Consider the following 65,350-nt stretch of genomic DNA (forward strand, 5'->3'; position numbering starts at 1 on the left):
TCAGCATAAACATTCATTCATTCATTTTCTTTTTGGCTTAGTCTCTTTATTAATCTGGGGTCGCCACAGTGGAATGAACCACCAACTTATCCAGCACATGTTTTACACAGCGGATGCCCGTCCAGCTGCAACCCATCACTGGGAAACATCCATAAACACTCACTCACACACATACACTACAGACAATTTAGCTAACCCAATTCACCTGTAGCGCATATCTTTGGATTTGTGGGGGAAACCAAAGCACCCGGAGGAAACCCACGCGAACACTGGGAAAACATGCAAACTCCACACAGAAACGTCAACTGACCCAGCCGAGGCTCGGACCAGCAACCTTCTTGCTGTGAGGCGAACGTGCTACCCACTGCGCCACTGTGCAGCTCTCAGCATTAACAATGAGGCATAAATAAGATTATTAGGAATTATAATGCGAGTTTTATGCATAACTTGCTCTAAATCAGTGATACCAAAACTAGGGCCCGCGAGCCAAAGTTGGCCCTTTGTATCCTTTGATTTGGCCCACCAGAGGGAAAATGATTGGGAAGGGTTGGGGAATGCTTGAACAGGAATTCTCATTTGTATTTTAATGTAACCTTTTGTTTGTTTGTTTGTTTGTTTGTTTGTTTGTTATATTGTTGAACTTAAATGTTTCAATTAAATATTGTAAATAAATCAGATTTTTAGAAAATGTACATAATGGCACTTAACAAATTGGGGACAAAGAAGAAGACATCAGTGTGCAAATCAAGGCAAAGGCAGGTGACTAGTGCATCCGGCATTGAACTCAAATTTTTTATAAATGGAATTTTTTCATGGTTTTATTGTAATAAGTTCGTAAAATTAATGTATATTTTCAAAAAAAATTTAATACATTACTAAATATGGTTGAAGTATTTTTTTTCTATTAATTTGTTAAATATTATGAAATAAATAAGGAAATTACCCATGGCAACTTTAATGTAATACAGTTTGCTATATTTACTTTCGGCCCACAGCTCTCAATCAAGCTTGGATTTTGCCCCTTCATTTGAATAGGTCTGGGTACCCCTGCTCTAGACTAACGTCAATTTCAATAACGGCTATTTCTTCTAACACAAAAAGTATGTTTTATATTGATCAAAAATCAATAATTATTACTAAATATACAATTAAAAAAATATATAGACAACAATGTTATTGTAATAATGGACCCTTTTGACTAGTCAGTGATCATGCATTCTAGGCATTAGCATTCAATTCTCTTTAAAATATACTCACTGGCCACTTTACTAGGTACACCTTACTAGTCCCAGGTTGGACCCCCTTTTGCCTTTAGAACTGCCTTAATCCTTCATGGCATAGATTCAACAATGGACATGGAAATATTTCTCAGAGATTTTGGTCCATATTCACATGATAGCATCACGCAGTTGCTGCAGATTTGTCGGCTGCACATCCATGATGCGAATCTCCATTTCATCACATCCCAAAGATGAGCTATTGGATAGAGATCTGGTGACTGTGAAGGCCATTTAAGTACAGTGAACTAATTTTCATGTTCAAGAAACCCGTCTGAGATGATTCACGTTTCATGACATGTTACGTGGTACGTTATCCTGATGGAAGTAGCCATCAGAAGATGGGGACACTGTGGTCATAATGGAATGAACATGGTCAGCAACAATACTCGGGTAGGTTGTGGCGTTGACACGATGCTCAATTGGTACTAATGTACAATAAATTAGTAACAAGTGTGCCAAGAAAATATCCCGCACACCATTACACCCCCACCACCAGCCTGAACCGTTGATACAAGGCAGGATGAATCCATGCTTTCATGTTGTTGATGTCAAATTCTGACCCTACCATCCAAAGTTTCAGCAGAAATTGAGACTCATCAGACCAGTCAACATTTTTCAAATCTTCTGTTGTCCAATTTTGCTGAGCCTGAATTTAGCCTCAGTTTCCTGCTCTTAGCTTACAGGAGTGACACCCGGTGTGGTCTTCTGCTGCTGAAGCCCATCCGCCTCAAGGTTTGTCATGTTGTGCATTCAGAAATGCTCTTCTGCATACCTCAGTTGCAAGTGGTTATTTGAGTTACTATTGCCTTTCTATCAGCTTGAACCAGTCTGGCCATTCTCCTCTGACCTCTGGCATCAACAAGACATTTGCGCCCACAGAACTGCCGCTCACTTGATATTTTCTCTTTTTCTGACCATTCTCTGTAAACCCTAGAGATGGTAGTGTGTGAAAATCCCAAAAGATCAGCAGTTTCTGAAATACTCAGATCATATGCTGCCATATGTTTGGCTGATTAGAAATTTGCGTCAACGAGCAGTTGGACAGGTGTACCTAAGAAAGTGGCCAGTGAGTGTATATTATAAATATTAGAGTGTATTATTTATATTTATAAAGCTATCTTTAGTATTATATCATCTTTGCATCAAATTACAAATGGATATACAAGGCGTTTATAAAGCCAGAAAATTAAGTCAATTTCTTTTTTTTCTTTTGTCATTTGAGCAAACTGGAATGCAAAAAAAAAAGTTTTTTTTGTGGTACTCCCCTATGTACTATGCTCTAAGATTACCCAACTCGGACAACTTCTGCTGTTGAGAAAGTTGGAAATGTGAAAAGGGTCCATATTGCAGTTGTAATGAGTTCTACATGTTTAAACAATATAGTACAGTTTATAGTATTCTGTATTTAAAATAAAAACTAAAAGTTAGTTATAAAAATTGGCTATATTAATGTATAAAAATAGGTCACACCTTACTGTAAGGCTTCATTGGTTAATTACAGTTAATGTCTTTACTACATGAACTAGGAACAGTATAATTGTTATATCATTATATAATTTATTAACCATAATTATTAACCAACATTTATTATTAAAATCCACATGTTGTGTTTGTTAACATGACTGTTTTAAATACATCACTCAAAAATATTTTTGCTGTTTGTTCAAACTACTCATTTAAAATAAGCTACAGCCACAATTTTAGATTCAAGTCTTTTTTTGGACAATTTAATTTTGTTACATGCAATCCACTTAAATTTGTTGAGTTAACTTAATCGATTTGTGTTGGAACAACATGGATACATTGTAGGCAACACTGCATTTTTTAGAGTGTAACACAACCCAATGGGTAAAAAAAATCATCTGAATGCTGCATATGCTTTCAAACTTCCTTTTTTTTTCAGAGCAGATTGACATGATTGACGGGGCACATTGTGCTGAGGGTTTTCCAGAGGGAGCTGTTATGGAAATATATCAAAGATGATATTGCATATAATAGTTATGTCACTTTGATGGGGTCAGGAAGCATGCGATAAAGCACATTTTTCATAGAATGCAAGGTAAGAAAGGTCACCATGAAATTTTACATCTGAATAAATGAAATTTATAAATATCCCCTGTGTACTGTTCAAATTTACCCCCCTTTCGTTCTGTTCATGGCTGTTTTTCCACCCTAACTTCCATTATAATGACATTTTTTGATTGCACAGCCATGACACTATATAATCGTTATTGTTGATCATCAGTTTGCTGTATTAACCCTTTAAATAGGTCTGTGCAAAAAAAAAAAAAAAAGTCTCTGGAGTATATGGAGTATAACAGCCAATTGTGATGCGTGTGCATAAATACACTTAAAATATTTATATTCTGAGAGCTGAGCTGATTATTTTGATTTTCTGAGACATATCACACACACACACACACACACACACACACAAACACGCACGCACGCACACACACACACACACACACACACACTTACTAACTCCATATAAACTGCAAAAAATAAGATTTTTTTTGCACTGCAACAGATAATCAACAGTAAAAATAACAAATTGCACCACCTTGTAACAGGGAAAACCAGAAACACTGTTATATGTATTCATAGTAGTATAGTAGTATTATATGTATTCATATTTCAGCCTGGTTATAACAATGCTGTTTACAGTTGAACATCTCTAAAACAGTGTGTATGTTCCTTTCTAAGAATGATTGGGTAAGTGTAGTACCAGATGTATTTGTATCAGGGGAAAGATTACAAGTTTTATCTGAGTACAAGTACCTTGGTGTTTTGATAGATTATTTGATAGATATTTTAAAATAGGTTTGTAACCAGGAGAGATTAAGTTTAGCGAATTTTAGATTTATTTGTGATCAGCTGTCATATCATTTCTCATATCACTTATTGTTTAACCACTTGCTCCCAAGCTAGCATTACTACTTTGAAGACACTTGAATCATTGTACAAACAATCCTTAAAAACCCTTGATGAGAAATCAGTTCAATTTCACCATTGTTCAATATTAAAGAAATACAACCTACTTAGTTGGGAAAATGCAATTAAATATGAATTCACCTTTTCAATTCAATTCACCTTTATTTGTATAGCGCTTATACAATGTAGATTGTGTCAAAGCAGCTTCACATAAAGGGTCATAGTAAATAGGAACAGTGTAGTTCAATTTGTAGTGTTTAAGTTTAGTTCAGTTTAGCTCAGTTTAGTGTGGTTTAAAAATCACTACTGAGAGTCCAAATATTGAAGAGCAAATCCAACGATGCGCAGCACTACAGATCCCGAACCATGCAAGCCAGTGGCGACAGCGGAGAGGGAAAAAAAACTTCACTACAGGCGGAAGTGAAGAAAAAAAACCTTGAGAGAAACCAGGCTCATTTTAATTTCTCCGCTGGCCAAACGTCTTGTGCAGAGCTGCAGTCTCAGTGGCGGATGCTGGAAGCTGGCCTCAGCGAAGACTCGTCTGTCTCTGGAGCGTCACAGGAATCAGTCTCATGTTCTCCACTCTTCCATGACCATCACAGTAGCTGCTCAGGATACTGCCTGGTCCAGGATATGGAAACCTTGGGATCATCTCGTCGTTGGTCTTGGATCGAATCAGTGACTCTGCATAGTCTGAGGGCCTCGGGAAGACTATCCCCAGGTGGAAATGGAGAATAAAGAAAATAATTAGCGTAGCTGCTGTTCATAGTGTATATCAACAAGATGCAGAACCTGTGTGGAAGCCTGCTAAGTGGTGCACTAAGTGTATGCTTTACTGAACAGATAGGTCTTTAATCTAGTTTTGAATTGGGAGAGTGTGTCTGAGCCTCGGACATTATCAGGAAGGCTATTCCAGAGTTTAGGAGCTATAAATGAGAAGGCTCGACCTCCTTTACTCGACTTTGCTATTCTAGGTACTACCAGAAGCCCTAAGTTTTGAGACCTTAAAGAGCGAGTTGGATTGTAGCGAGACAGAAGATTGGTTAGATAAACAGGAGCTAGATTATTTAAAGCTTTATATGTAAGAAGCAATATTTTCAATTCAATACGAAACTTAACAGGCAGCCAGTGTAAGGAGGATAAAATTGGGGTGATGTGATCAAATTTTCTAGACCTGGTAAGAACTCTGGCAGCTGCATTTTGTACTAATTGAAGTTTGTTAATAGAGGATGCTGGGCAGCCAGCAAACAGTGCATTACAGTAGTCCAGCCTAGTCATAAAAGCATGGACTAGCTTTTCTGCATCTGAGATGGATAGCATACTTCGTAACTTAGCGATATTTCTCAGATGAAAGAAAGCAGTTTTTGTGACATGGGATATATGATTTTTAAAAGTTAAATTGCTGTCTAATATGACACCCAGATCTTTTATAGTAGAGCTAATGCTAACTTTGTATCCCTCTAATTGTAGGTCGAGTTGTGAGATCTGCTGTGTACAGGATTTAGGCCCAATAAGTAATAATTCTATTTTGTCTGAGTTTAAGAGAAGATAATTGTTGGTCATCCAGTCTTTAACATCTTTAATACACTCAGTTAGCTTGGACAGTTTAGACGTCTCGTCAGGTTTAGTTGAAATATATAATTGAGTATCATCTGCATAGCAGTGCAAGCTGATCCCATGTCTTCTAATAATGTCTCCCAGGGGTAGCATGTATATTGTAAACAGCAAAGGGCCTAAAACTGATCCTTGAGGCACCCCGTATTTTACTGGGCTGATTTGTGAAGGCTGTCCATTAATATTCACAAACTGGTAACGGTTAGCTAAGTATGACTTAAACCATTGTAGGGCCTGTCCCTGGACACCTGTAGACTTTAAGCGATAAATAAGGATACCATGGTCAATGGTGTCAAATGCCGCACTAAGATCGAGTAGAACTAATAGCGAGATGCACCCTTGGTCAGCAGCTAAGAGTAAATCGTTGGTTATTTTCACTAATGCAGTTTCTGTACTGTGATGAGCTCTGAAACCTGACTGAAACACTTCAAAAACATTGTTCGTCTGCAGAAAGGAGCATAATTGAGCAGAAACAACTTTTTCTAGTATTTTAGATATAAATGGAAGATTCGAAATAGGCCTATAATTAGCTAAGTTGCTGGGGTCCAGTTGTGGTTTCTTAATAATAGGTTTAATAACAGCTAACTTGTAAGGACAAATATGAACATATTTGTTTAATGTAAAACTGTGCATTTTTTTTTTCATCTTAAAAATGTTGCCAAACTTCAACATATGCTATCAATGTCTGATGCGGAAAAGCTTATTCAGGCTTTTATGACCTCTCGATTAGATTTTGTAATGCATTACTAGGCGGTTGCCCTATTGGCCAAATTAACAAACTTCAGCTAATTCCAAAAGCAGTTGCTAGAGTGCTTTCTAGATCAAAGAAACTCCAAAGAAACTCTAGAACTCCAGTTCTTTCATCATTGCATTGGCTCCCTATTAAATATCGTATAAATTGTACAAATTTTATAGACTACCTACAAAGCCCTGAACAGCTTAGCTCCCCCAGTATTTGAGGGAGCTCCTGGTGTAATATAGCCCCTCATGTCCAATACGCTCAATTAATTTTGGACAATTGGTTATTCCCAGAATATCAAAATTAATTGTAGGCAGTAGATCTTGACACCTAACATCTGGCACCTAAACTCTGGAACAGCATTCCTAGTAAAGTTCGGGAAGCAGACACACTCTGTCTGTTTAAAACTAGATTAAAGACACATCTCTTTGCATTAGCATACACATAAAACACAAATGCTATCGTAATCCAAATCCCCTAAAGGATTGTTAGTCTGCATTATTTAGGGCAACTGCAGCCGGGAACACTTCCCAAAAGACATTATAATTTGAACGGCATCTGCGCTTATGTTAGTCTGTTTTTATTATTCCCGAGGTTTCCATAATCCTGGACCAGGCCGTATCCTAAGCAGCTACTGTGGTGGTCATGGAGTAGTGAAGAGCATGTGACAGATGAGTCTTCGTATTGATCCTGAAGGGCCAGCCTGTACACCAGCCGGTGACCACTCCCACCTACTGCTTCTACACGATGGACGTCCAGTGTTCTCCAGCCTCTGACGCCTAGACTGCAGCTCTGCACAAGTATTTTTGCAATTGGAGAAATGGTCATGCCCAACTGAGCCTGGTTTCTCTCGAGGTTTTTTAATCCTTCACTTTCGCCAATTGGTGAAGTTTTTTCCTCGCCGCTGTCGCCACCAGTGAAAATTAAAGTACACTGAACTGAACTAAACTGAACTTCAACACAGAAAACGAAACTGACACTGTTTCAATGTACTGTGAAGCTGCTTTGACACAATCATTGTAAAAGTGTTATAGAAATAAAGATGAATTGAATTCAATTGAAAATTAAATAATCTTCATATTTATTTGTACTGTTTTTTTTTTGTATTTTATATAAGATGGTCTATTCTATGTTAATATGTTGTGCTTCTATTTTAGATGTGACTTTTAAACATTCTGTAAGGGGTCTACAGTTGAAAAATAGCCATTCTTGGCTAAATCTGGCACATTTTACAGTAATGTTTATTAATGTGCATTGACCCTGTAAACAAATAAACTAAACAAACAAAAAAGCACACAATCTTGATTACCTGTTACTCAATGTTAGTCAATACTATTATGGCACTGGGAAAACTTAAATGAAGAAAAAAGAAATGGATTTAAAATTATATTGAAATACCTTCAAAATGATACCACTGTGGGGTTCCTCTGAAAAAAGAGGGAAAGACGTGAAGAAAGTGTTGAATATTGGCCATCTGCAGAGGAACGAAGAGGCATTACTTCTGGACCCATAGCTGACAAGTGAATTGAGTAATTGCTGATCGTGCCGGGTCTGTGCTAATGAGATTTCATTCTTGAGCCCCAAGCAAATCTTTCCTCATGCAAGATGAAGTTTAATTATGTGTGTGTACAGAGATGAGCTAGATATTTACCAGGACTTACCATGTCTTGGGCATAATGATGTCCTAAATGAACCTCTCGTTCATTTGCACTGTTCTTGTAATAGGAAATTGAAAATGTGAAAAAAAAGAAGTTATGCATATTCATTATGTCATGCATAATTTGCTAAAAAGCTGTGTGTGACACAATGACATTATTATTATTATTATTATTATTATTATTATTGTGGGCGGCACGGTGGTGCAGTGGGTTGCGCTGTCGCCTCACAGCAAGAAGACTGTTGGTTTGAGCCTCGGCTGGGTCAGTTGGCATTTCTATGTGGAGTTTGCTTGTTCTCCCCGTTTTTTTAGAAAGTATGGTGGCTGAGAGAGAGACACATGGATAGAAAAAAATGTTTCCATCCAAAAATGTGAATTAACTTTATGTGCAAAACTGAATTATCACATAAAAGATGTGAATAAAGCAGTGTTTTCATCCAACAAGTCAAAGTGAACAAAATCATCACATCCTGATTATCTGGCACCAAATATCAACAGTAAAAACAGAATTTGCTGCGATAAGAGAAGCTGCGTGAATCTTTTTACAATTAATAAATGACTTGCACCTCAGAAGACAATTCTCACACGCAGTGATTGCACGGTGACGTTTGAAGTGACAAACGGAGCATAGACGCTCTTGATTCTGGAGGTCATTAGTAATATAATAACATTAATACTGCTGAGATGGTTAAGGTGTTTTAGAATGACCAAAACAACATTTCAGATGTTTTACAATATGCTCAGCCTGCTGGTTTGTCCATTCACACACATTTTGATCATCACATGATCTCTTATAACAAAATCACATGACTTTTTTAATGCGCATGCTGGAATTTATTCAGTAAAAGTATTTCCATCTTAGTTTTTGCGCATCTTTTCTTATCGAATAAAAAGTTCATCCTACTCAGTTATGCGCATATGTTTTTATGCACATTTTCAAAATGTATGCGCATCTTGCCATTTCCTTCCACTGTTTTTTTATGCGCATATCCAAAACGCACATGAAAATAGGTGGATGGAAACGTAGCTAATTTGACAACACTTGAGCAAATGAGTAAACACATAAACATGTTGCAGACCTCAACGGAAATGTGACAGGGGACCATAAAAAAATATGAACTCTGCTGCTTTCTGTTTCCGTGGTGTCAGAAATCTGAGAGGTTAATTTTGTTGTTTTGCAACATCCTGGTTGTATGGTTCCTCATTGTTTGTATATTTTTTTGTTCTGAGAGTAACAAACACAGCATTAAAATAACATTTCATTTAACTGACCTCCCTCCGTGAGTTTTTTAATGTGTCTATTATTTTGAAGGCATTGTATTAAGACCTATTGGAACCCGCATGGACCCAAGATTCTCACAGTATTCAGTCAAGTTTGGTGAAGGAAAAATCATGGTTTGGGGTTACATTCAGGATGGGGACATGAGAGAGATGTGCAAAGTGGATGGCAACATCAACAGTCAGAGGTATCAAGACATTTGTTACTGCCCATTACATTACAAACCACAGGAGAGGGCAAATTCTTCGGCAGGATAGCGCTCCTTCTCATTCTTCAGCCTCCACAAAGAAAGTCAAGGTGCTCCAGAATTCAGGAAGGCATTGAAGGAAGCAGGAGGCATTGAAGATGAATCCAAAGAATCTTAATGAACTCTGGGAGTCCTGCAAGAACGCTTCCTTTGACATTTCAGATGATTTTATTAATAAGTTATTTGATACAACATGATAATTCATAATTTTCTCCTGAAATACATAAAAGTACAGTAAGTTGCTGTTTAACTAGGAGAGGGAAAAAGTAAAAGTTCTATTAACATAAACACTGTATTTAACTTGAATAAAGCCCAGCGTCCAATTATAATTTAAAACTAATTATTATTGCCATCTCCAGACATAAGCGTGTATTTTACAAACCATAAATGTTAAGTTTTGCTAGTACTTATGTGTATTTAAATGTCTGAAACCTATGATGTCTATAAACCTATATAACAAGTACCATGCATGCTTTCTATGTCTCTCTAATCACACCGGTGTGATTGTACGCTATAGGAAATAGCCTAGTCTGATCATCTGACCAGTGTAACTGTATGTATAAAAGGGTTAATTTAATTGTGCAATTTTTCAAATTATTAGGGCTAAAAGTATATACAAACAACAAGAACGATCCAAGGATACCCCAGGATGTTAGGTGGCAGGTTGCAGAGGCAGCAGTGTCAGGAGAAAACCCCAGACTTCCTTCTCCCTAGACATTTTTACAACTCCTCCAGGGGGATCCCGAGGCATTCCTAGGCAAGCCGAGAGACATAGTTCCTCCAGCATGTGTCTTCCTCTGGGCCTCTTCAATGTGGGAAAAGCCTGGAACATCTCCTTAGGTAGGCATCCGTGAGGCATCCGTATAAGATGCCCTAGCCACCTCAACTGCCTTCTTACATAATGTGAAGGAGCAGTGGCTCTTCTCCAAGTACCTTCACCCTATCTTTGAGGACCCTGTGAAGGAAACAAATTTTGACTGTTTGCATCTGATATCTTCTCCTTTCAGTCATGACCCAAAACCCAGAAATTCTGTCCATAAATATAATGAACAAAACCAGTGACAAAACATGAGTCAAAACATGCACCTGGAACAAGTGTGGCTTATTGCCAGCAATGTCAATCAAACTCCTACATTATTTATACAGGGACTAGACAGCCCTTAACAGAGTGTTTCTGACCCCATACTTCCAGAGCACTGCCCACTAAAATGCTCAGTCGAATGCCTTCTCCAAGTTCACAAAACACCTGTGAACTGGTTGGGCATACCTTATGGTTTAGTGAATACAAAACCCGTTACCCAAATTATTGAATTGTTTACTGAATAATACCTGATCCTATTATATACCGCCTATTGGACAATTGTGTGTTATGCTGTAAGGCATTGCAATTTTTGTTTATTTTCATATGCTGGTCACTGTTGACTGCCATTAATTTATTATTTGTTTATTATTATTTGTTTATTATTTGTTTTTGAAAAAAAGAAGAGAGAGAAGTGCATATAGCATTAGAAAGTCATAGCACCAGGGCTTAATTTGTGCTGGAACCCGCCGGATCTGGCACCTCTGAAATCTGATCCGGCACCTCATTTTACAGATCCCCCTACTCAAAGGCCCTCCTCCCCCGTCCGCTGTTCACTTTCACTTTCTTCCGCGACTCCCCAGCCCTCCTCACTTTTCCTCCGCAACAAATCCCCCATCCCCCCCACTCTTTACTTTCATCCACCACTGAATTGTTGCTAAGACGTTGCTAGGGTGTTCTGAGTGTTTGCTAAAGTGTTGCTAGGCGGTTGCTAGGGTGTTCTGAGTGGTTGCTAGGTGGTTGCTAAGATGTTGCTAGGCAGTTGCTAAGGAGTTACTAGGTGGTTGCTAAGGTTCTGAATAGTTGCTAGGCAGATACTAATATAAATTAGCATGGTTCTAGTATGAATTAGCATGTTGCGAACATGTTTCTAGCATAACTTAGCATGTTATTAGCATGGTTCTAGTATAATTAAGCATATTGCTAGCATGTTTCTAGCATAAATTAATATCTTATTAGTACGGTTCTTGTGTGAATTGGCATGTTGCTAGCATGTTTCTAGTATAAACTAGCAGAAGTTTAGTATGAATTAGCATCTTGCTAGTATCTTAGTATGATTGTTAGGATGTTTTTAGTATGGATTGGAATGTTGTTAGTATGTTTCTAGTGTGGTTAGTATGTAAGTATGCTTGTTAGTATATTGCTAGTATGAACGGGTATGTTGTTAGTATGTCCAATGTAAAGTCAATTTCAATTTTTTACAATGGAAGTCTATGGGACAGTTGCTAGGGTGCCGTAAGTGGTTACTTGGGTGTGGCTAGTAAGCTGAAAGGGCATCAGTGATTGGCAGTTGGTGAGTTGTAGTCTGAATTAAATGAGTGTAACCTTAAGTCTGAATGACAGTCTGGCGCAAAGTTATGGGGTGACAAAGTTTGACTATAGGTCAATAGGACTTTTTCAAATTTTCCACATTTTTCGGAAAACTGTGAGTCAGATCATTTGGAAAAGATATAGCAACTTAATTCAGCAAGTTGTTTGGGGTTAGTTTGGTGGTTGTAGGTTGAATGGTCTGGGAGGAGATGCGTTCTTAAAATAGTCTAAGAAGAAGAAGACGGAAGACTAATACGTTTATGTAGTATAACAGAATGTCAGCTTTCTCAAGTCACCATAATTATTGAATATTTTTTATTATGAATAATTATGATGGCATATTAAATTTGCATGAGATATATATTTTTTCCATTTAAGCTAGAAACTGACCTCTCATTAGAAATGTGCAAATTGCAACTGAAGCTACATTTTTAAAAATGCCTTATGTTTGAAAAGGTTAGGGTTTGTTTTTGTGATGTAAATACCTTTTAGTTTCAGATCAGTGTAACAGACAGAATTGACCAAAACAATGACTTTAAAAAAGAGATTTGAGAGAAAATAAAATGCAGACTTTTCAAACAGAACTGAGACATGAAACTGGAATGTCCGAAAAGTAGGTCAACACTAACCTTGTGTGTTACTAGTCAAAGGTGTTTTAGTACAGCAGAGCCGCCAGATATTTGCTTAACAGGCAGTGTGAATCATGTAACTCAAGGGCAAAATAATGGCCATGTGTCATCATTAATCTGTATGTTAGAGCATCGAGTAAAATTAATGTTGAATACATTATATCAGGTCATCAAAGACCACTACTATTTTTTCATGAATAATGCCTCATAACACTGACCCCATTCTTAAATCGCAGTGAGATGAATGACTTTTCTAAATTTAAATTCCACGTCTCTTCATTTGCTACAATGTTTTGGTCCACATGCTGCCAAGCAGACCCTTGAGGGTGCTTGGGGGTAAGTCACCTTTAATCCAGTGTCTCAGAATACATTAGTCTACACATGATTAACATACAAAGGTTCAAGAGGATTGAGTTCAGAAACCTTTTAATACAGTTACTCTCTTCTTGCTGATCTCTTTTTCATTCAGCACTGGAGGTTTAAAAATGCATCCTTATCATAAATGTTCATACAATTTTGCACAGGAAATCAAAAGTTCTTAATAAAAGAAGCTGTGACTCAATTCAAAGGCAAGTCTTTCGAAGTACATGCTGGCTGAACTGAGATTTATGAAATAAACGGTTTCATCTACAGATGGTCATCTAGCAACCACGATAGATGCAGTTATTAACTTTTCTCAAAGTGATTTTGAAGCAAATTTTTAATGGTCTAAAACAAAACAATGTCCATACGTAAATTGCATCTTAAAGATGCAGTAGTTGATTGTCTTCAGAAACATTTTTTTTTTTTTTTTTTTGCTGGTTGAAAGTCTCTTCACATTCTGAAAGTAATGATTAAAGGAAATGATCTACAGTGCACCCGGAAAGTATTCATAGCGCTTCACATATTCCACATTTTTTTATGTTACAGCCTTATTCCAAAATGGATTAAATTCATTTATTTCCTCAAAATTCTACACAGAGTGCCACATATAAATGCCAAGGACACTTTTTCTCAAAGTTGTGTGTACTTGTGTTTTTGTTATAAACTCAAATTAATTTGTTATAATTTGTATGTAAATTTCTGTTGTAAACTTATAATATGCAATATAATGCAGAGAAAGCAGAGAATGTGCACCCTTGAAATTGTTAGTAGTTGCGGGTTTAAAAGAAGGAGTTGCTATTGGAGCATAACAGATCACATGTTTTGAGTTACGTGAAGTGCGGGACCATTGCATTATGGGTGAAACTGACATGGTGGCAGAAAGAAGCCAACGATACAAAGCATGAGAGAGAGTTCATTATTCTGCATGGTCTAAGAGGGCGCACACGGTAATTTATATATTTGAATTCTGTTAGATTTTATGTATATTGTTGTAATATGTGAGTTTACATAAATGATGTTGTGTGTAGAGACTGATGTTACTGGATTCAGAGTTGTCGCACATGTTCATATGCATATCAGCGGACATTTAAGTGAGAGACTGTGAAAAGGACTCTGAGAAATGCATATTTTAAATGTTATATGTTTTATTTATTGTAGTTTTCACGGTGTCTACTGCAAAGAGAGAGAGAGAGAGAAAAACAAATAAAGAGCAAAGACATCAGTATGAAGCGTGGCTATCATTTTATTTAGACCAGTGCAGCTACACCACATAATGACAATGTGAAAAAAAGATTCTTTGAAATTGTTGCAAATTTATTAAAAATAAAAAACCTGAAAAATCACATGTACATAAGTATTCATAGCCTTTGCTCGGTACATTGTTGATGCACCTTTGGCAGCAATTACAGCCTCAAGTTGTTTTTAATATTATGCCACAAGCTTCGTACACCTGTCTTTGGGAATTTTTGCCCGTTCCTCTTTGCAGTACCTCTCAAGCTCTATCAGGTTGGATGGGAAGTGACGGTGTACAGCCGGTGTACAATAGGATTTAGGTCTAGGCTCTGGCTGGGCCACTCAAGGACATTCACCAAGTTGTTGTGAAGCCACTCCATTGATATTTTGGCTGTGTGCTGTGAGTCATTTTCCTGCTGGAAGATGAACCGTTGCCACAGTCTGAGGTCAAGAGCACTCTGAAGCAGGTTTTCATTCAGGATGTCTCTGTACATTACTGCATTCATCTTTCCCTCTATCCTGACTAGTCTTCCAGTTCCTGCTGCTGAAAAAATATCCTTACAGCATGATGCTGCCACCACCATGCTTCACTGCAGGGATGGTATTAGTCTGGTGACGAGCGGTGCCTGAGCGGTGTCTTTTTTCTGTGCTCTTCTGCCTAACCAGCTTTACTGAGATGAAGTTTGGTTTATATTCGCACATTCATTCATTTTCAAATGGTGACAACCTGTGACATGCTCCCACTCTAACGCTACTTTGAATATTGGGTCTGAAATAGCGTGTAGGAATGACTTCAAAACAACATTAGCACTATTATCTGACTGTAAACAATGTAGTACTTTATAGTCATCGGCTGATTATATGATTTACTATTTAGAATTTGCAAACAATAGTTCAATGAAATTATGTTATTAAAAAGAAAGTCTGAATGTGCAAACATAAAACCAAATTTACCCCAATGCCAGTTTTGAGGAAATATAATTCCTGCACCTGCTGGTCTGTCAACAACTATGCTGGACAAAGTTTGTGTCTCATAGAGATTTCTAACTGGTGAATGATATGATCTAGTGTTATATAAGGTTATCTATCGACATCAGATCGTCATCTATTCGGTGCGCATTCACACAGTCTTAAGGAGGCGTGGCTTTGGACAGCAAAGGAGGATTGTACATTTTTAAAGCTATGAACTAGCACTAGCATTATGGCAGATCACCTACTGCACCTTTAATAAGAAATCTCAAAGTTTTTGTGTTTTTAACATGTTTAATTAATTAATTTAACTTTTAAAATGTTGTCATTAGCATGCAATAAATCTGAATATATATATATAGACTGCAAATGTTCCAATGGTTGTACCATTTAATACCTGGAAAATGAAGGATGTATTTGGAGGCTGCATTTGAAGAAGTTTTCAAATTGACAGCAAACAGGTTACAAATGACTACTTTAAAAGATGCATCCTCAGAATTGAGACACACTGGGTTCCATTCAGAAGTGCTCATCCCTAGGTCCTAATCCATTCAAAAAGTTTACCCTCTGGAGTGACAGCTTTGAATGGATTAGAACATAGCGATGAGTCCTGAATGGAATGCAGTGTGATACACAAATCAAACTTGCACAAAAGATAGTGAGGGGGTTGAAGTGTTTATCAGTTGTAACCTTCGCAATGACCAGTTTTGAGCAGTTGGCTGTAGAACGACACTTCTAACTTCTAAGTCCCTTTAAGGAAAGTAATTTCACTCTTCAGCCATCTATGAAACGTCTCTTGGGCATAGGCAGCTTCTATCTCTTTGAATGGAGAAATATCAAATTCTCTGAAACTGCAAAGCATGCAATTAAATTTCCTATTTGAAAGCACCCGTGAATTTAACAGTGCCTGTCTTTTACATTTTTTCCCTAAATGCTAGAGTCATGAGAAGAAAAAAAATACAAATAAGAAAAATGTTCAGGTTGCCCAAGCTAATCAAAGGGAAATGAGATCACCACACCAACCTACTTTATGGCTGTTTCTAAAGGACATGATCAGACATCATCCTGTCAAACTTCAATCAAACTACATACTGTAATAATAACTAGAAAAGTAGGCAACACCAAATTTGTAGACAAACTTTATGGTGGCTTGAGAATGCCTCATCTGAAAGTTTAAAGTAGTTTAAAAGTTTAAATAACTGATGTAGTTTTTAAAAAGTTTGAAACAGTTGGCATAGAGAGATAACTAGACATGTGTTAGCATGTTTCTAGTATTGATTGGCATGCTTCTAGTTCGGTAGTTGATAGGGGGTTCTGAGTGGTTGCTAAGGTGTAGCTAAGTTGTTGCTAGGATGTTCTGAGTTGTTGCTAGCGGTTTGTAGGGTGTTTTGACTGGTTGTTAAGGCATTGCTAGGTGGTTGCTAAGGTGTTCTGAGTAGATGCTAGGCGGTTGCTAGGGTATTCGAGGTAGTTGTTAAGGTGTTGCTGGGTGGTTGCTAGGGTATTCAGAGTGGTTGCTAGGCAGTTGCTAAGTTGTTGCCATGTGGTTTCTAGGGTGTTCTGAGTAGTTGCTAAGCCGTTGCTAGGTGGTTGTGTAACAGGTATGAAAATTATAATTCACTTTAGTTAAAGAATTACACAAAATATGTTTTACCTTACATGTTTATTAAGTATACCTGAGGTGTTTGTTAGTGTGTGCGTCTTCTTTAAATTTCTAAGGGAGCTAACGTTGTTTAATTTCCTGTTTTGCACCCGCCTCTTCCCTTTCTGCACTGACTGCACAATGGGAAAGGTAGGTGTCTGCTAATCTCTAATCCTAAATCATATTTACTTTATAAATAACTTTTGAAGCTAGTTTTCATGTTTAAATAATATTTATACCTTTATTTTTCATATATATTTCATTATTTTTGTGTTTTCACTAAAATTGAGGTTTTGGTTTATTTTTGTCTAACTGAAACATGTGAATGCTTAACGCATTGCACTTTCCCTTTAACAGAAAAGCTGTAAGGGCGAAGACACACTGTTAAAGCTATGCTTTTTGTTTATTATCAGGTATGTTTTGTCACTTTGTTGATATTGTTTGGAGTTTTGTTCTCTCTCTCTCCATCTCTCTTCCGTTTCTGCACTGACTGCACATGGGAGAGAAAAGCTGTAAGGGCGAAGACACACTGTAAAAGCTGTGCTTTTTGTTTATTATCAGGAGTGAGTAAAGAGCTGTCACAACTGCTGATGTCCGTCTGGTTATTCCTACATAAAACAAAGAAAACACAATGCAGAACCGGTTATAGTTGCTAAGGCATTGCTAGGTTGTTCTGAGTGGGTGCTAGGTGGTTGTTAAGGAATTGCTAGGCGGTTGCTAGGTTGTTCTGAGTGGTTGTTGAGGCGTTGCTAAGTGATTGCTAAGGAGTAGATTGGTTCCTCTGAGTGGTTTCTAAGTTCTTGCTAGTTGGTTGCTAGGGTGTTCTGAGTGGCTGCTAAGACATTGCTAGGCAGTTGCTAGGGTGTTCTGGGAGGTTGCTAAGGCGTTGGTAGGTGGTTGCTAAGGCATTGCTAGGTAGTTGCTAAGGTGTTGTTAGGCGGTTGATAGGATGTTGCTAGATAGTTGCTAAGGTGTTCTGAGTAGTTGCTAGGCAGCAACAATGTTAGAGTTAGAGTATGTTAATACACACAGCATGTACAGCAATACACACATATCTTTACATATGAAAAAAAAAATTCTAGGACTAAAATGTTACAAAAAATAATATTTTTTACATAAATATAAAAAACACTACCTCCATGCCTTCATGTCAGGGGGCTTTTTCAGTAAATTCATGATAATTTGCAATTGTATAATGTTATTATTAGTAGTAGTTTTATTTATTATGCGCAACTTTATGCTTGTTTTAATAAAAACAGTTTTAGATTAGTCTATCTGTAGGTTTTTGGAGACGTATGCATCACCATATGGGGCATAAGAATAGGATGCATGTTTGAATCTAAATCAGTTGTTTGACCACACTTTGTTATTTTTCATTTATTCATTTGAAACAAATCTTTGCACTTAACAAACTAAATTAAATATGTAGGCTAATGGATGTCTTCAGTAGAGTTCATACAACAGTGTTTCCTTATAAACGAAAGTAATAGAGTAAATTAAAGAGTAAAAGTAAAGATAAAGATAAAGAGGCCGAATGGAGGACACTTGTTCTTTATCCTCGAGCTGCATAGTTTAACTGTTTTCTCGCTAGTCAAGCATTCAGTTTTTCCACTTATAAAGTCTGCCATGGAATGGGAGAAGAGACTCTGATTGGTTTAATGTACGTTATGCTCAAAACACATGCATAACTCATTAAAAGAATAAGCACAACCCTGTTAGACCATGCACCAGGGTGTAAAGTGTATTTTTCCGTCCTTAAAATAAAGTGGATTTGGACACACCCTTAAGGCTGTTGCACAATGCGCTTTAGACTTTACATATAGATCGTTAAAACAGAGCCCAAAGAGTTACTAAGCAATTAGAACACATGGCTGGGCTGTTCTTCTACAGAATTCCCTCATAGAAAAAACTGCCAAAAAGGAGAAATATATGAATTTGTGCTAAATAGTAGCATTACTGACCCAAAACTTTCTATGCTACCTATTCAGTAACTGTCAGTACATTTGTAAGCTTTTAATTCAAAGAATTTCTATTCTATCTCTATTCTAATTCGCAGGTTAAGTGCCATTAAAGTGTAAATTGAAATGCAAAGTCAGTATAAATAGCAGAAGTGAACAAATAGATTTTCCCTAGCGGCAAATATTAATCTAATTAAAAGAAACAACAACAAAAATAAAAGCAGACAGTTAGGAACTCTAACGCCATCTCCATTGACTATATCTCTGAGGAATGTTCAAAAGAAAGATGTAAACATTGTGGAATCATTGTTTTAAATGAAAGTTTCCACAATTTACAGTTTGTGATCATATCACTGTTTTATTCTGCTGATATGTGATCCAAATATTAGCTTGAAACAGGTGGAGATATGAACGGATAGTGATGTGCTTCTATGGAGATCCCAGTGTAGCTCCGATTACAGCCCATTGTATTTTTTTTTGCCTGTAGGGTCTCCACCAGGGCATGTGACTGAAAACTATAAATAATCTTGACAGCTGCTAATTATTTGCATATTATTATAAACAAATAATATAGTTGAAATTATATACAAATATAAAGCACCAGAAGTGAAATACACCTTATAATAAGTTGTGTAATCATTAAAGTGTCTGTTTGTAGGTAAAATAGCCTGAGCAGATGCAACATAAATGTATTAATTAGAATGCAACACAATACAAACTCTAAATCAGAACATGTTGGGACAGTATAGAAAACGTAAATAAAAAAAATAGTCATTTCTAAATTTACTTTGACTTGTGTTTCACTGCAGACAATACAACAAACATCATTTAATGTGTTCCTCATGATTTTTATATAAACATTTTTAAATAAACATGTATTACAATTTTGATTCTTTCAACACATTTCAATAAAAGTTGCAACAGTAAAGCATTTACAACTTTGTAATGTTGCCATTCCTTTTCATAACACTCAAAAGATGTTTAGGTGAAGATAAGCGATGAAGTGTTTCAGGTGTAATTTTGTCCAATTCTTCCTGCAAACAAGTCTTGGGCAACAGTACAGGATTTTGCGCTTCAAAATGTGCCACACATTCTCTATTGAAGACAGGTCAGGACTGCAGGTTAGTCAAGTACCTGTATCCAGGACTTATCCGCAGCTAGGCCTTTGTAATGTGTGCAGAATGTGGTTTTGTATTGTCTTCTTGAAATATGCATGGGCGTCCCTAAAAAGTAGAGAGCATATTGTGCTCCAAAATCTCTATGTACTTTTCAGCATTAATGGTGCCATCACAGAAGTGCAAGTTACTTTTGCCAAGGGCACTGACAGAACCCCATACCATGACAGACCCTGACTTTTGGACTTGTTGCTGGTAACAGTCTGGATGATCATTTTCTTCTCTGGTCTGGATCATACAGCGTCCATTTCTCCCAAAAATACACCTGAAATACTGATTTATCTGACCACAGTCCACGTCTCCGCTGCACTGTCTGATGGTTCATCTCAGATGCCTCCGAGCCCAGAGAAGTCAACTGCACTTTTGAACACTGTTAACATATGCCTTCCTTTTTGCACAGTACAGTTTTAACTGGAAGCTGTGGATGTAACTGTGTATTGTGGTACCTGACTATAGTCGCCTGAGGGATTGGAGATTGTTCACGGTTGTTCAGCTTAGAATTGCACCTTTATCCTTTATGCACTGAAATTCCTCCAGATTTCTTTAAGCTTTTAATTATGTTATACACTGTTGAAGGCGAAATTTCCAAATGTCTTCCTATCTTTCTTTGAGGAACATTGTTTTTAAACATTTCATTAATTTTCTCACATATTTGTTGGCAAACTGGTGATCCTCAGCCTATCTTTGCTCCTAAAGGCAAAGACCTTTCTTGGATAATGCTTTTGTACCAAATCATAATTAAAATTGCCTGTTGACATTGCCTGTTTCAAATAACATCATTTTGAACTTTTTTTGGAATGTGTTGCAGGTCTGAATGACAGTAAAAGATGTATATTTACAAATTAAATTAAGTTGACCAGATAAAAGAGGAAATATTTTGTGCTCATATTGTCTACAATGAAATACAAGTCAAAGTAAAATTGGAAATTACTATATCAATATTTATTTATTTATTTATAGATGGGGTTTTAAGAATTCATTTTAAGACCAGTTCATGAGAAGTTTGTCTCTTCATCGTTATTAGTATCAGCACACATCTTGATTCCTTGTCATCTTGTTGTTGTCTGAGTTGAACTGGTGATGGTCATTCTCAGCCCATTAAACTGCCCATAAAATCAGCCTTTATCTATTCTATTGCTGTTCAGCTTGAGGTTGTTATTAAGCGTTGGTCATGTATGTGGATTATTTTCCTATAGTAATGTATTTCCTATAGCGAAGTGTCTTGTTTTTTAGTCCAAACATATAAAAATTCATAAATCAAGAATCATTTTCTAGACAAGACAAGCAAACAATATTGTCCTGTTTTAAGAAATAATATGCCATAAATTTAAGTTTGAGAAATGCATGCATTTTTCTAAATGAATAAATAATCATAGTGATAGTCTTACGTCACAAGGAAAACAAGATTATTTTGCTTATTTTTTCACTTTACCTTGAAAATATTTTAAGACAACTTCTATGGTATTGCACTTGCGTGCATTGCTGACTTTGAATTTTGAGCTAAATCTCATTTTAGACTATTTTCCTTGTAATCAACATGCTGCTTCCTAATTATGCACATTCAAATATATGTTCCAATCACCATCAGTCACTTCCAATTCCATAAAAATCACTTATTAAAGTGTACAAAATGAATACCCACCAATCAATTTTGTGTTTAAGAACTTTTGTGCTGAATCCCCTTAAGATATATGATAGATGTCAAACATAGACATCTTGGCTAAAACAAGGCTAAATTTGGCTAAACCATCTATGTTTAGACATCTGTAAGACTTCCTTTAAACACACAAAAATACTTGCTTGGTAGTAGTTACGGGTTTTGAATTGGCAAAATGTCCTTGAGGGAATAATATGATCAGAATGTCATTTTGAATTATACATATGCACACATTGTAATGGCAGATTTTTCATTTTGGGGTGGAATATTTGTTTCTTGCAGCAGCCGTCATGTGGGAATTCAAGGTTTGTATCTAGTCTGACAGATGGTCTGAAAGATAGGGTTCATAATCTATGTCAGTAGGTCAACATAAAGGGGAGCCATGCATTACAAATCCTCATTAAATCTATGACAGCCGACACTTTGGCCTGAGGCATGAAGTATTTACAGGATTCAGAGTAAACTCTTAGCTGTACAACTTCAAGTGAAATCTAAGATGCAATAAAAAAACCCATTAAAATCTGTGAAATGGTTGTTTTGTGTATTTATTTATTTACAGTTATAAGTATTAAAATACATCAACCAAAAGCTGCTAAGACTTTTATTTCAGCATGTTAATGTACTTCCAATAGAAACAGAATATTGAATAATAAGAAAATTCACTGATTAAAGGGATAGTTCACCCATTAATGAAAATTCTGTCATGATTTACTCACCTTTCACTTTTTACAAACCGGTTTGACTTTCTTTCTTCTGTTGAACACAAAGGAAGATATTTGTATGAAAACTGAAAACATTGTATAACTATTGACATCAATAGTATTTGTTTTTCCTACTAATGGAAGTAAATACCGATTTTCAGCTTTCTTCAACAAACACTCACCGGCCACTTTATTAGGTCTAACTGCTCATCAACGCAATTTTCTAATCAGCCAATCACATGGCAGCAACTCAATGCATTTAGGCATGTAGACAAAGTCAAGAAGATCTGCTGCAGTTCAAACTGAGCATCAGAATGAGGAAGAAAGGTGGTTTAAGTGACTTTGAACGAGGCATGGTTGTTAGTGCCAGATGGGCCTGGTCAGAGTTTTTTTATTTTAGAAACTGGGATTTTCAAGCACAGCCATCTCTAGGATTTACAGAGAATGGTCTGAAAAAGAGAAAATATCCAGTGAACAGCAGTTCTGTGGGTGCAAAGCCTTGTTGATGCTAGAGGTCAGAGGAGAATGGCCAGACCATGGTTCGAGCTGATAGAAAGGCAACAGTAACTCAAATAACCACTTGTTACAACCAAGGTATGGAGAACAGCATCTCTGAACACACAACACGTCGAAACTTGAGGGGAATGGGCTACAGCAGCAGAAGACCACACCAAGTGTCACTTCTGTCAGCTAAGAACAGGAAACTGAGGCTACAATTTGCACAGGCTTACCAAACTTGGACAACAGAAGATTGAAACATTGGACATTCGGATAGGGTCAGAATTTGGCGCCAACAACATGAAAGCATGGATCCATCGCTTGTATTAAATCTTCAGACTGGTGATGGTGGTGTAATGGTGTGGCGTATATTTTCTTGGCACACTTTTGGCCTATTAGTATCAATTGTGCATCGTGTAAACAGCCTACCTGAGTATTGTTGCTGACCATGTCCATCCCTTTATGACCACAGTGTACATATCTTCTGAAGGCTACTTCCAGCAGGATAATACGCCATGTCATAAAGCATGTATCATCTCAGACTGGTTTCTTGAACATGACAATAAATTCACTGTACTCAAATAGCCTCCACAGTCACCAGAGCTCAATCCAATCGAGCACCTTTGGGATATGGTGGAGATTCGCATCACGGATATGCAACAAATCTGCAGCAACTGCGTGATGCTATCATGTCAGTATGGACCAAAATTTTCTGAGGACTTTTTCCAGTATCTTGTTAAATCTATGCCACAAAGGGATAAGGCAGTTCTGGAGGCAAAAGGGGGACCAAACTGGTACTAGTAAGGTGTGCCCAATAAAGTGGCCGGTGAGTGTACCTTCTTTGGTGTTTGACATAATAAAGAAAGCCATAAACATTTGTAACCACTTCAGGCTGAGTAAACAGTAAATTTTCATTTCTGGGGGTAAACTATCCCTTTAAGTGTTTTCACAAACATTTATTGCATAAAAATATGAATTTTGCGGGTAATAATTGTTCGTGTAAAATGTTATTCCCACACAATGCCCCAACAGTTGATTTGCATTTTCTCACATGTTCCTTTTAGCTGTATGTTTTCCTTTATTTTATAGAGTCACTGTTGCAGTCTCTGTGTGGTTACTCAATAGTAAAAGCTGTCTTTTGTCTGTCCAGGGACATTTGCGTCATGTCACCCCCCACCCTTTCATGAACAGAACACTATGCCTGTCACAGGCGGTCACTGCAGGCTCTTTTGTTGATCTTGTTGATGTTGCAGTTTCAGTTGAAAACATCTTGTCTTACTGTATTGCACAGACATTACATTTGCATTACCAAGGGGGATTTCCACTATACTATAGCAGAGTCGTTTGAGGACTGAATTTCATATTACTGGTGGAAATCTGGTCTTTAGAGACCTACAGATATGTGCTCTGTAAAATGCAATTTTCCACCATTGGGAAATTTAGACTCCAAATAAAAATGCAGGCTCATAAAAACTTATGTATCAGTTTAATGTGAATATTATGAATGGACAAACTGCAGTGCTGTGACATTACCACACTGCCACCTAAAGCCAGAGCTGAGTAACTAATATATAATGAATAAGTAATAATTATTTAAAAACTGGAGTTTATGAAATCAGAAATACATTTCTTGTTATTAATATAATTTTTTAAAATATTGTAATGTTCTAATTAAAAAATAAACACTTTCATTAAAACACATTTTTATTAATATAAAACATCTAAAAAACAATCAAAACGTACATTTAAAAACATGAACATCATTTAATTGTTTGAATTGCACCTTTGCACAGGTTTTTTTTTTTTTTTTTTTTTAAATAAGGACCTGGGAACATTAACTTGTCTTTGGAAACGTATGAAGAAAAAGGTCTAACAAAAAACAGCAAGTTTTCCTTAGATAAAAATAAAGAACTATATGAAAATAAATAAGCAAACTTTTTATTAAGATAAACGAATGAGCACAGTATAGTAAAAACAAACACATGAATAAAAATGGATTTAATAATGCAATAATAATTATTATTTTCACAATAGATATTATATGGTTCCACAACACTAAAAAACAAGCAAAAACATTCTTTGTTGGCATCTTTGAGACAAACAAAAATGAGAAACAAATTTGTTAAACAAAAAAACTTTACTGACAAAATCTGTAAATGTGGTGTAAATAATTTATCAAACGGTCTCATCTTTTGAAATACAGGGATTTTTAGCTGTTGCTAATTTGGATGTTTCTTTCATTGTATTGTTTTGGGTCATATACATATTAGAAAGTGGCTAATCTGTACACTGTAAAAAATCCAACTTGAAAAAAGTTGAAATTACTTGTTGGTTTGGCAAAAATCTGTAAAAACATCTGTACAAGAACATTTATCACGTTTACTTAACCTAAATCGAAATCTTGTTCATTAGGTTAAAAAGATTCGTTTTGTGAGCAAAAAAAAAAATAAAGGTTTCAGTATTTCTAACTCTTACAAGGACAAAAATAAATAGTAACACCAATAATAACATTAATGTCATTAATATTAACAACAACAACAACAACAACATACCACTGCATTAATGCTATCAATATTCTTAATTATTATTTATTTGGACACAGCTGCAGAAAGACTTTTAATGTAAATTTTCATCTCACATTCACCTAGTTTGCGTTACAAAAAGAAACGCTTAGCGCACGTGGACTATTATTTGTACTTAACTGTTAATATATATATATATATATATATATATATATATATATATATATATATATATATAGATTAATCTAGATTAAAATGGCTCATTTGAATTCTGCCGAAGGTATTCCGAATATGTGTGCTACCCAAATAATAAGTCTTTGAGAATGGGTTTCTCAAGCCAGGTGGCGCATTAGACCAGGGGCTCATCTCCTGTTTCCAAAATGCATCACAAACTGCTTGAAAAACTGTTCTATTATGGTAATTGGTGATAAAAATAAATAATGTTCAATAAGCTGTACTGGTGCTTACTAACTGTTTATTCAGTTAAACATGAATTTTGAACTGTAGGCCTACATAACCTCGAAACAGCAATTTTTGATCACTTTAATCCGACTAAATTGTTCAGTCATAACACCGCAATCAAACTATTAACGCCATGTAGGATTTTTCGCCGTATTTTCCAACAAGATCCATACACGCGGCTGTCAGTAAAGAACCAAACACACACACACACACACACACACACACACACACACACACACACACACACTAAGACACACATACACATCGCGAAATTATGAAGTTTTTTTTTCTTTCCATTTGAGGTGCGTTATTAAATTCCATAACACTCTAACCAGTCCGTACTCCGTTTTCGCGTCTAATACCCGAGTTTGTCACGGGGCATGAATGAAATGTTCATGAGTTAAAGTGAAACTGTCGAACTGCAGTTAAAGTCAGGCATCTGGCTGATTTAATTCAGAAGGGCACTTTTTTGTCAGACGGCTCACATGTTAGGTATACATCCACGCTAAAATATCATAGTGAAAGTCATCATAGCTTGCGTACAAAAGACCCAGCTCCCAACCCAACTTTGAGAATAGATTAACAGCGATATTTTTTTATCACGCAATAACAGTCTCGCGTTAATGCAGCACGTTAATGCCGATAACAGCCCACCACTAATATATATTTATTGGTATATATAAGGAATTTCTAACAAAATTAAAATGAAGTTGGCACAACTTTAAAAGGTTTGTTACAGAGTAGTTCACCTCTCCAGAAAACTAATACTCTTATGTTAACCCAACTAAATGTTGTTGTTTTTTTATTACTGACAAATAATTTTAGGTCAGTGCAGATGATGTTTTAAAAAGCTGAGTAAACAAGTAAAAGCGAAAGGAAATAAAGATTATACTTTTTTTTTGTACTGGCTTAAAAAAATTTCAGTGTACAAATCCACATTTCATAACTTTGAAAACTTAATTAGAAAAAACACCCTTAAATCTACCCCTCATTGGGGCTCAAGCAAAACGTAATATGTACAAATGATATTGTACAAACTAATATGAATTAGCCACTAAATCAAAACGTTACAAATTGCAGTGAGGTTGCATTGGTTATTTCCCTGTTACAATATAAAGTCCTTCCCAATAATTCTGTTAACATTTTTTTGAAGATGCTTTTGTATACTTCTATATTGATTTTGCTTATGCTCAATGCTCAAGTCATCAATAAATATGCATTAGCCTCCTCAAGAGATAGCCATGCAGACCACAACATTGCAGTACCTCCAGCATGTTTTACAGATAAGGTTGAATGTTTTGAATCATTTTCAGGTTTTTTTTTTTTTCATGCTTTTGATTTATTCACTTTTTCTTACCCATCGCAATGAAGAGGAAGAATGTGTGTCTAGTATGCTTATCAAATGTTCCAACTCTTCTAGCTATTATTTGTGCGTTCCCCTTAACTCAAATCTAACCCTTTTTTTATTTCTGTTGCTCATCCGAGGTTTGCGTTTTGATGCGTTTTCTCCACAGTTTCACTGTTTAAATCAGAGCATTGCCTTTCTTTATGAGGACATTCCAAGCTTATAATTTGACTATTTAATGCTTCATTTGTGCTACATCCCTTAATGAATTAATATGCCTTTCAGCATTCCACTTTTAGACCCAACATCTTCATCGAAATGTCCAAAATCTAATCCAAAACCTTTCAGCAGCTTTATGACCAGCTGCAAAACTTCTCAGTAGGCTATAGATTCAATTACTATGTAATTACTATTTTTTCCAGTAGATTCTTTAAACATTGATTGATTAAACAATTTATATTGTGTACAGTAACAACATCCCTTTGAATATTCAGTATTCACAATGTTGGGTTTCACAAAACTTGTGGCTGATAAAGTTCTGATTAGGTTTTCAATGTAGAGACAATGACACCTAGTGGTTTCTACAGAAGTGCTACTTGGAGCCAACTTAAAGGGATAGTTCACCCAAAAACTAAAAATTCTGTCATTTACCCGGCCTTGTTTCAAACCTTGAGTTTCTTTGTTATATTAAACAGAAAAGAAGATAGTTTGAAGAAAGCTGGAAACCTTTAATCAATGACTACCAAAGTATTTGTTTTTCCTACGATGAAAGTTCAGGTTTTCATCAAAATATATTATTTTGCATTCAACAAAATTAAGAAAGAAATTCATAAAGGTTTGGAACCACATTGAGGGTGAGAAAACAGTGTGTAAATTTACATTTTTGTCAGAGCTATACCTTTAAATGGGTAAAGTAGACTTTTCTAGGGGCATCATGGTGGCACAGTGGGTGGCAAGATCACCTCACAGCAAGAAAGTCGCTGGTTTGAGCCCCGACTGAGCCAGTTGACATTTCTGTGTGGAGTTTGTATGTTATCCCCGTGTTCACGTGGGTTTCCTCTGGGTGCTCCGGTTTCCCCCACAGTAACCAAAGACATGCGGTACAGGTGAATTGAATAAGCTAATTTGGCCGTAGTTTATGTGTGTGAATTCAAGAGTGTATGGGTGTTTCCCATTGATGAGTTGTGGCTGGAAGGGCATCCTCTGAGTAAAACATATGCTGATTGAGTTGGCGGTTCGTTCCGCTGTGGTGACCCCTGATTAATAAAGGGACTAAGCCGAAAAGAAAATGAATGCATGAAGGAATGAGCCTCTTCTAGGGAACATTCAGTTAATTCTCTTCATGCTGTTCTTACATGTTTATGTTTATGTAAAGAATACATACTTAAATTCAAGAATTTTCATGTCAAACCCTGTAGAGGCTTGGTGTCAGTGAAAAGAGCCAAGGGATGTAAAAAAGCAAAGTACAGCTTAAGAAAGTTGAGGTACAGATGTATTTTAGGTTATGCTAATTTAGAATATAAAATACTTAATAGTTCTCCCCAGTTCATCAATTTATAACATTTTAATTTCATTGTTGCATGTCTCATCATTATGAAATTATTATGCTTTTGTGTAAAAATGAAATGTACCTATCACTTTCATTACATATCGGTTATGTTGAATACAGGTCTTTCATGTAAAACTAAAAAACTTTGACCCTCTTCAACCTTTACTCAGTATTGACTACAGTTTAAATAACACACGGTAAACAGAGTCTATAATACAGACAGTATTATACACTACCTGACAAAAGTCTTGTCATTGATCCCAGTTGTAAGAGCAACAAAAATTATCTTGACTTCTAGTTGATCATTTAAAAAAGTGGCAGAAGGTAAATTTTTTAGATCACCTGTTGAACTGCATCCCAATCATCACAAATACTTCAGAATACCTATTGGAACCTGCATTGACCTAGGATTCTTACAGCAATCAGTCTAATTTGCTGAAGGAAAAATCATGGTTTGTGGTTACATTCAGTATAGGGGTGTGCGAGAAACCTGCAGAGTGGATGCCAACATCAAGCTTCTTTGGATTCATCTACCATGCCTCCTCCTTCATTTTACTTTTATGTATCAAGAATCTGTATCAAGAGGAATCAAGATGTATCAAGATGAATCAAGATGTATCAGGAGGAACTTTGATGTATCAAGAGCCTGAGGTATCAAGACATTTGTGCTGCCCATAACATTACAAACCACAGGAGAGGGCAATTTCTTCAGCAGGATAGTGCTCCTTATATTTCATCCTTCACATCAAAGTTCCTAAAAGCAAAGAAGGTCAAGGTGCTCCAGCATTGGTATTATTGAGCATGTCTGGGGTAAGATGAAGCAGGAGGCATGGAAGATGAATCCAAAGAATGATAACCTCTGGAAGTCCTGCAAGAACACTTTCTTAGCCATTTCAGATGACTTTATTAATACATTATTTGAGTCATTGCAGAGATGTATGGATGCAGTCGTCCAAGCTCATGGGAACCATGCACAATATCAATTCTTTTCCCACTGCACCATGACTTTATATTCTATACTGTACATTATTTCTGTTAAGTGACAAGACTTTTGTTAGTAACCCTTTTGATGGTCCAGTTGAGTATTAGTAGATTGTCTGCCTTAAATTCAACAAACGGACAATCAAAATAAAGTGTGACCCTTTTATCTAAGCAAAGTCAGACCTTCCTGTCCTAATTGAATAATTAAAATCAAGGCATGATCATATTTTATTTTGGTAAAATAAGCATAATCTAGAGGCCTTTGCCTTTCGTGTAAGACACTTCTGATATCAAATGATAAACTAGAAGTCAACTTATTATTTGTTGAATTCATTAAACTTGTATAGGGCAAGACTTTTGTCATTGTGTATATTAGTGCTGTCGAGAGATTAATTGTAATTAATCGGTTCCAAAATTTTGTATTTACATAATATGTGTGTACATTATGTATATTTAATACATTCGTATTATATTATTATTATTATTATTATTATTATTATTATTATTATTATTATTATTATTATTATTATTATTAATTATGATTACTTAAAAAATATTATTTTGCATCCACAATCAATACCTAAACCTAACTACTATCTTAAAAACTATTACCAAGCAGCAAATTCTAAGTTTATTGAGCTAAAAGTCATATAGTTAGTCATTTGCTAATAGGAAGAGAATTGTACCTTAATATAAAGTGTGACCAAAATTAATAATGTTGACTGGATTTGAATCCTTCATTTTTTAATTGTTAAAGTATATTTTTACAGACCTAATGCAATGTGTCTTCTTAACTAAGCCCAAGCAAGAATATAGTTCAACTTGAATGTTTTTGCTCTTCATACATTTTATTAATTGTTGTTTTTACAATACAGAACTTTTAATTTGGAAAAAATCATTATTGTATGTTATATTCAGTTAATTTAAGTGGTGATGTATCAGGTTTCTAAAACAATTTTTGTTAGAAAGAGGGCATTGTGGCTGTGCAGTCCCTGTCTTCATAGCACTGGCAGGTGAATCTGCTTTTCCAGTCAGCGAGATCACTTGCAGACGGGGTCCCTGTGACCACATATTTCCCAGCGTTTCTACTGATTTGATGGCTTTCTGAACGAATGTGGAGGTAATCGTCTGAGTTGTTGTTTTTTCGGACACAACGTCCATTGCCTTGACAGAGACTTTCACTGCAGAAATGTGCTGCAGTGGTGACATTGAGGATGTAGGGGTTTAATGTATCAGACAGGTATGCAGACAACGCTTCGCATGAGGTCTGAAAGAAATGAGAAGCATTAAAAAGATATGGACACATTTTAGGTTCTAGTAAGGTCTAGAAATAACAACACACTGTATTTTGATTAGGCTCATGCTTGGATGTGTGTAGACAAAGATTAAAACTGCAATTTACTGAAAATATTTCTTATAAGTTGCTCTCTTTGTTGCATATGAGGGTCCAAATTATTCAGTTGTGAGTAAAATACACTTTTTGGGACATATCACTTTAACTAATTCATAAGCTTACAGTTACAGAGTTTAAAACCTTTTCAAATTTAGAATATTAAAAGAAGTTATGTTTTTTTGGTTCATATTTTCCATGTTTCAAAAACCTTACATCAGCTGAATTTTGTTCTATTTTAACAAACCATACATCATATGTTTTCAGCTTTTGTGATTATTCTGATAATGTAAAACCATAATTGTGCTTAAAAGCACAAATCACAGGAATTAATATATCCACACAGATATTCTATAAAACAGGTGTTACCAAACTTGGTCCTGGAGGACAGATGTCCTGCAAAGCTTCGCTCCAACTTACCTCAAAACACTGACTGGAAGTTTAAAGTATACTGTACCTAGTAATATAGAGTTTAGCTTGCTTAGGTGTGCTTGGTTAGAGCTAAAATCTGCAGCACACAGACCCTTTAAGACCGAGTGTGGTGACCCTTAGAACATCATCACCGCAAGGAAGAGTCTTAACAAAATAAATAAAAATAATAAACACATATTTTTAACTGAATCATTTATTTGAGACAAAGTTTACCTTGTCATTGTAATCAGCACTAGCCCCCCACAGCACAGCTCCAGAAGCCCCCAGAGCTGCACTCTCACCTATACTGCTGATCAAGTCAATCTAGACAGAAACAGAAGGAACATTTTTGCAAGCATGTCCTAAATCATTAACATTAATTTCTGAGGGTCAATATACTAAGGGTGAGTTCACCTCTCCCCAACTGATCAGTGTTATCAGACTCACTGCAAAATTGACTGGTTATTGCACAGACTGGTTATTGAATATCAATGAAATTGTTTGATCAAAGGATTGGTCCACGATGATATTATACTTTAGTTGATGCTTAATGTAGATGTGTGAACATAAACAACATCTCTGAATGTACTATGCTCAAAGTTCAATCCAAAGAGAGACATTGGCTTTTACAGTGTTAGCAAAGCCCACAGCGAACGAAGTTTGGGGACTACAAAAAAATACATCCGGGTTAATGAACCCTTTATGTAACACGCATAAACCATGCACAGACAACCCAGGCAATGAAGGGGTGTGGGCAGAGGCACTGTAATATTATAGCAGAGAAAGCAAAAATGCAGTCCAAACGCTGCTATTTCCACAGAGCTCATTCTTTTTCTGAATTTGGACTTCTGACACAAAGAGAGAAGTGCTTACAAATTAATTTTAATTATGTTCCAGAGAATTATAAAAATATATATTGTTCTAGAATTTGACAAAAGACAGTTTCCAGAATATCTCCCAGTTCAGTGCTGTATTGAGCTAGAAACTTCTCAGAGAAGGAGCAGCTTCAACCACAACATGTTTTATTTTAGAGAGCAGGCATGAGGTTCATTTATGTCTACTGTGCCATTTTCCATCTGATTCAGGCTCAAACTGATACGGCTATACTCACTGTTTACAGAGCAGAGGGAAAGTGCGTGCTTGTAGGGGTGTGACACTTTGCCTATCAGGGCTGGCCCGTGGCATAGGCAGTATAGGTAAATGCTAAGGGCGCCGTACATCCAGGGGGGGAGGGGTTGGGTGCCAGAAATGAGGGAAGAAAAAAAGTGTAACTTTCACTATTCTTAAAACTAGTTGATATTATGACTTATGAAATAATACGCCCACATTAATTTAACTGCAAAGTGCAAAGCCTACTAAGTAGTAGTAGTATTAAATAATCATAATATAGCCTAATCACCTAAGACCCCCCCATACAAATAATTAGACTTTACCTGCTACATGTGGCTCGTTTCCACTGAGTGGTACAGTAGGGTATGGTTCAGTTTTGTACGGGTCACCTTTATCAGGCTTGCGTTTCCACTAACAAGGGTACCCTTTTGGTGGGCGTGGTGTATGACAGAAAGTCGACATCATTCTCGCTTGAGGAAATGTCTACAATAAAGCTCTAAGGGTCACTTACATATCATATGAGAAACACTTCTCACAAAACAGATGCTTTACACACATAAATACTTGTGTAGAAATGTTAATAACTAACTTTTCAATGAACATGAGTTGATTATAATTGCAGATCAATGACGAAACAGCCTACTGTAACGTCTGTAATTATAATAAATAAGTAAATAAATGAACATATATATAAACACATACAGCCCCTTACAGTCTCTGATATGTTACCAACTACAGAAGAAATACATATGGCAGACATTTCGTCGGTATTTAGGTTCAAAACAACACAAAATATAGCCCACAGTCAGTGAAAACCTTTTATCTGTGTATGTAATCTTCAGCAGCACATGTAGCTTCTGTTAGACAGTAATTCCGTCATTCCCAGTTCATATTAGTCCAAAAGATGAAGATAATAAGTTAGTTATACATGGCATTTTGTTCATGTTTGCTGAAAAATAATGTGCTCCTTTTTTCCGGCTTCTCCTTTGTTTCTTCAGTTTGTCAGTGTCTGACAGGATCGGGTTTCAAAAGCATGTCACTAATCAAGCACCGGTTATTATCATCAGCTCAAGAAGTTTCCTCAAGAAGCGCAAGCAAGAAAGCGAAACCGCTCGCGCCTCAGACTGGCTCGTAAAAAACTACGGGGCACAGGGTAAATCTGCTCTTCTTGGCTTTGTGGCTGTTTATCAATCAATCTCTCGCTGTGTATTTCAAACATGGCAGGTTTTTTGTTTTCATTCTGGCTTGTTGCGTAAGCGAATGACGTATCTCTGTAAACCAATAGCATTCAGCTGCGCGTGTGGCTCCGCCTTTTGGTACCCTTTCTCGTGTTTGGTACCCCTTCGAAAGGGTGCCGAAAAAGTGGTACGGTACGGTACAGTTCGGTACGCTTTTTGACAGTGGAAACGGCCATAAAAGCATACCAAACTGAACCGTACCGTACCACTCAGTGGAAACGGGCCTATGGTGTTTGTTTTTTTATTGGTCAACAAGCTCAAAATGTCCCAAAGTGTCTGATACGCAGGGTAGGCAAAAAAGAAAAGAAGAGGAAAAAAAACGCGACAAAGACAGAGGTAATGTTACAATAAAGATAATTATTTTGCTGTCTCCAAGCAATGATTGATAACGCCATTAACAATTAACATGACACATACTTGTCAATCCCTCCCGTTTTTGCCTGTTATCATTATGTTTAATTTTCCCATTTTTTCCCCGTATGTTTAATCTTTACATGAAAATTGAAAGTACCATTAATACACAGCCAATCTCAAATGTGATAGAATTGCAAGAGCATTCACTTTCTTTTACTTTCCATTAAAGCTGTGTGTCGATCGTTGCAATCTCTGAATTTAACGTTAGTGTATTAATGCTGACCGACGCTCCGTATGATAAACTGTTTCCAGATCAGCTTATCTACATGCCATTTATGGAGAAACGAAAGTTTGGTATACTTTGGTGATTCGGGTGTGTGTTTAAACAGACAAATACACTTAAAATTGTGTAAATATGTCCTTCCTGCATGTTTTAATTTTAAACACAACTAATTTTCTCTTAAATTAGCACAGTTACTAAAGTAGTTGAATGCTTTCATTATAGATCTGTGCATTCTTAAAGTGACACGTGTTATCAAACAAAACACAATGAGAGATTCATTTGCTGCTCTTCACTAAATAACTATTGTAACTTTAATCAATATGCAAATACAATAAAAAGTGAAGCAGATTTTATAGCTTTATTTAATTTCTGTATAGGCCATTGATTTTTATAGGCTAAATTGTATATTTTATTGTCAATATTTTCTAATGTTTGCTATGTATTCTATCATTTGAAGCTATTTGTTGTCCCATATTTTTTACATCCCAACGTTGACAGGTTTTTGCATAATATGGTTTGCTAATCAATAAATAGCTATAGTGCTATCTGTTAGTTTTAACATCAGCTAATGTTATGTAAGGGCATAGATGTTATGGAAAATAGTAATAGTAATATAACTACCCCCATCATTCCTTCCTCAAGCAAATGTGTAAATCTATTCAGCAATAATTGTAATTGCATTGGCATATTTATCAGACGTTTTCCCAGCTTGTAGTAGTCGATCAAAAAGCTATTTAGTTTCTTATGACTACACTAGCAGTGGAATTAACTGCGATGTGACGGGGCGCCGCCTGAAACCTTGCCTAGGGCACCAAATTTGTTAGGGCCGGGCCTGTTGCCTATGATGTGGAGACGATCTGAGAATCACAGCACATTATGTATGCTGACCAATCAGAGCCTCTTGAGGACGGGTATTCAGAGAGTAGGAAATATGGTATATGAAATATGATAAATGAAAAAATAACAAATGAAGCATGAGCACACATTGATTTGCTTATAAACAGAACCAATCCTTAAAAATACACTCTGGACTATCCCTTTAAACTAACTTCTGTTGGTACCACAACCAACCATCAAACCAAGTAAAATATAGCTAAAACAAAAATAGGGTCTGTTGTTCAAAACCATGATGACAATTTTTAGTAGAGCATCAATGTACTTGCCCTCAATTAAATCCCCCTATGGTGAGCAAGAAATAATCTGAAAATATAAAAAAACTTGTTTTACTTTGTTTGTGGTTTGTATGTGTGCAGACCTAAATACAGACTACTGCCAACTGCAGGTGTGGAAAGATACATCCTTTCACAGAAGCACAAATGTTTGCTGCTGTTTCAGATACAGCTTTTTGGTCCAGATGGGAACAGACACAGCTAACACAAAACAACAACACAGGTTGCATTCCAGTCTAATTTGTTTATGGCCTTCACTTGCTAACCTACCTTCATCTCGATAACTCAACAATTTATCGATGGTTACATTATTTAAGGGTCCACTGCTTGCAGAACATCTGAATGGGTTTAAATGAAGTGCTCTAAACACTTGGGCACTTGGAAACTACAATCTTGCATTCTGGGATATATAGATGCTGAAGTATACATATGTAGCAGACTCGCTCCCTCAGTCAAAATTGATAGGTTGAGGGTATGTCTAATCAAGGTTTCCTCATTCACTTGTCGATGTGAAATGCACTTTCTAAAAGTGGAGTGGAATGCAGCCACAGTTGTTTGTCATCACTGCTTGTACTTTGACGTTGACTTGGTGTGTCTTGGGCTTTATAGAAATGCTGAAACTCTGAACTATGTTGAAAAGACAGAAATTGCAACCATAGTTGGCTGCTACAGATCATTTAGAAGACATTTCTTAGGTGTGGTAAAGCAATTTAGAACTAAACTCTACAACATATCAGTCCTCAAGAAGTACGCTTTGACACCCCTGTCTTATGGCCCGTTTCCACTGAGTGGTACGGTACGGTACGACTGGTTCAGTACGCTTTTATGGCCATTTCCACTGTCAAAGGGTACCTAAAAGCGAACCGTACCACACCAATTTTTGGTCACCTTTTGCAAAGGGTACCTAAGCAAGAAAAAGGGTACTAAAGGCGGAGCTAGATGCGTAACTGTATGCAATTGGTTTACAGAGATACGTCACTCTCAGAAACAGGAGAATAAAACAAAGGAACCTCCATTTTTAAAAACACAGCCGAGACATTACACCGTAATAATATATATATATATATATATATATATATATATATATATATATATATATATATATATATATATAAAACAAGCCATGGTCGACTCGAGCTCAAACAAACCTTTGTTATAGTCTTGATGAACAGCCACAAAGCCAAGAAGAACAAAATCTGCCGTGTCCTTTTGTTGTTTTACGAGCCCATCTAAAAGTGCGAGCAATTTCACTTTCTCCAGAGAGCTCGCCACGCATCTATATTTGAAGAAACAAACTTCTTGAGCTCATATTAATAAGGTGCGCGTGATTATTGAAGCACGTCATTAGAAAGGGACAAACACGAGAGTGAAGCGCAAAAAAACAAAGGAGAAGCCAGAAAAAACAGCAGCAAATAATTTTTTCTGCAACATAAAACATGAACAAACTGCCATGTTTAATTGTTATCATTGCCTTTTGGTCTATTATGAACTCAATATGACGGAATTACTTTCTAACAAGAGGTTACATGTGCTGGTGAAGATTAAAGACACATATGATAGGTTTGCTCTGACTGTGGGCTACATTTTGTGTCGTTTTTGAATCGAAATAAGGACTAAATGTATGCTGTGTGTAGTTTTTCTGTAATTGCTAACATACAGGAGACTGTAAGGGGCTGTATGTGTTCATAAATGTTGCATTTATTTATTCATTTCATTTAATTGCAGACGTTGCAGTAGGCTATTTCGCAATATCATTGATCTGCAGTTATAATCAATTTATGTTCATCTAAAGGTTAGTGATGAACATTTAGACACAAGTATTTATGTGTATAAAGCATTTGTTTTGTGAGAAGTGCTTCTCATATGATATGTGAACGACCCGTATGGCTTTACTGTGACATTTCCTCAATTAAAATTTACGTCATCTGCAACTTTCTGTCGTACATCACGCTCATTAAAAGGTTACGCTTTTGGCAATCGAAACGCAAGCCTGATAAAGTGACCCGTACCAACCCATACCATACCGTACTGTACCTCTCAGTGGAAATGGGCCATTATACTATACACTTATTTCTGTTGCTGATTCATAGTTACCAATGCAATGCTGTAACATGGTATGAAAGCCAGTACTCTCAATACTGTACCTCATTCATGTAAAGCTTTTTTTGGTTGGTTAATAGAGGCCGTAGGTAGACATAGACTGGTGCAGTGTGGAAATGTTTTGGCAGGGATGCCACTCTTATTGCCTCTTGGACCTGATGACGGACAAACAGTGCGGCACTCCTGCTTCCACTCTTTGAGACTGGTAGGTATGCTGATGGGTAAAGGGCAGTGCTAACCTCCCACAGCCAAAGCAGCTCGTTGTTCAATTGTTTTGTATACTCTGAACAAGTGCCTGTATAGTTTGACTCATCAAATCCATAGTTAAAGCAATCTGGGAACAGATAGTAGCCCCACAGATACTTAGGTCGAAGCTTGATTCCCTTCTTTAGAGTTTCCTCCATGAAACGCCTGGCTTCCTTCTGGAATTGTTGTTTTGCTTCAGTGGTTGCCTGTTGCAGGTTGAAAGAAGAGTTCTGCTCAAGAGTGTAGTTAATGGACAGTTCCATGTAGATCTTCTTTACATCGACATTCCGATCAAACATCGGAAGCCACTCTTCCCAATCCATGACTGCCAGACCAGAGGATGATTCGGGAATGAACTGGAGAAACTCTTCCTTTGCTTTTTCTAAACTAGCAGACAGGTTTCCCCTCTGTGGAATGCCACCATTATAATCTTTCAAGGAGTGGAGGTCCACATAGGGAAAGAGCCCAATTCGATTTTTGTAGAACAGGCTCAGGAATTGATTGTGTACCCTGGCAGGAGTTGTAACTGCTTGGAAAAGCGATAAATCAAGAGGGACCTTCAGTTGATGACATTTGGAAATAGGAGCGTTCCACAACAGCACAAAAGGCCTATGGAAGAGAGGAGCTACAGTTGGTGGAAGATACACTGATGTGCTAACATGCCCAAATAATATGAGGACCATGGCAGAAAATGGTAACTGCTGTTTCCTTTGGTTTGCCATCTGCATACACTGATAGAAAAGAAAAGTCAGTTTAAATTAAAATACTTTGAAATTAACAACATGTTTGAGCTATAGCAACAATCGTTTGGAACTGGAAATTTAAACACCATTATATATATATATATATATATATATATATATATATATATATATATATATATATATATATATATACATATATATAAGCAGTTTTTGATTTTTTGAAAAACATTTTAAGGTCAAAATTATTAGCCCATTTATGCTATATGTATTTTTTCGACACTGTTATACAATAACTTGCCTAATTACCCCAACCTACCCAGTTAACCTAATTAAGCCTTTAAATGTCACTTTAAGCTGAATTCTAGTGTCTTGAAAAATATATAGTAAAATATTATTAACTGTCATCAGGGCAAAGATAAAAGAAATCAGTTACTAAATATTAGTTATTGTGTTGAAAAAACCTCCTCTTAGTTAAACAAAAATTGAGTAAAAAATAACCAGGGGGGCTAATAATTCTGACTTCAACTGTAAATGCATATTTTTCAAATGAGGTTTTTAATTTGAAATTGAGAAATAATGTCTCACCTAATCACGAGTTCTTCTGTTGCATGGAGAAAATGTAGCTTGCTTAGGTTCCTGTTAAATATTAGCAGGGGTCAATGTTTAAAAACACAGCTTGCTGATATCGATGGCAGAATGACTTGCCAGGGTTATCAGAATTTTTCACTGGAAAATGTAGTGTAATGCTATCTGTCTGTTAGTTGAAGCTCAACATAAGTTCCAATGTACAGCCACACAATGACCCAAAGAGCTTGACTTAACACTATTTATTAAGTAGCATCCATGTGAATTGTGAATTGTTACAGATTTATTTTAATAAAGGCAAGGACAATTATTGATCTTCAAGTAATGATCAGATGAAATCATATGGCAAACTATTGACAAACTCAAAGCATATACACATTTTGATAATAAAAATCAAGACCAGATTACAATCTTGTATTTGCAGTGCATCAACAGTCAAGCAACATTTGTCATAGAGTATTTGATTAATGGTATTGCTTTAATGTAAAAAAGTAAAAAATCAAGTATTTAATAACACATTGCATGTGACTAATCTAAAAATGGAAATAAAGAATATTTGTAGATTGTAAAGTTTAGAACTGAGGTAAAAAAAAAATAAAAATAGACACTTATTCCAATAATAAAATCTGTGATAATAACGTCCAATACAAACTGCTGTTTACATGCTACAAAATACAGTATTCTAGAAAAAATTATATACCTGTACTCAAAAACAGGTAAGAAAATAGAAAACATGGTCCAGTTATCTTTCAACCTGATACTGGACATGTAAAATTGTATAACTATTTCAATCTGTAACAATCGTAGATTCTGCTAAAGTTCTTCAAAGTACTGAAAAGTATTGAGGTATTTACCTTTTTGTTTTCAGTATCATTCGTTCTGAATAAAAAAGTTACATAAAATAAACAGCACAGTTTAACATACAATCATAATGAGTCACCACAGCATTCTGTGGTTTAGCAAATCCTAACGTACATGTGTAAACACATACAACCAATTCATCTTTGGTTTAACATGAATTACAAGAAATTTGGGGATAAAAAAAAATAAAAAATAGATGTTTTGTACTTTTTCTTCTAATAAAATTCAACTAGCTTGAACCCTGGCAGTGTCCACTGAGATTTCTCATCAATAACTTGATGAGTACATTGTTTTTCTGTTGTGCAAAATTGATTAAAGCTTGCAAAATGATGAATGATATAATAGATTGTTTCAAATAATGAAAATTTGTCATGTATGGACATTGGCTGTCAATATAGACAACATATGTGAGCATATGAGAACACCTGAACATGACTTTGTATATTCTGCTTTTCTTAAAAATATATATTTTCAATTGAGGCACATGTTAAATTCAATAGGCTAAAATTACTTCGCCCCACTTGCCCAAGGCAAATAATGATGAATATTTGTTTTAATTTTGGCTATAGGTATGTATGTTTTGCCAGATTCAGATATAATGTGTATATCATGTCATACATTTTGAATACCCAGCACTCCCTGACTCTGAAGTGCTCACTCTTAGACATAATCTTGCTTAAATATGTCATGCCGTTGTCAGTGTTTTGTAAAATCAGACTGCATAGATTAAATCTTTTCTGTCAGAAAACAGCGAGAAATTAAAATATTCAATGAGCATTTAACATTTCTTAGAATCTATTCAGACTGAAGTTTGTGCAAACAAAGCTTGCATCTGTATTAGCATACAGCACCATTGAAACTATTATAATTTAGAAAAATCACAAATATTAAAACCTGACTGAGTCATAATGTGCCATCAAGTGACTCCTTGGCCACTTTTAGTTAAAGGTGAAGTGTGTACCTTTTAAAGATTTGCTGTAAAAAAAAAAAGTTTAACATGGGACCAGAAAATACTTCTATATGTTAGATGCAGGCTGATATTCTTGAAAAGTCAGTGGTCCAAAGAGTTATATAAATATGGGACTTGTCACTATGGCAAGCCGTTTTAGCATTTAATCAAAAGCCATTACTAGTATCTATTTTCATGTTACTAGTGTTTACTTTTTAGATATTAGTATCTTTTCCATTAAGTACAAGTACTTATTCATTAGACACTAATGCTTATTCATTAGATACTAGTGCCTAATCTTATGTTATGACGCATCCAAATGGTAGAGTAGAGTTCAATTAAACATTTTATTAGTAAATTATTATTATTATTTTGACTAGTAACATTTTAAACAAGTACTGGTATCTAAAAAATGTGTACTAGTATCTTTTAAATAAGTTGTAGTATCTATTTCATAAGTACTCCTATATTTCATAAGTACTAGTATCTATTTAATAAGTAATAGTAACTATTCTATATCTAATTCTATAACTATTCTATATTTATATCTAATGATTAAGTACTAGTACCTAATGAATAAGTACTAGTATCTAATACTTAATTATAGTATCTATTAATTAGATACAACTCTCTGAACTGAATAGTTGATACCCCAATGACAGATCCCATATAAAACAATGGAATTTTTTTTTATTAGTAACAACAGAATAGTTAGTCACTATTAAAATAAGTACTTGTATCTAATTAATAAGTACTAATAATTATTAAATAGATACTAGTATCTAATGAATAAGTACTAGCATCTAATGTATAAGTACTAGTATCTAATACATAAGTACTAGTATCTATTTAATAGGTACTAGTATCTAATGAATGAGTACTAGTACCTAAAAAATAGGCACTGGTATCTAACGAATAAGCACTAGTATATAATAAATAAGCACTAGTATCTAAAGATTAGGTACTAGTATCTAAAAAATAAGCACTAGTTACATGAAAATAGATACTAGTACAAGCTATTGATTAAATGTCAAAACAGCTTGCCATATTGTCACAGCACCACATAATATTGCTACTATTTTGTTTATTTGAATTGTTTCTATTATCTTCATTTGTAAGTTGATTATTATACAAAAACATCTGGTAAATGTATCCTTAAAGTATGTGTAAAAAAGTAGTATGTATTATCTTCAATAAAATTTTGTATTTCATTTTTATCCATTTTCAAATAACAATTTTGTAAATATTGTATAAAATACATTTAAATGTAATAGCAGCAGTTGTTCTAAGAATACTTTGGCCAAAGATATCTGCAACGCCTTGCAAAAAGGGTTTTAAAAAGTATCTGAAAACAAATATATTCATCAACCACTAGTAAACATTAGCTCTGTAGCCCTTTTTTTTAAATCTCTGTTTGCTTATGAATCTAACCAACCCCACAATACAACAGTGATTTCATGTGACTCTGGGGTGGGGCTATCTGTTTGTTCAGTCAATGGGAGACAAGGGGAGTGTTTTAAAAATGATTATTGTTCTTATTGCAATTCCACCTGATGATGCAAGTGGTGCAGAAATGACACACTTCACCTCTAAATAAAACCAAAGTTCAACAAGAGGAGTAGAGTACACAGAATCAAGCCATTTTGTAAAGGCACAGCAGTATCCCTTATGTGTTCGTGGTCCTCCAGTTCCTTTTGAACCTCCCCATCCACATCCTCTTTTATCATGTTATCCTCCTCTGTCTCCTCTGGTTCTATGCTATCACAGCGGTCTCCCCCATAGCCCTGGTAACAGTGGCAGCGGAACCTGTCGGCTAGTAGCTGGAGCTCGTGCTGTGAGTGCCAGCCAGTTACAGTGAATGTGCCATTCCGGTTAGACTGGATCCGATAGCTGCTGCGGCTCAGGTGTAGGTAGTGCGGTGCCTGTGGGTCTCGTCGGACACAGCGTCCATTGGACTGACACAGGAAGTCGCTACAGACTTCTGCTGCTCGGGTAACATTAGTGATGTACTGACCCAGTCTGTGGTTCATAAATGCCTTCACTTTGGAACAGTTGTGCTGAGGAAACACAGGAAGACACATAGAACTTTTGACATTAAAATATGTGAGAAATCAAAATTTACAGTGTTTATTTAGCTAACATTTATTGTTATTCTTTTGTAAACAATTAATTCCTGAAAGTTTATTCCACAGAAAAAAATTTAATAAAAATAATGTATGTATATAGTGCACCCAGAAAGTATTCATAGCGCTTCACTTTTTCCACATTTCACACATTAACACATTTCCATATGTTACAGCCTTATTTTAAGCGACAGTGTACAGCCATTTTCAGATCTCTCCGGAGATGTTCAATAGGTTTTAGGTCTGGGCTCTGGCTGGGCCGAGTTGTTGTGAAGCCACTCCATTAATATTTTGACGGTGTGCTTTGGATCATTGTCCTGCTGGAAGATGAACCATCGCCCCAGTCTTAGGTCAAGAGCACTCTAAAGCAGGTTTTCATTCAGGATGTCTCTGTACATTGCTGCATTCATCGTTACATACTGTGAAAACATCCACGGTCTGTTAAAGACAGTTTGGGAAATATTTGAAAAAGAAACAAAAATTCAAAGGGGGGCAAAGGATTCAAAGGAAATTTTCACAGTATGTCTAATGTAAAAATAGGTCTTTAAGCTGGATTGAATAGCATCCAGAGAGAGAGAGAGAGAGAGAGATGTGCTGATGTTCAAAGATAGACTGTTTCACAGTTTTGAGGCTGAGAGAAAGCTTCTTTTTTGGTTTACAAGCACGAAGGACAGATAAAAGAATCTGAATGCAAGATCCTAATGACTTGGGGGCTGCGTAAGGCCTAATCGCGTTACGTAATCCAAGAAAGAATTATGCAGTGCCTAGTTTGCGAAAAGACAGATCTTAAAGCTGACTCTAAATTTTAAAAGAGGATCCAGTGCAATGAGGCAAGGAGATGGGAGATATGATCGCTTTTTTTAGTTGCTGTTAACAATCTAGTTCCTACCTTTTGATCGAACCACACGAACTGGGATAGGCAATTGTACAAAGAGTTATAATAATTTAGTTGAGAGGAAATTAAAGCGTGAATTGCAATGCCAAGGTCTTTACTAGAAAGAAAATTCTTCACTTTTGTCTCCAAAATAAAACGAAACTACTACTTTTATACGATTGTCAAATAGAAGAAATTAGCTTTTTTTTCCTGTGATTGTGAAAGCTAAGAAACCTGGCTTTTAATAGATTCATTATAGCATTCAGTAGGTTTCCTTTTCATTCAGTTATTTTCCATCTAGAACTTGACTTTCCAGAGATTAATGTCCTCCCATACGGAAATCTGACATACATATGCCCATACATGAACATGCACATGAAATTTTTGATAATGTATTTACACATGTATTTATATGTACATATGTAGGGGTGACACGGTGACTCAGTGGTAAGCACTGTTGCCTCACAGTAAGAAAGTCACTGGTTTGAGTCAAAGATCAGTTTTCAGGCATTTCTGTGTGGAGTTTGCATGTTCTGCCTGTGTTTGTGTGGGTTTCCTCCAAGTGCTCTGGCTTCCCTCACAGGCCAAAGACATGCGGTACAGGTAAATTGGATAAACACGTACTCAGGCCAGTAGCCAACCTGGTGAAATGAGTGGTTCTTTTTTATCAAAAAATGGAAAATTTTCTATTTAATTATGAAATTTAAATACATTTTAAGCACTATGTTTAGCTGAATCAATCACTCCCCATTCAAATCAATCAATCAAAGCCTATTGTCATTTATTAGGCAAATTATAAATAACAAACTGGCCAGCAGATTCACCTTTTCTCAGTCAAAATTTGGCCATTTGAATAATAATAATAATAATAATAATAATAATAATAATAATAATAATAATGTAGAGCTTTACAATTTTTCTAGCCGCTCTTGTAAAAAAGTACATTTGAAAAATTGTGGATAACAACAATAGCTGAAATAGTCTGCTTTTAATTGGTCATTTTGTGTTTCAAGAATAAATTCCAAGATTTAGAATGAAAGTTACTTGTAAAACTTTTTCTGTATTTAAAAGCAATACAGTAGCGAAATATGACTTTACTTATGTCAGATTGTACTGTATGTTTTCTAGCAGCTGGGTGTTGGACTCATGAAAAATAATTGTTTGCATTGCCTAAAACTTATTAGCTGATGCCACGGCACCCAACAGAGTATTCCTCTTAAAGCCTTTTCAATGGGTTATTTTTCACTTATTGTATTATGTTTTCATAGCAGTCAAAACAGGACAAATGAGCTCATGTTTGGGACAAATTCTGGACATCGTCAACCACCCGAACCCCCAAAGGCTAGGGGCCGGTGTATGTGTGTATGGATGTTTTTCACAATAGTGGGTTGCAGCTGGAAGGGAATTCGCTGTGTAAAACATGCTGGATAAGTTGGCTCTTCGCTGTACTGAAGGAAAACAAATGAATGAATGTACATTTGTGTAATTCTAATCATTGAAAAATAAATATATGTGATGTAAATTATTATTTTGCAATTTAAAAAAAATATATATGCTGCATATGTGTGTGGGTTTGAAATCTGAATATGAGTGTTTATAGGACATACGTGATTTTTTACATATTGCCATATTTCTCTATGTTGTATGGACGATATAGTTGGAGGTCATATGTTAAAGTTATTTATATCATGTATGATTATTGAGCCTAGAGCATTTAGAGAGGAAGAAAATATGGCCAAGAACAGATCAATTTGGAACACCATATTTAAAAAAAGTGCAGGGGTTGAAGTAAATGAATGAATGAATAAATAAATAAATAAATAAATAAATAAATAAATAAATAAATAAATAAATAAATACATTTTCCCTTAATGCACACACATTGAAGCTGATAAACAGCAGTCTTAGTTAATCAAATAAATTTTGCATGACAGTTCTAATGTCAACCTGTTTAAAGAAATTTTGTATGAAACAGGGTTAAAATTCTCACCCTTGAGGATGTGAGGTTAAGATCCCCCCAAATGACAAATCCTGCAGCTCCCAAAGCAGCGCTTTCTCCTATTGTATGAATCAAGTCCTTCTGTAAAATCAAAATATGTTTATGATGTCACTGACCAATTTTATAAATGTAAATGGATTTATTATAGTATTTATAAGTCATTGTGATAGTAGTGACACACTTTTTAGCAACAACTCTTTAAATGTTGTCTGTGTACTCTATTGGACCACAAGGGGGAGCTATTGATTTTAGACTCAGAACAGTTGATATGTACAGAGCAAATGGTGTAGAATGGGCTATATGCACAGCTAGTGTTTTTCAGCCAATGATGAACTTCTAGTGAATGTGACTATTTTTAATTTCATAAGGTTCATTTAAAGCATCGATGTTGTAATGTAATTCAAATATAACCAGTTAAATAGACTTAAGCAACAATTTGATTGTTAAAGTGTGAAAAGAGACAAAAGCTGTCAATAGCAGCAGGCTAGCACAAAAACTCCCATTGAAAATACTAGGGGAAAATTTATATTCATATTTTAAAGACATGGCACAGAAAAAAAATAAAGTGCTTCTTGTTTGGCCTGATACACACTTTATATCGTATCTCAGCCAGGCAGTGAAGATCGCGTTATTTTAAATAAATCTGATCATAAACACAGCAATTTTGCATGGGATGACAATTCACAGAGGCCCTGGGGCTGGCTGACTGAATTTAAAAGCCGGTGTGCATACCCTATTAATGTTACTGTAACCGTTTGTGTAATTATGCTATGTATATATAACAACCAGAAAGTTGACAATAAGGTAAAATCATATAAACTTGAGGATGTACAATATTTTACACTCTCAGAAATAAAGGTAGAGTACCTGTCACTGGGGCAGAACCTTTTCAAAAGATACATATTTTTAGCCAAAGAGTCCACAGTGGTACCTCAAATGAGCATATTAGTACCCAAATGTACCAAATTGTACCTTTGAGGTACCATTATGGACTCTTTGGCTACAAATATGTATCTTTTGAAAAGGTACTGCCCCAGTGACAGCTCCTCTACCTTTATTTCTGACAGTCTAGTATATGTTTTGTTGTATTTAAACATATTGAACATATTCACTTACTTGAGTCAGGAAGGCCATGGCATCATCTCTATACCCCAGCCGCGTGTATACATACGTAGGCAGCTCATAGGGAAGTGAGGTAAGTGAGGCCAGTCGCAGCGACTCTAGTACCCTGTTCTGCGAGAAGTGCAGGTTGCGAACGCTGTCTGTGTGGCCCTTACGTATAGCAAGGGCCGGGAAAAGGGCAGTGCTGCTGTTCCACAACCAAAACAGCTGGTCGTTACGTTCGCTCTCCCGTTGAGGGCATGTGCCACTGTAGTTGAGTTCATGTATGTTGTAATTGTGACAGTCAGGGTAGAGATAAAAACCCCAAAGTCCATGTGGACGAGTTTGTATAGCGAGCTGCAGTGTGCCCTGCATGTATTCCATGGCACTTTTCTCAAAGCGCAAGCGTGCCAGCTCCTCCACCTGTTCCTCTGTCACATTAAGGTAAGCCTGTGCAATCAGTTCACGTGAATTTTTCCGGTAAATGTCTTTTTTGTGCCAGTTACGATCCCACTGTGGCCGCCAAAACTCCCAATCGATTACAGCCAGGCCACGGAAGTCTTCGGAAGGGATGAAGTGCGCTATGTCTTTTCGGGCTTTGCGAAGATGTGCTTCAAGACTGGTGTTCTGAGGTAGGCCTCCATTGATTGGAACCCCTTGCTCATTATAGAAAGGGTAGTAGCCCAGACGGTTAGCATAAAAGATGGTGACATTCTGGCCCGTGTGGACGGCTCGTGGACTGCCGCTGATGTGGAAAATATCAAGGCTGACGTTAATATTGTACTTCAATGTACACATATCCAGCGGAGCATTCCAGGCAGCCAGGAAAGGCTTGCGGCCCACCAGAGGCAGCTTTGCAGGTTTCTGGCAAAGGACAGAATGGACCAGGATCAACAGCCAGGAACAGATGATGGCACAGGCTACAGGCACAGTGTGGTGTTGCAATGCCCCGCAGGGCACACCAGACATTCTGCTGTGTGACTCAGCACAGGCAACTGTCAATCATCCTGTGAAGGGATGAAAAAAAAAAAACAACAACCACAATACAATTAACAACTGTTTGTGGTAGGTACAGTGGCTATTCGTTTACACAGTGGCTGGTATATTTAAAATGAGCTGATTAATTTTTGCCCGAGGCATCATGACACAATGTTTTTATTACTGCAAGCCATTGAGTTAAGCAACTGTCAATATGAAATCTCATTCGCGGGTGATGCAGTGGTGCAGTAGGTAGTGCTGTTGCCTCACAGCAAGAAGGTCGCTGGTTCTATGGTGTTTCTGTGTGGAGTTTGTATGTTCTCCCTGCGTTTGCGCAGGTTTCTTCCAGGGACTCCGGTTTCCCCTACAGTCCAAAAACATGCGGTATAGGTGAATTGGGTAGGCTAAATTGTCCGTAGCAAATGAGTGTGTATGGATGTTTCCCAGATATGGGTTGCAGCTGGAAGGGCATCCGCTGCGTAAAACATGTGCTGGATAAGTTGGCGGTTCATTCTGCTGTGATTAATAAAGGGACTAAGCCGAAAAGAAAATGAATGAATGAATGACAAGTTGCATAATAAGACTTTATTTAAGGTAATTCCAGCAGTTTTACTGGCTTTAAAATACTGTTTATTGCTAAGTCTGACCTGGCATGTCCTTATAAAAAATAATATTGAACATGATAATAAAGAAGTGGATTAATTAAAATGAATTTATACAAAGGTTTGTTGAGCACCTGGGCCAATATTATATTTTAATATTTAATAATTCCTTAGGGCATCATGGTGGAGCAGTGGGTAGCACGATCGCCTCACAGCAAAAAGGTTGCTGGTTCAAACTTGCATGTGCTCCCTGTGTTCGTGGGGGTTTCTTCTGGGTGCTCCGATTTCCCCCACAAGTCCAAAGACATGCGGTATACAGAAGGTGAATTGGGTAAGCTAAATTGACCGTAGTGTATGTGTGTTAATGTTTCCTAGTGATGGGTTGCAGCTGGAAAGGCATCCGCTGTGTAAAACATACTGGATAAGTTGGCGGTTCATTCGGTTGTGATGACCCCAGATTAATAAAGGGACTAAGCCGAAAAGAAAATGAATGAATGAATAACTCTTTAGGCCTATAATATTAAACACATTTTTTATTCATTATTTGTACATTTTAATCAGGGTATAAACAATGTTATCATCATTGTTGTTGTTTTTATTACTACTACGACTACTAAAACTACAACAACTAGTAGTAATAGTTGTATTTGTAGTATTGATGGAAAAGTAGTAGTAGATTGACCTTTAGTTGATCATTCTTACTGCTCAACATGGCTCAGCAATTAAATTATGCACAGACAAATCCTCTCATCACAACAACAACAAAAACATTCAGTGTGGAGATCAGGCAGCTTTCGTTACTCTAAAGAGAGTGCAATATCTGTGAACACATGATGTGATGACAGCTTTGTTCATTGTTATTGGAGCACTTTTTTGCTTTGCAATTTTAGTATGTTTATTTGTCATGCTGCTAAAAGGACCATCTGCCATTTACACAATACTGTACAAAGTGTAAAGTCTTTCACAGTCTGGTGAGATGCTGCATCGTGGTATATCTTTAAAATGCTGTAAATAATTATCAAAGTGTAGCCTATACACACTGTCTTCTGTCCCCAGCAACTAATAGAAAATGCAGCAAATGAGTGCTTAGCAATGACAGATTACCACAAGAGAACAAACTGCCACAAAATTAATCCAGATAAAGTGGATAAAGTGTATCAGAGAATATATGTGGAATGAACCGCCAATTTATCCAGCATATGTTTTAAGCAGCGGATGCCCTTCCAGCCGCAACCCAGCAATGGGAAACACCCATACACTCTTGCATTCACACCCACACATACACTGTGGCAAATTTAGCTAATTCAATTCACCTAGACCACATGTTTTTAGACTGTGGAGGAAACCGAAGCACCCGAAGGAAAGACACGCAAACACAGGGAGAACATGCAAACTCCACACAGAAATGACAACTGACCCAGCTGAGACTCAAACCAGCGACCTTCTTGCTGTGAGGCGACAGCACTACCCACTGTGCCAACATGTCACCCTTAAATTAAATATTGAACCCAATTCTTGCATTTGTCCATATTTCACCCAACTTTGAGTTTAAATAACCCAGCACTTTTCAGTGTACCTTGGCTGTTTTAAGCCTGTCATCGTAAATAAGTATGATCACAAGTAGGTGGCAGTAAGTCCTTGTCTTAATGACTGTTACTATGCCCTACTGTTCCACTTGAGGACATATGCTAACATAATTCACATAAGACATGCAAACAATGTCTAATGTGGGAAAAACTCATTCAGGACCTTATGACCTTGCAAATAATTACTGTAGTGCATTACTTGGTGGTTGCTTTGTAAGTCTAATAAACAAACTTCAGCTGGATAAAAATACCATTAGTATCTGGATTCAGCCTTTATTATGCAAACTGAGATTGCACATTATGCAAACTGAGAGTGCACATTATGCAAACTGAGATTGCAGATTGAGATTACTGACAAGCTACATAGCAAAATTTATCTGGCCCAGATAAAGTCCACACATTCAGCTTTTGATACATGATTGGACCAAGTCTGGCTTCCATACAAGGGCCAAACATATCTGGGCCAAGTCTCACCCAAGTTAATAACCCACAACTGGGTCTGAACTGGGTCAGATATGTTGGTGTGTCACGACTGCAATGAATTTGATAAACCTATGAAGCATTTCACTTTAGGCGCGCTATGGGCTTGCTTTTTCTCAAAGCAGTCTGATTTTTTTCAGAATTAAAATATCATTTAGATGTATTTTAAAAGTGGGTCAAGATAGACCAAACTTAGGTGGCTCACATATAAATTTTTAACATCTGGTCCAAATACTACATTTGATATCTGCCCAAGTCTTGTGTGCTGCCTTGTAGATGGTGCCACCACTATCAAATTTGGGCCATGTTTGGCCCACATTCAGTATGCCAGTACAGGATGAACACCCGCTGTGCCAGCATTATGCTAAATCTGGGCCAGAATTCTTTGCTACTTGCACTGTAAAAAATGTCAGTGATTTTAACAGTAAAATCTGTACAATCTACAGTGAAAACCTGTTAAATGATTAACAGCTAATTCCTGTAAAAAATACGGAAAATAGCTGTAACAGATCTAACCTTTGTTTTCGAGAAACTAATCAGAGTGTCTGAAATCTCACCACACACCCTCATTCACTAGTCCCTAAATTTGTCAATTAGTTTAGTCCACTAGACAGAGTGAATGACCACAAATAAGTGAATTCAGACACTGCTGAACACCTGCTGTTAACAAGCACAATCATAAGACATTAATATTAGGTTAGATTTAGGTCTTGACATCAAGTGACCAAACTTTAATGTCTAGCCAGCGTCTAAGGACAACCTTATTTTGACGTCCAATAACGGTGTCAAAGTACGTTATTTGGTTGATTTTAGATTGTGTTGGAAAAGGACCTAAATCCAATGTCTGATAGATGTCATGGTGGTAACGTCCACAGAAAGTCAAGGTAACATTATTAGACGCTGATATTTGGTTGGACATTGGACATTGGACATTGACTTTGGCCTGATATTGGGTTCTGACGTCAAACCGATTTTCATTTCCAAACAAAATCCAACGTCCCCATGATGTTGGGGTACGTTAGGGTACAACAACAATATGACGTCATGTTGACATCATGTGCCTGCAGGGATGTCACCATTGTGGAGGATAGTAGCGTCTTAGGGCAAGTCCAAGATGAACTGAGGGTAGGTGAAGTTATGTTGCATCTTCTTTTGTTTGAAGGTAGCTGTGTAGTTACTAATGCAGTGAAAAACTGTTTGCTGATTGTAAACACACATGAACACATTAGTGCATTGAATGACTTTACGTTATTATGCACTAAGCTACGTTTTTGTGAACTGAACATTGTATCAGTTCATGAAATACGTTTATTTTCCATTCATTTTAACAGTTCTATAAACTTCTGTGTTTTTTACAGAAAAATTCTGGCAACCATAGCTGCCGGTATTTTTCTGTAAATTTAACAGATATTTTTTAACTGTGTGGGTAGAACAAAGACATATGATCATATTAGTCTGGTTCTGTCAGCATTGCATTGACTCACTACTAAGAATTATATAAATTTTAAAATCCTGTTGTTTACTTACTAAGCCCTGAATGGCTTAGCTCCACAGTATTAGGGTGAGCTCCTGTTGTATTACAGCCCCTCTCGCCCAATATGTTAACTTAATCCTGGCTAACTAATTACACCTAGAACATCTAAAGGCATACTGTAGGCAGTAGATCCTTTTCATACCTGACACTAACTCAGGAAAAGCCTTCACAGTTTGGGAAACAGATACATATGGTCAGTTTAAATCCAGATTAAAGACACATCTCTTTGCACTAGCATACAAATAAAACACAAATGCAAAGCTTTAAAAGCCAAATCCTCTAACAGATTGTTAGGCTGCATTATTTAGTGCATTTAGAACAGAAACATCATCCAAAAAGACACTATAAAAAGAATGGCCTTGACACCCATGTTAGTCTGCTTGTTTCATCTGATCCTGAGATTCATATAATCTTGGATCTAGTCCCTATCCAAAGCATATGGTTGTTGTGCACAGAGGAAAAACTTATTATAGCCCATAGAGGACAAAGATTTGTCAGGAATGCAAGACTGATTCCTGCAATGATCAAGTGTCAAAATTTATCCCTTTGGCTACTCTTAACACCTGCCCAGGACCTACGTGGGCCTGCGTCTTAACCACAACAAATGCACCTTCTCAAAGCCACCGGTGTCTTTTAGACTGAAACTCTGCCTGGAGAACTGGTCCCTCAACTGAGCCTGCATTCTTCCAAGCTTTGGTCTCCATTTTTGTCAGTTAGTGGAGTTTTTTTTATAGTATTACAATATAATAGTATAATATATTTTAGAGGATATATAAGGGATGAATTTTAACAGAGCTTTATTTTTTAGGATGGACGTGATGTCCTACTATAAGTCTTGAGCCAAGTTAAATGTGCGAAGGGAGAGGTCATGCGTAAACATAACATTTTGTACTTGGTTTGATTATGAGTCAAAAGTTAGTTTGGGGATTGCAGTCATCAGTCAGACCAGCAGTTAACCACAAGGGTAATGGCCAAGCCCAGCCACATACTCTCACCAGTGTGGCGCCCACATAGCCATAATCATAGCTGCTTCTGCCAAATGCCAGAGCATTAACAGACAAGACAAAGGTGAAGGGTATGAATTTCATAGCAATAACCAAATATCTGCAGAGAAATACTTTTTCACAATTTTCTTTTTTTTTTTTTTCTTTTTTATTTTGTCTGTGCGATGCAATGACCATTGGCTCATTCTGAAAACGTAGCCATTTACATTTTTGGAGATTGCAAATTATGTTGCCTGAATTTTGTATGGCTGTATTTTATCTTTAAAATGCTCCTTTTTGCGCTTAACTTCTGACCGCTTACATATGTATGGACAGCTTTCCCATTGTTACCAGTTTGTCCAGAAAGCTCATCATGTACGTTGGCAGACTTCTGAGATGCGAGGTCAATCGGTGCTTTTGAAAACATTATTGATTGGGTTTAGAGAAGGAAGAGGGTGGGTCAGTCAATCAGTCAGTCAGTCAGTCAATCAGTCAGTCAACAGCGGCCTCTGGTGGATTTACGCGAGTACAGCAGGCAGAATAATTATTTCTCGCGAGAGAAATATGAGATCTCAAAAAGTGTACACAGTGACCTCTAGTGGATTCACGAAAATAAAAACTCGAAAAAAACGTAGCTCCTGGGTGCTCTCCAGAAATAGCGATACATTTTCAGAATGAGCCTGGGTTGACTATTAACCAGTCTAGCATATATTATATTATATTATTAAGGGCATTTGTCACTTAAGCTATGAACATCCCAGCAGGCACACTTCAACTTTAATGTCTAGCCAGTGTCTAAGGACAACCTAATTTTGACGTCCAATAACTGCGTCAAATTGCATTATTTGGTTGATTTTAGGTGTTGGAAAGTGACCAAAATCCAACGTCTGATAGATGTTATGGTGGTAACGTCCACAGAAAGTCAAGGTAACATTATTAGACGTTGATATTTGGTTGATTTTAGGTTGGACATTGGATATTGACTTTGGCCTGATGTTGGGTTCTGACGTCAAACCGATTTTCATTTCCAAACAAAATCCAACGTCCCCATGATGTTACGGCGCTGCGAAAAGGGGCAGGATTAAACAAGATGATTAGACATTATAAAAGCAAGCGATTGCTCCATGTTTTAAATTTCTGTCCAGAGAGGTCCTGTTTTGATCCTCGATTGGTCTCACGCAGTCAAGTGTTGCGATTTCGCAGGTCAGAGTTCACCAAGCTTGAACTTTGCATTGCAGCGACATGCGAAACGTGACGCATGACCTTGCGTTTTCGGTCTGACGCATTCGCGTGCGCATGAATGGAAGTCTATGGGAGGAAAAGCCCAGTGTGACCGCAGCTTTAGTGTTCAACCCTCTGTAGTGAGGACACTAGTGAGGATTTTGCTCTGGCATTTAAGGGGTTAAATGTGTTCGATGAAAAATACAGACTGTGGAATGTATTTTGAACAGAAAAATTGTGTAAACTGAATTAACGATCGTAAAATGTTAAAAACAGTAGGTTACTGGCAACCACAGCTGCCGGTATTTTTCCGTAAAATGAAGAAAGAAAAAAAAAACAGCAAAATACTGTAAAACGTTTTTTGTGTCAACATTGTGGAGGATAGTAGCATCTGGGTGCAAGTCCAAGATGAACTAAAAGTAGTTGATGTTATGCTGCATCGTCTTTTGTTTAAAAGTAACTGTGTAGTTACTAATGAAGTGAAAATCTATTTGCTAATTGTAAACACACATAAGCACATTAGTGCATTGAATGACTTTACGTTTTTTGCGATAAGCTACGTTTTTGTGAACCGAACATTGTGTCAGTTCATGAAATACGGTTATTTTCCGTAAATTTAAACAGTTCTAAAATCTTGCGTATTTTTTACGGAAATATTCTAACAACCACAGCTGCCGGTATTTTTTTGTAAATTTGACGGATTTTTTTAACAGTGTACAACGTCAATATGACGTCATGTGCCTTCAGGGATGTTTCTGTGCCCAGACACATTTGTGTTATATTTTTAACAGTACTGCTTTATCTACATAAACATAATAAATGGCACATGGTTGGTTAAATACGTGTATGCAATGTCATTCATACATTTCACTGTAAAATCACTGTATGCAAAGAACAGTATTCCCAAGCTCTCATCTGGCTTTGATTATTACATTGCAGATGGTGTAAATTATGGCTTATTATAAGGCTCCAAGTTTTAAACCTGTTACAGGATGTTTTTGAGAGTAATCAAAGACTCCTGACTATCTGGTAACAAAGTAAAGTATGGAACCAATCACTAGTAACCATAGCATTAACACATGTATCATGAGGTTATTAATGCCAGTCATGTGTTAAATCAGAGGTTGAAAAATGAGGTATGGCGTGGAATGTTGCGGATGAAGGCAAATTGTGGAGCCCCATGGTGGTTGCGTTATTGAGTGGAAAGAGAGTGCTGTAGCTCCTTTTCCCCTAAGACTGGCGCCGGGCCTGTGCCATGAGGGGGAAGAATTAAACCACTTCCTGCATAATAAGACCTCTGCTTTGCAGTGAGCTTCAAAGATGATCTTCATGGCTTTTGTGCATGAAATACCTTCACACGTAGATCAATTATAAAATGCTCTACTTTTAATGCTGTAATCCAAAACGGGCTCATGACAAAGGTTTTTAAAAAATGGAAAAGGAGAAAGAATCCCACGTGTTATGTCTATGTATGCGAGGGAATTCAAGCAGGGGGAATGAATAAAACTTTCCATGAAGCTTTAGGGTTAGCCATCAATGAAAACAGTGGGGCATAGAGAATTGAAGAGATTGTGCCTGTATTTCAGATAGATTTATTTATCTTTGAGCTTCCTCAAACCCTCAGCCCTTTCTGGCAATAATTATGATACATGTGGCTTAGTGAGAGTGGTTTTATAGAAACCTTTTAGGCGACGGCTTCAGAGAAACCACAAGAGGCATGGAGTCGACCTGATGCTAGAATTTCGAGGCAACTTCATTCAATCGCATCCAAATGTGAATATGATCCAAATTGAAAACATAAATATGACCAAGTCAGATTTACAACAGGAGACAGAGAAGTTTCTTGAACTGGCGTACAAGAACCTCAGGGCTCTTCAGATGATTGCTGCATTTATTAGCTGTGTCTCCAAGGATGACGTGAGGTAAGGGTTCCCATTTAATCACTTGCTAGCCTCAAATAAATTCTGTGACATTCATAACTTTCAGTGTCATTGTGGGTATTTTCCATTTGATTTTTTCAACGTCACTGCAATCAAATGCTTTGAAATCAGAGATAAGAGACTTAAATTGATTCTGAACCTGATGCTTGGATGGTAAACAAAACTTTAAAGGGATAGTTCTTATGTTGAACACTAATTCAATTGACTTGCATGGCATTTGATTTTTCTATTGTGGAAGTCAATAATTACAGATTTCTAACATTCTTAAAATTATCTTGTTGACTGTTTAACAGAAAAAAATTATCATATTGCTTTGGACCCACTTGAGTGTGATTAAATAGTGCATACATGTTAATTTTATCCCTTTAAAATGAGAGTCTCAATCACAATGTAAAACATATGTTGTTCTACGTCAGGTTAATCTGAGGACATGTTTTGGTTTGAGATAGCTTTCTTTAGGTAGAAAGAATAACGTGATTTCTTCAAGATCAAGAATCCTATTTTTGGCACTACTGACACAATACAGCTACTTTTGAAGCTGCCTACAGTAATGCTAACAGTAAATTAGCATAATGACACTATATTTTTACCATATACCACAAGTGATCATGGGTTCCTGGGAAACACTGATGTTAGTGGCTGTCAGTTTCTCCAGTATGACTGGCTGCTATCCAAGAGAAGCTCTTTAAACGGAAGTACATAATCTCATCTGAAAACCCTTCTCTCTGATTAACAAACTTCAAAATATTTACAGAGTCACTTTTCAGAGACCTCAGTGGTGCCTCGGCACATTTCCTGACAGTAAACTTTAAATGAAATCTTTGAGGAACACGCATATATAGAATGGGCTAATTAGGTTTTCCTTCATGTGATTTCCTTTGCGGAAAGGGCTTGCCCTGCCACATTCACATTTAACATTCACAACATCCTCAGACATTCCCTTTCCACAATTAGTTCTAATAATTACAATGTAGAATGCATCATTAATAAAATTCCAGTCAATAATTGTTTTACAGATAACCAGTATTTAGTCTGATTACCCCTTCAGACCCTGTGTCCATAACAATGGACATCACATGTCAGCCCATGTTTTTTGTGGTTCGTGAGCATTTCATCTAACTTAAAGCCAGCAGTCCATGAGAGTGGACGATTGTCTTCCAATCAAATGGTGGTAAGGCTCGGCATGTTGTAATTTGAAACAAATCCACTACACTGAAAAGCAGCATGGCATCACTTTAATCCAGGAAGATGTAAGCCACATTTACAATTGTTTTATTCAAATGTATTGATATGTTTGCCGGTATTTCATAGATTGTATGTTAAAAAGAAAAGAAAAGGGATTGCTCTTACTAATTAAAGTTTAAAATCGTTTGTAACATTGCAAGCTTTAGAACAGGATTCAATCAAATATGTCTGTCCATTCAGGATGTACAATGGGTTCAAGATCTGTTACTGACTAATTTTACATTGGTATAATGTTTGGGAAGTACAACAGTTCTGACATAATGTCCATTAAAACAGACATTAAACAGACAAAAAAAATTATATACTTAAAAAGTGTAGAATTTTTATTATCATAATTGGGTCTCAATTTGAAGTGGTTAAGCGGATAAATGGAGAATATGCCTGTATATATATATATTATTATTATTTATATATTATTATTATTATTATTATTATTATTTAAATTATATATTTAATGGAGAGGAGATTTTTTCAACACATTTCTAATCATAATAGTTTTAATAACTCATTTCTAATAACTGATTTATTTTATCTTTGCCATGATGACAGTAAATAATATTTTACTAGATATTTTTTAAGACACTTCTATATAGCTTAAAGTGACATTTAAAGGCTTAACTAGGTTAATTTGGTTAACTAGGCAGGTTAGGGTAATTAGGCAAGTTATTGTTTAATGATGATTTGTTCTTTAGACTATTGAAAAAATATAGCTTAAAGGGGCTAATAATTTTGCCCTTAAAATGTTTTTTTAAAAATGAAAAACTGCTTTTATTCTAGCTGAAACAAAACAAACAAGACTTTCTCCAGAAAAAAAAATACTATCAGACATACTGTGAAAATGTCCTTGCTCTGTTAAACATCATTTGGGAAATATTTAAAAAGAAAAAAAAAAAGAAAAATTCAAAGGGGGGCTAATAATTCTGACTTCAACTGTATATCAATTTAAGTTTACAATTTAGGCATCACAACATTTATTTATTTTTAATAACAGTGTTTTATACATTATAACAAAAAGCCCAATTGTTTAAGTATTTTTAACTTGCACAACATTAAACGAATAAATAAACATTATTTAATTATTTTTATACATATGAAAACCAAAATAAAAAGAGCCTTTTCAAATGTTCAATACAATGGCTCTCAACAAATATTATCCATGTACAAGCCTATTCAAAATTCATTGAAACTTATCATGATTAGTGCCTTTAGTTGATACAGAGTATCACAAAGCATGGGATAACACGAAGCATGCCATTCAAAAACACTCAAGTAAGTTTGAATGGAAAGTTTGTGCAGAAAACCCAGTGAATTATAGAGTGTAGATGAATGAGCACAACACAGATAATTTTAGAAACGCTATAAGAAGATGGAATGTGCCTACTTTTGTCATGTACTTTGTTTTGAGAGTTTGCTGATGTCAACAAGTTGATGTAGTGCATGTGTGTGTGTAACATATTGAACAGGGTGATGTGGTGTGCGTGTATGATTGTAATATATTGAGTCAGAGTAATTAGAGTTCACTCACCTCTAGATCCCACGCCGGTGTCTCAGTAACGTACGGCTGACAATACACTACACACACCTCTCTGCATCTACAGTACACTAGCATAGTTTTTCTCTGTCTGCTAAAAAGCCTACTCACTGCTTACTTATATACACTGTGAAGAGAGAGAGAGACAGAGAGTTTCCTGAGAGGGAGGAGAAAACAACCACAGAGCCACAGCGAGAAAACCACAACACTGCGATTAGAGTAGAGAAGGAGGGAGGGAGGACTTCAGTCTAAATCCCATTGACTGAGTATGTATGTGAAAGTGTGTGCATGTGCGTGAGTGTGTGTTTGTGTGCACGTTTGATCCTTGAGACGCTCTGCACAGAGTCTTATGCTCATCCACATCACTCAGCATAAGCCGGCTTGGCATCCTCCAATCACCTGGCTATGAGTTCACAAGAGGTTTTAATACACTGCAGACACAACCAGGCCTTGTTGATGCTCTGGGAGCGTTTTTCCTGCTGGAGTTACAGTCCCCTGAGGTCTGTCATTGTCTTGTTTTTGTGTCTTAGTCACTGTCTCTTGTGGCTCTCCAGTAGACATTTGTTGAGATATACATCTAGGCTGTAGAAGAAAAAACATGGAACATTTTACATCCAGGAATTAAATGGGCTTTTGAAGGTGATGGACAAAATAGGTCAACCATGGTGGATAAGCAAAGCCATAATAACAATAATAATAATATAACAAAATAAAAAATTGGAAATTAATTAAAAATTCTCTGATCCTCTGATCGAACCTATAACAAAATGAAATTATTCATAATAATGTTCTGTATATTGTGTCTAGTATAATATTGTAATTTATATATATATATATATATATATATATATATATATATATATATATATATATATATATATATATATATATATATATATATGTATATAAAGACCGAACTTTTTTGTAATTATAGTAGTGCTGTGCATTGTTTGTTTAAACTATTAAGGTTACATGCTGACTGACAGGGCTGCACGATGCGTAAGGCCAGCAAGCACAACGTAGCTTTGAGTTCTGATCAACACAGTTTCCATAATTATACTTTATTTATAGATGAAGGTCTATGGTTCTGCATACAATTATTTTATCTTGCTGGAGTTTATGGCCGTTTCACTTTACTTCAGGACACATCAATGCTGTTCTTTGGGTCTATTGGAGACATTCAATAAATATTCCCTACATATGCATTACATACACTAAATTGCACTTCAGCAGTGTGTATTTGAGAGCACATAAGAAGGTTTGTGCACAAACAGAAGAAATTAGCGCACAAGCAAAGAGATTTGCATGCTCGTATTGCATGATACACACGTACACGTATATCGCCTCACAGCAAGATAGTTGCTAATATAGTTGCAAGATAGGTTAGTTGGCATTTCTGTGTGGAGTTTGCATGTTTTCCATGTGTTTGTGTGCTCCAGTTTCCCCCACAAGTCCATAGACATGTGCTATAGGTGAATTAGGTAAGCTAAATTGTCCGTAGTGCATGTGTGTGAATGAGTGTGTATGAATGTTTCCCAGTGATGGGTTGCAGCTGGAAGGGCATCCGCTGTGCAAAACATATGCTGGATAAATTGGTGGTTCATTCCGCTGTGGCAACCCCAGATTAATAAAGGGACTAAGCCGAAAAGAACATGAATGAATGAATAAATGAATGTGGAAATCTGTTGAACTCTCATCCAGTTTTTCTTGTATTTTCTTGTAATTTGAAATTATGTCACTTGTTCTTATATAAAAAATGGTGCATTTATGTTTACACATTTAAATTTTTGGGATTTTAAACACAACACCAATTTTTATTGAACAAATTTATAATGGAACATATTTCAACCATCTAAAAAATACATACATGGTGTGATCTCTGGAAGCGTTAGCTGCATTCCTATGGCAAACCGTGCTAAATTACCATGTAAAAGTCATAGCTGCCAAACTTTGTTAGCACATTTTTCCCTAAAAACACTCCCTCCAACTCTAGTTTAAAGAGTGCATGAATCCTGTGGTGCAGCTGTCTCTACGTTTATGGGGCTCCTTATGATGCCTGGTCACAACTGAGATAAACAGGAGATGCTGATTTTCTTTCTCAAACAAAAATCTACATTTTTTTACTTCATCTGGTTTAAAAGATAAAAGACAGTCTATTTGGAAACATGACAGAAACTTGCTAGATCTTGTAGGAATTTCGTATTTTTTTGCAAGAGAATTTCAGCTGAATGAAATGGCTTGTTGACAGCCAACAATCACCAAGTCATCTGCTCTGCAAGGCGTTCAGTGTAATGATAGGGTCTAGGTCAGTGTGTAGGGGTTGTGGAGGCATGTTGTCTTGGAGTATACAGTAGAATTTTCAAAGTTGCTTCACTTGTGTTAAAAAAACGAACACCAAGCAACAGATGTTCTATAACGGGGTCATTGGAGCGTATAGTAAACTGTAAAATCCAACAGTCAACTTTATCAAATGAAATGAATGTAGTTACCTCAAAATTGACTGAAAGTTAATTCTACTCATTTGAGAAGAGTTTTGAACTCAGTGTTGAAGGTAATAAGTTAAGTAAATACCTCATTTTTTTCATTCAAATGGTTTGTAGCAATAGGTTTCCTCAAACGATTTGAGTTGCCTTAACTTATTAGGTTTTACAGTACTCAGTTGGTTTGAGTTCTTTTCATTTATTGGGTTTTACTGTACTCTAATTGCTTCATTTACTCAAATGGATTAAGTTCACAGTACTCATTAGGATTAGTTTTTGAACTTAAATGGTTTGTTGCAATCGGTTTCCTCAAATGGCTTGAGTTACTTTAACTTTTTGGGTTTTACAGTGTAACGAAAAAAACAAGTTTAAACACTATTTACGTTTTAAAGATTAATATTGAGTGAAAAAGTATTCACAAATGAAGTTAACTTGTTAATTACTTTGCCATGTCATCCAATCACCTACTTCCTAAACATATAAGGCAAATTAGCCCTCTAGCACCATCATCTTGTTTTATTGTTTCCCATTAACAATCGCTAAAACCCTCTCTTCCCTTCAAGGTTGAATTGGGGGTGGTCCTTATCACACTATAATTCAGAGATGGTACCCCAACTCTAAGGGCCCTATCATACACCTGGCGTAATAAGGTGCAAGATGTGTTTACCTCGATGTGTTGCTATTTTCAGACCAACGCAACCTTAATTTTCCCCTTTTCTGCCATGTTGTTCACATAGCAAATCAATTTGCACCACTTTGTGGACTCATGGGTGTTCCGGTTTAGAAAAGAGGTGTGTTAAGGCGCATTGTTCACGCGTTGCTATTTTGAGGAACTAAAATAGACAAGTCTACTAGGTCTAACAGGTCTAAAGTCCAGTTCCCCTTTGGATGGGGAACTTCAAAGCTATAAGTGGATTTAATCCACGTATGGGGGGATTTCGTTCAGAAAGCCAATCGTCTGAAAGAGTATGTAAACGGGCCAATGAAATGCCAAATGAATTGGCAGCGTCAGCTTGCGCACCTAATGCTTGTTGCAATCAATTTAGCATAAAAGCACAGCGAAAGCAAGAAGACACATCCTTTTCACTTCAGAGACTTCTACAGCCTTCCGAGAGAGTCAATGAGGGTTCCTCCTGCTGATATCCAGCAATTTCGAGCGAACAAGAGCGGTCTCCCAGTCCAGAGTGTGTACACATGGCGGCAGATGGTTGAGCTGGGTTTTCCCTTGCCTGGCGTTCTTTGGGTCCCGTCCTCCAGAGCGGTGCGTATGAAGATGCAAATTTCCTAAAAGAGCAACACAGTCGTGCAGCACATGCTTTTCAGGATGGTGCTCCGACCGTGCTTTCTGGATGCAGTGGTTTCCTGTCCCTGGAGGATGGGCACGAGCACTGCGTTGCATGTCTGGGGGTCCAGCATGTTAATGCGGTGCTCGTGGGCAGTTCATGTCGTCATTGCGATGCCATGTCTGTTGCGGCTAGCCCTAGCTCTAGCAAAAGGGTGAACCACCCCAGCTGTCCCCTGCACTGCAGCAGGCACTCGGGCAGGTCTGAGGGGTCCAGTGGGAGATTATCCACTGCCTCCGGGCCCGCGGACCTCCCGCTCCTCCAAGCGCTCCGTTCAAGCTTTGAGCACTACTGCATCGGAGGGTGGGCTTTCATTGTCCGACGAGGATCCAGACCCGCTCGCCCCCTCCGGATCCTGAATCGGACATGTTAGCCCTGCTTTCCCGGGCTGCTTAGGCCGTGGGGTTGGAAATGGTTTATCCCCCAGCTCCACAGCCGGACCGATTAGATGGGTGCTACGTAGAGGACAAGATGGCCAAGCCTTCGAAGACCTTAATCCCCTTCAAAACACCTTTTGCTGCCCATGCTGCGTGTCCCTCCGCCCTCACCACTCTTGATGGTGGAGCAGCCAGGGGGTATGAGGCGATTCCTCAGGTCGAGCGCGCCATTGTGGTCAATCTTTGTCCACGTGGCGCCTCTTCTTGGCAAGAGCCAGGCTGTTTCCGCCTTGCATGCTATGGCCACCTACCAGCGCTACCAAGTGCAGGCGCTGGCCCAGCTGCATGAGGGTGGGTCCGACCCAAGCTTGCTATAAGAGCTCTGCACCACAACCGACTATGCTCTTTGGACCACTAAGTCTGCTGCGTGTGTGTTGGGTAGGACTATGTCCACATTAGTGGTCCAGGAGTGCCACCTCTGGCTAAACCTGGCTGATATGCACGACGACACCGTCTGTGAATTCACCCAGGAATTCAAGGCGGTGAGAGAGCAGTCTGATGCGATGGGTAATGTCCTCTTTCGGCGGGACCGTAAGCCCGCTTCGCCTGCCGAGCCATCCACATCTGCTGCTCCTCGCCGAGGGCGCCCGTCTACGAGAGCTGCCCCGCCCCCACCTGTGCCTCCGGCGAAGCGGGCACCTCGAGCACCTTGGAAGCAGGCAGCCCCCCCTGCCCAGGGCTCCGTTAAGTCCAGTAAACGGACCGCGAAGCATCCCTGAGACAGGTCATCCGGAGAAGAGGGAATTTGCTCCGGGCAAGGCCTCATTTCCAACGGCACTTTTCAGTGCCACGAAAACATCAATGAAAGAGCACTTTGAGTCAGCCCGAACTCTGCCAGTCTGAGATGCTATGCCTTCCAGCTCGCAGGTTCTGTGCATTTCGGCAGTGGCTCACAGGCGCTGGGAGGATGGTCTCCTTTCTCCCACCCCTCAAGCCCCCCCTCTGAAGCTTGGGTGCGAGATTAGAGGGAATCTCTCGCCTCCAGCTCTTCCGTGGGACCCTCACGCTTCCCGGATCAGCACACCCACTCTGCGCTGCCCCACTGCTGGTACGTCAGGGATTGTAGCGATGAGTCCATTAGCAAGAGCTCTGCCTGCCTGGTTAGCCAGCCCTTTGCGGTGGCTCATACGCACAATCAGACTCGGGTATGCGATTCAATTCGCAAAACGACCCCCCAAGTTCATGGGTGTGTATTCCACCAGGGTCAGCCCCCTCTCCGACCCTGCCTTGCGAGAGGAGATTGCTGTCCTCCTGGCGAAGGATGCAATCGAGCCAGTCCCTTCAGTCGAGATGGAGAGCGGGTTTTACAGCCTGTACTTCATTGTGCCCAAAAAGAGCGGTGGGTCATGGCCAACCCTAGATCTGCGTGTTTTGAACCGCTGTCTGCACAAGCTGCTGTTCAGATTGCTCACACAGAAGCGCATCCTCCGGTGCGTTCATCCTCAGGATTGGTTTGCAGTTATAGACCTGAAGGACGCGTACTTCCATGTCTCCATTCTTCCACGCCACCCTCAGTTTCTGCGGTTTGCGTTCGAAGGTCGAGCTTGGCAATACAAAGTCCTCCCCTTTGGGCTCTCTCTGTCTCCATGGGTCTTCACCAAGCTCGCGGAGGGTGCCTCAGCACCCCTTCAGCTCGCGGGCATCCGCATACTCAATTATCTCGACGACTG

The 65,350-nt window shown here is 37.2% G+C and overlaps 2 protein-coding genes across 2 annotated transcripts; both read right to left on the reverse strand.

The window, feature by feature from the left end:
• Positions 1-30,664: 30,664 nt before the first annotated feature.
• On the reverse strand, positions 30,665-39,467 carry spam1 (sperm adhesion molecule 1). Its single transcript, XM_056451310.1, has 4 exons — positions 39,414-39,467; positions 37,923-38,855; positions 31,859-31,948; positions 30,665-31,090 (listed from the first exon to the last, which is right to left on the reverse strand). The coding sequence occupies exons 2-4, from the start codon at positions 38,850-38,852 to the stop codon at positions 30,785-30,787; spliced, it is 1,326 nt and encodes a 441-aa protein (XP_056307285.1). The 5' UTR covers positions 38,853-38,855; positions 39,414-39,467; the 3' UTR covers positions 30,665-30,784.
• Positions 39,468-42,128: 2,661 nt separating this feature from the next.
• Positions 42,129-59,502, reverse strand: LOC130219450 (hyaluronidase-4). The gene is made up of 4 exons (XM_056451858.1): positions 59,415-59,502; positions 47,336-48,327; positions 46,211-46,300; positions 42,129-43,280 (listed from the first exon to the last, which is right to left on the reverse strand). Exons 2-4 carry the CDS (start codon positions 48,287-48,289, stop codon positions 42,813-42,815), a joined length of 1,512 nt encoding a protein of 503 aa, XP_056307833.1. The 5' UTR covers positions 48,290-48,327; positions 59,415-59,502; the 3' UTR covers positions 42,129-42,812.
• Positions 59,503-65,350: the final 5,848 nt, after the last annotated feature.

Source organism: Danio aesculapii, chromosome 25 (genome assembly GCF_903798145.1).
Source record: "Danio aesculapii chromosome 25, fDanAes4.1, whole genome shotgun sequence".
In the NCBI taxonomy this organism is placed as follows: domain Eukaryota; kingdom Metazoa; phylum Chordata; class Actinopteri; order Cypriniformes; family Danionidae; genus Danio; species Danio aesculapii.

Bases quoted from the DNA above. Each gene is read 5' to 3' on its own strand.
- spam1 (XM_056451310.1), bottom strand. From the start codon at position 38,852: ATGCAGATGGCAAACCAAAGGAAACAGCAGTTACCATTTTCTGCCATG. The intron at 31,949-37,922 runs GTACAGTATTGA...GTTTCTGTCTAG, and splicing joins AAAAGCTTTACATGAATGAG to ATTGACTTGATCAGCAGTAT. The intron at 31,091-31,858 runs GTAAACTTTGTC...CATTTCTTTCAG, and splicing joins GTGCTGATTACAATGACAAG to ACCTCATGCGAAGCGTTGTC.
- LOC130219450 (XM_056451858.1), bottom strand. From the start codon at position 48,289: ATGTCTGGTGTGCCCTGCGGGGCATTGCAACACCACACTGTGCCTGTA. The intron at 46,301-47,335 runs GTAAGTGAATAT...TTGATTTTACAG, and splicing joins CCATGGCCTTCCTGACTCAA to AAGGACTTGATTCATACAAT. The intron at 43,281-46,210 runs GTGAGAATTTTA...GTGTTTCCTCAG, and splicing joins TTAACCTCACATCCTCAAGG to CACAACTGTTCCAAAGTGAA.